General features: G+C 32.0%; 1 pseudogene; it reads left to right on the forward strand.

Moving 5' to 3' along the window:
• The first annotated feature begins 28537 nt into the window (after positions 1-28537).
• Positions 28538-36097, forward strand: LOC124371591 (annotated as a pseudogene).
• The last annotated feature ends 28351 nt before the right edge of the window (positions 36098-64448 follow it).

The following is a 64448-nucleotide window of genomic DNA, read 5'->3' on the forward strand; positions in this document are numbered from 1 at the left end:
TTAGGAATTGACGATTTATGGGCAGCAGATTTAGTTATAATGTCTAACTATTCAGATCAAAATGATGGATTTAAGTATATGTTAAATGTTATTGATACTTTCTCAAAATATGCTTGGTCAAGAGCTATCAAAAGAAAAAACGGCAAGGATATTTCAAAAGCTTTCGAAGATATAGTAAAAGATGCCATAAGGATCAATCACAAACCTCCTAACCTACTTCATACAGATAAGGGTTTAGAGTTTAAAAATAAAGAATTTAACGATGTTTTGAGGAAATACAACATTAAGATTTATCATACTGAAAAACGAAGAGAAATCAAGTATTGTAGAGAGATATAACAGAACTCAAAATGAAAGAATGAAGGTTCTTTTTGAGATTAATAAAAACTTTAAATGGATCGATATTCTTCAAGAAATCGTAAAGAAATATAACGATACTGTTCATAGCACAATCAAAATGAAGCCTAAAGACGTAGATAAAGATGCAGAAAAAGAGTTATTAGAGTCGGTTTTCAAGTATGTTCCACCTGAAATTCACACGAAAACTAAATTTAAAGTCAATGATCATGTAAGAATTGTTAGTAAAAAACAAACATTTTCGAACAAATATAAGAACAATTGGTCAAGAGAAATCTTTGTGATTTATCAAATTAATAACACAGATCCTGTAACTTATAGTATAAAAAGATTTAAATAATGAAGAAATAACCGGAAAGTTTTATGAATATGAATTGAGAAAGTCAAAGATTTTTTCTATATAAATGGAGGCCCAAAAGAAATGTTCAATGTGCAAAGAATTAAAAGGTTTTGAAGAATTTTATAAAGATAAGAGTAGAAAAGATGGAATTATTTATAATTGTAAAGATTGTTATAGGAAGTATCATAAAGAGCTGTATGATAAAATAGAAAAATTAACTTTGGAAGAGAAAGAATGTCTTAAATGTAAAGAAACTAAAAAAAATTTCAGAGTTTAATAGTGATCACTATAGTAGAGATAAGAAAGACTCATATTGTAAAGATTGTGTAAAGAAGAATCACCATAGATTATATTATGAAGATACTCAATGTGAATGTGGAAGAACTATAAAATGGTTAAATAATTATCAAAAACATTTACAAACAAAAATATCATAATTCAAGAGTTTAACATTTTCATCGGGTAATAATTTTTTCTATATAAATGGAGTCTCAAAAGAATTGTACAAAGTGTCAAGAAAAGAATAGAAAAGACTGTTATTGTAAGGAATTATACGTTAAAATGGACAAATTAACTTTAGAAGAAAAAAATTGTTACTTTTGTAAAGAAATTAAAAGTATTTCTGAATTTAATAACTGGCAGTATAGTAAAGAAAGAAAAGATGCTTTTTGCAAAGATTGTGCTAAAAAAATTTTCAGCGAAAGTTATAAAAACGAAATGCCTTGTGAATATGAAAAAAAGATTTTACAATGGTTACCTAGTTATGCTAAACATTTACAAACAAAATATCATAATTCGAGAGTTTAACATTTTCATCGTGTAATTTAGATATTCTATAAATCAGTCGAGATTCTGTCATATTTGTAGTAAAATGATTTCCGTTGTATAGAATATTCAAAGATTCTTTCATTTGGTTGTAGAGATTTATACTATTTGGATCTCCATGTCCTTAATAAAAATTTCCATTTCTGGGTAATCAATTTCAAGTTCTTTCAATCTTTTCGGTATTTCTCTCTTTTGAGCTCTGATAACGTAATAAGAAGGCCATTCCCACATGTGATTCTTCTTAATTAACACAAAAACATGGTGTTTTTTCTTATCAAAATCTTTACAAACAAGATCTGGTTTCATTAAGTCAATTTTTACACTTTGTTTTGCAATTATTTCCGTTTTGATTTCATCTTTAATTTGCAAGTGCTTAACTTCGTCCTCTAAATATTTAATCTTGTTTTCAAGTTTGTACACACCAAATTTACGAATGCTTGGTAAAACATCTCTCGTAACCCATTGTTGAAAGCTTTTTTGCTTCTATTTTATGAGATCTTAAAATTAACGAATAAAGTCCTGATTCATTAATGAAAATAGTATCTTTGTGAATATTTGCGAGGTGGCCCTCGAGGGCTACCTTATCTTTTAGATAAAAGTATTGAGATTTGTCACCTTCATCGACATTATTTCTAATCGCTTTTTCTGTATTGTTATATTCCAATATTTCTGCAACATCTTTAGCCTTAAACCAAAATTCATTATTTTCGTCAAACAATTGTTAAAATTTCTTTATTATTGAATTTTAGTTGATTATTTCTTAGATCTACGACTGACTCCATTTAGATAGAAAAAATTTAACAAGCAATTTTTATTTTGAGAGACCTGGTTCATTAATAAAAACAGTACAGGGATGAAGATTGTTAAGGGGCCATTCGAATAGACCCTTGTTTTTTAAGTAAAAATATTGAATTTTGTCATCATCATCAACGTTTAATATGATTGCTTGTCTAGTGTTTTCATATTCTAATATTTCTGCAAACATCTTTCGCTTTAAACCAGATCACATTGTTTTCGTCTACAATATTTTAAGATATTCGTGTTATCGAATGTAAGTTGGTTATTGAGCAGATCCACAACTGACTCCATTTAGAAAGAAAAAATTTAACAAGCAATTATTTGAGTGTAAAGTCCAGATTTCATTAATAAAAATTGAACTAGGATGTAATGTTTGTAAGAGTCGCGATTCGATACCCTTGTCAGAACGTATGTTTTTGAATATTTTCTCGGGGTCTATGGGATAGACTCCAGTGATTTATACATTTAAGGGCTATTTTCTCGTCATTATCGTCATTTTAATCTAATCGCCTCTCATCAATCTTAAATAAATTGTTGTTTTACTCTCATTATTTAATAAATTTCCCTCAGAGTCTTGTATAGTTAGAACGATTTTTTGAATTCTTTTAATATTTTTTTCTAATTGGAATATAATCGATTTCATTCGGTTTTTTCACTGATTTTTGATCCATAAGCAACATTTGGGAAAAATGTGTACAAAATTTCAGATTCTTTGTGAAGATGTTCGGTATGATTTTCAAAACTAGGTTCAACGAGATTGCAGTGCACTTCAAATTACATCGAACGGTCTAAATTTTGGCGTTTTATTTCCTAAATATACCTGATTTGGCTCAATAGTTTCTTGAACAAACCCTAATAAATCTACAATAATTGCTGAAAAACATTATTCTTACTGGTGATTTTATTTGAATTTTATTAGAGAGATAATTTTTTTGCATTTCAAAACTTGTTTTCGTCAAAGTTTAAAGATTTATCTGATTGTTTGAATGTTTTAAGATAATTTTTAAGGGAATTTTTTATTTGATCGAAAGTATAATATCCTTTGTTTAAACCATAATATTTTGTTTATGTTCTTCTCACTAAATCCTATACAATAAGGAGAACTTTCACTAATATTTATTACAAAATTGTCAGAATAAAAACCGCTTAAAAAACCGATAAAAATAATTTGATTCTTCCTCTAAGTGTATAGGATGTTCCAAGTTTAAAACTAATTTAGAGCTTTCTGAAGTCAACTTGAACAGCTTCATTTTCGCAAGCGTTACTTCAAGATGAAAATCTTCTATTTAAATGGAGAAATTTTTAAAGCAAAAAGATCAGATAAAACTTCAAACGTTTGAAGAAAAATAAGAAAGATCAACCAATCAGATTGTTAATTGTTGGTTCAAGTGGATGTGGAAAAACAACTTTATTATTGAATTTTATCTACAATAGGTTGATTCCTTATTCCAATTTGTATGTTTTTAGTAAATCTTTAGAAAAAAGACGCCTATAAAAAATTACAAGAAAGATTTGGAAAATATTGAGAAAAACTTAAACAAAAAAATATCACAATTTTTTATAATGCTCTCTGAGGACATAGTTCCGTTAAGCGAATGTAAACCCAATTCGTTAATCGTTTTTGATGATTGTATTTTGGAAAATCAGGACGTTATTAAGGAATATTTCGTAATGTCTCGTCACAAAAACATATCTTGTATCTATCTTTCTCAATGCTTTTCAAAGGTTGATAAACAAGTTATTAGAAATAATTTGAATATGTTGTGTATTTTTAAGCAAGACGATCACTATTCGAGAAAGATTTACAACAATTATGTGGGATCTGATATGAGTTTTAACCACTTTAATGAATTATGTGATAAAATTTGGAAAGAAGACTACGGATTTTTAACTATTAATCTAACTTTGAAGCCTAAAAGTGGTAAATATTTGAATAAATTTTCCAATATAAACGTGTGATAATCTAGTTGTTTTCATGTTTTTACGTTCACGTTTACGTTTCGTGTTCTCGTTTTTCACGTTCCACGTTCACGTTCCACGTTCACGTTCATGTTTCACGTTCGTGTTTACGTTTCACGTTCATGTTTTACGGTCGTGTTTCACGTTTCCACGTTCCACGTTCACGTTTTTACGTTCCGTGTTCACGTTTCCACGTTTCGTGTTCACGTTTCGTGTTCACGTTTCCACGTTCCACGTTCACGTTTTACGTTTCCGTGTTCACGTTTTACGTTCACGTTTCCACGTTTCGTGTTCACGTTTCCACGTTTACGTTTCAAAATTTTCCTAAATAAATGGCGAAACGTAACTTCTGAAGAAGCTACAGATACAGTTACAGATTAAAGATACAGTTGATTGGAACAATATTATAGATAGCGGTTACTATCCTGTGCAGATTTTATTGAAATATGTGACCGAGATCGCAAAATTTAAGGAAGAGAATCCTGAATATGACGAAGTAGATCATTAAAAATGACTCTAATCTTTTTAATTATTTTTACTAAAATTTATATCTTTTCTTATAAAAACGTACATTAGATCGATGAAAAAATGATACACGATGTTTTAAAATTTCTAAATTTTCTCTTATTAAATGGCGGACTACAGAAAATATGCTAGTGATATTGAAAAGGGCGGAGTTTAAAAATTTCTATCCAATTAGTAAACAACATTTGAATGAACCGAATAAAAGAACTGAGTTTAATATTGATTTTGGAGATAACTTTTTGCTCGTCTAACTTCCAGTTTTATATTTCTGGAACTTTAAACAAAACAAGATGGTCAAGCATATCTTGGAACTGATAATGTTAGATTAATCGATAATTTTATACCGTTTTTATTTTCTAAGATTGAAGTAAGAAAACACAATAAATTGATAGAAGAAGTCGAAAACTGTGGCCAATTAAGCACAATTAAAGGAACTATTTCGTATTCAAAAAGTGATGTTATTTCTCAAACTTCTAATGGCTTTGAATCAGATTTTAAATTTGGTGTTTTTGAAGCAGCTGGAAATTTATCTCATTTTGGATTAGGATTTTTTGAAAATGTTACTATTCCGATCTATAAAGGAGGATTTTATCTAAGTTTTATAAGAGCAGAAGACGATGATGTGATTCTGAAGACTGCAACTGGAAATGTTATGCCTGTTGATGGAAAAATAACAATTACAGATTTTTTTATTAGAGTTCCAATGATTGATTATAAAATCACGAGTAAAATTAGATTGATTGATGAAATTACAAAAAGTCAAAACATTATGTTTAATTTTCTAGATTGGTAATGTATTGAACAAAAAGGTATTTCCGGAACAACTTATTCGTTTCGATATCACAAATATTTATAGAAATATCTTCAATCCCAAGTTCGTTATCATAGGTTTTTCAAACAGATAGACAGAATAATCAAGAAAGAAATCCTTCAAAGTTTGATAGTTTGGATGTAAAAAATATCAGAGTAAAATTGAACGGTTCTTATTATCCAGATGAATTACAAAACTTAAACATTTCCGGAGGTCTTTTCAGAATCATGTATCAGATGTATCAAGATTTTAAGAAAGTTTACTGTAATAATAAGGAAATGTATTACAATCCTAAAGAATTTTTAGCGAATAGACCTATTTATGTCATTTGATACAACAAAGAGTTTGACAAATATTTCTGGTTCAAAGAACGATATAATTATCAATATGGATTTTCAAAAAGCTGTTACAAACTCGACATGTTATGTGGTTGTGGTTTTCTGAGAAATTTTTAGCCTATGATGTGATTTAAGAACGATATTAGAGAAATTCAGTAAAAATCGCGTTATTCGTCGGATAGTTTTAAAACTTTACAGAATTGTTAAAGACATTGATAAAAGTATTCATTTTAAATTGCAGTAAAAAACTTTGAAAAATAGTGATGATATTAGGAAAAAAACTATTTCAAGGTCATGGACCGGAAGTGATGATTTTACAAAATACTTTAATATTTACTGAACCTATATACCAAATTCCATCAGAAAAGCTCCAATAGTTTCTCTAGATATAAGAGTTTAAATATAAGGGATGATTGGGGTAGATTTTGAACATTTTGTTTATTTTCATGAAATTTTAAGTAGAACTCGCTTGTTTTTGAAGTTTCAGATTTTTCCGATAAAATTTTTTATTTTTCTTTGAATATTAAGAAATAGGGGATGATTTCACCCTTATGGATAAGTTAAGTCGAAAGAGTTAAGTAATTTACTATATGTGTACCAAATGTTCATTAAAATCGGTTGAGTGGTTTTTTAACAACAAGGTTTGAAATAAATATTGATATTTCACTTATTTAATATACATTGGAAACTATAACAGTTCTAATATCGATTGTAACCATTCGATTTTTATTATCGATAAAACTTCGATATTCATAATCGATTATCGCACGGAAAAAAAATTTTCATCATGGGCGTTGGCCACGTATATAGTCAGTCATGCTTGAATCCTCCTCTATTTTAAACGAAATTTTAACAAGATATATCATCAATTAGAAGATTCTAATGTATTTGCAAGTTGAAGGAAGAAAGAAGATATAGACTTTTATTATGAAGTAAGAAGATTGTGTGATGTTCTGTGTTTCTTGTTAAAAGTGAAAGTGAAGTGTTCCACTGGGCGTTGCCATTCATAGTGTTATTATATTTTATAAGTTACTTTTATATTTGGGACTCGAAGAAAGACGTTACAAGGAAGATTGTGAATTTGTGTAGACAATTCTAAACTGTGATAAAACATTGTGTGAAAATAGTGATGTAAAAGTGTTCATTTGTAATACAGAATTAAGTGTTTTTACAGTGATTTCCATTGGTCTCACACAAGGAAAGCAAGGTCATTGTTTGGTGTCACTACTGTCCTTGTACCACACACGGCGTGTGCAAAGCAAGGTCAAGCGTTAGTGACACAAACGCTCTCAGCAGAACGTCCACAAATCTAGAGTTGATTGAAATAAAAACATATGATACCTTTCTTCTTATCCCATTCCCAATTTCTTAGAAGTTAAGTAGATATCCGCAAAAACACGCACACTAACAACACTCATTTTGTATGTCTTTAACAATAATTGATTTAAATTCATGTTATTCTCTTTCATTCCTTCTAATACTTTCAAAAATATACTCATTTCGCCACTGAAAAAAATCTCGATTTCTTCCGTAAATAATCTTTGTAATCATAGACAAAATATCCTAAATAGTTGTACAATAGAATGAAATTATTTCTATTTATCTCTGTTGTAGAAATGTAAACATAAACATTTGTGCTGAAAAATTTATATCTCGGTAGACTTAGTTCCATAATCTCCATTTATAAAAAAAAATCTTTTTTGTTTTTTAAATGGAAGAGTACAATGCCAACTGTTACAAGTGTTATAATAGAGGAGAAATTATTGATAAAAAATATTTAGTTTGTAGAGATTGTAATTTAATTTTGTACGAAAGACCTAAACCTAAGAAATTACGAAATAAACTAACACATTTGAATAATCTGCTTATGAAATTACAATACGGAGACAAGAAGCAAACAAAAATTTGTTACAGAATTTAGAAAACAGAATAAAAAATTTTTTACTTATCTCTTGGAACCATTGACAAAATTATTTTCCTTTTCAAAGAATACATTAGGTTTGTAGGTATCGATACACACGTTTATTATGAAAAGATTTTAACCTATAATCTTTCACTATTTGGATATTGAATTTGATTACGATTTTAAGCCTGAAATCTTTGATGATTTTATAGTACATTTGGAGAAATTAAACGAAGAACCTCGTGAAAAGAATGCGGTTTTACTCACATTCTCCCCGACTTCTCAAGTGATTGTTAGCAAATTTCATTTTTTTCCGTCTTTAAATTTTTTCTATTTAAATGGAGTTCTTGAAAGAGTTTTAAATGATATTGGAGAAATGTAAGTTTAAAGAGTATAAGAAGTTAAATGAATTGGAAGAAAATAAGAAATACAAAATTTTTGAATCTGGAGAAAATGAAAAGATAAATTCGGGTTTACAATAATTGCCGAGTTGGAAGATTGTAAAGTACACTTGCCGAACAGATTTTTTGACTGTTTTGGGGATGAGAAAAAGATTAAAGAATTAAACAAAAAATGAAAAATTACACTTGATTGTTACTGGAAAGAAGACTATAAAAGATAAAGACTGTGTTACAATTAACTTTGTAGAATAAAGATTTTTTATTAAGATTTCTGGATTTTTTTCATTAAAACAGCTTATAAATGTAGAAGCAAACATTGAACAGTAAAACAGCTAAAAGATTCCGGTTATTTAACATTCGTGCTTTCCTGTTAGATTTCTTAGATTTTTGTTTATTGTTCAATGGACAGTATTTTACATTGATTTTCTGACTGTCCCAAAAGTGCGCCAGAACCGCCATATTACTATCTACTCATATGTCTCTCACTTATGTTGACACTTTCGGCCATTTTTGAATGTTCAGTTAATTGTTGACAGCTGCTTTGCTTGCACGGGTTTGGGTTCGTCTTCGATTTTGACCTATTCAAAAAAATGAAACAAAGGAACCTGTATCAAATTTTGTGTGAAAAACTAAATTAAGTGCGCGGATGCATTCCGAATGTTGACTGTGGCATACGGAGAAGCTACTTTGGACAAAAGCAATGTTTTATCGGTGGTACAAAATGTTTTCAGAAGGCCGAGCACTTCAACAACAGACAAAAAAATTGATGAAGTGAAGAAAATGGTATTGGCCAATCGTCAAATCACCGTTAGAGAAATTGCCGAGGACATAGGCATATCGATTGGCTTCGTGCCATTAGATTTTTAATCGATAATTTGAGCATGAGACGGGTCGCCGCAAAATTCGTAACCAAAATTGCTCAATTTCGATCAAAAACAGCATCGCATGAAATATTGCTAATGAGATGTTGGAATCTGTCCCACGACAACCCGAATTTGCTCCAGAGGGTCATAACTGGTGACAAATCATGGGTTTTATGGGTTATGACGTGGAAACCAAAGCTTAAACCATCTCAAATGGAAAGCTGCCGCACGAACCAAGACCGAAAAAAGCACGCCAAGTTCGGTCGAATGTGAAAAGTTTTGCTTACAGTTTTCTTCGATTGCAGGGGCGTGGTGCATCATGAGTTCTTGCCACAAGGTAGAACGTGAATAAGGAATATTACCTGCAAGTTATGCGCAGTTTGCGCGAAGTAATTCCCTGCCAGAAACGCCCGAATTTGTGGGAAAAACAAAAATTGGCTTTTGCACCACGATAACACGCCCCCTGCTCACAACATCGCTGCTTGTACGCGACTTCATGGCCAAAAAACAACACACTAATGATACCGCAGCCACCGTATTCCCCAGATCCGGCCCACTGTGACTTTTTCTTGTTCCCGAAACTGAAGAGGCCCATGAAAAAGACGACGCTACGCCACGATTGACAAGATAGAGACGGCATCAAAGGAGGAGCTGAACAAGATATAAAAAAATGATTTTTTGAAGTGCTTCGAAGATTGGAAAAAACGTTGGCACGAGTTTATAATATCCCAGAGGGATTACTTTGAAGGGGACAAAATAGATATTCACAAATAAATAAATAATTTTTGAAAATACACAAAATTCGCCATAATTTTTTGAACACACCTCCTATATAGGGTGAACGTAGTTTGATAGTAGCTGATTTTAATGTAAATATAATGCAGAAATCTCAAGATGCTGAAATCATTTTTTAAATTTATTACGATCTTTTGGTAAGTATCATTTGAACGATGAGGTAAGGGCATGTTTTAGACAATATAGTTACAAATATCGGTAGACATAGGATCAGGTGTTGTGTAATAGAACCGCATTTGTCTGACCATGCTGGAGTATATGCACAGTTTCGTGAAATTAATGTAAAAAAAATAAAGGCATCAACACTTAAAAAAAAACTTTTAGAGACTTTAAATCCTACATCATATTCATTCTTAAGAAATGTGAATGAAATAAATGTTTTGAATGTTGGATCAAGCTTACAACCACAATTTTATTTTTTATTGACAAAATTCATTCAATGAATGCTGCAAATCTAAAGAGATAAAAGTACGTACTTGTGAAAGGCCAAGAATAAAATGGTATACTCCAGAGTTAAGGAAATTTAGAGTTTGTCACAACATTCTATGATAAGTATAAGAATAGCAAGGGTAGATCACATGAAATAATGTATAAAAAAAGAATATTTAGATGCAAAAAAAAGCATATAAAAAATAAATTTGCGTATACCTAAATGCTTTAAAGTTGAAGAAAAATGAAGAAAGTTGAAGCTTTCCTGAACACCTACAACATCATAAGACTGTATCTCCCCCTCCAACCAGGATCACACCACATAGCCAGACCTCCATAGATTTTATATGTACTAATTTAGCCTCATCTGAAATTGAATCCGAAGTAATAAATACCTTCATCTCTGATCATACCGGACAAATGTGCACAATAAAATGTCCAAAAACCTGGAAAGGACAACAATGACAATACAAAAAAAGGAGCTTTACCAGGAGAAACATTACAGGAACTAAAAGAACTCTTGAGCCAACAATCCTGGGAAGAAGTATTACTCAAAGGAAAATGCTGAAGAAAGCATACATGAGAGTAGGAGATGACCCTGCACAACTAAGATAATTATAAGCACAATCAACAAAACTTGTCCTGTCAAAATTACTCGAACTAAGAAAATGAAGAAACCCACACCTCAGGACTCTGACACTAAAAAATTAAGAAATGAATTCCTCCTAGCACAAGAGCAATACATTCTGTATGGAAAGCTAGAGGACATAACAACAAGCGGCGAGAAAAAAAGAAAAGAATATGATCAACCTACTTAAAAGGAGAAGGAAAGAAGCAACTGCAAAGATCATCGATGAAGCTGAAAACAAAAGTCAGGCTATCTGGAAAATTATTAATAGTGAAAGGAAAAGTAAGCAAGACCATAACACACTGTCCGAGCTGGAAGTGAACGGAAAAATAATCTATAACCCTATGGATATAGCAAACCAACTGAATATCTACCTAACTAGTGTTGCTAAAACAACCTTAGCACAACAACCTAAGCCCAGACAGAACACAATGACGAGCAGGATTACTAACTGTCCCTGCTTGGTACTTCACCCAACCACTTCAATAGAGGTAAAACAAGTCATCCAGTCAATGAAATCAAAAACCTCCTCAGGAATAGATGAACTGTCACCAAAAACGTTGAAGCGATGTAAAGACGAACTTGCACAACCACTAGTAAATATTGTCAACAAGTCTCTCTTACAGGGCACATTTCCTTCTCAGCTAAAAATCGCTAAAGTGCTACCAAAACATAAGAAAGGTGATAAAAAGCAACCATCAAACTATCGGCCGATTTCACTTCTGTCAGCTTTCTCTAAAATTATAGAAAAAAATAGTACTGAACAGACTCCTACAACATATCAAAACCTTTAATATGCTTACAGTTCATCAAACATGGCTTCACTGCGGGTAGGTCAACAGTAACAGCATTAATCAGCCTAATAGAGAGGACTTATAGACAATATAGAGGCAGGAAACACTGTGACAACCATACTCCTAGAATTACAGCAAGGCATTTGATTGCCTTAAACCATGAAATGCTTTTAAAGAAAATTAAGAGGGAATCGGAGTGGACCGGTGTTTGCTGCAAGTTGGTTTAAGAGTTTACTTGGAAGGCAGAACCCAAGTGGTTGAAATAAGTCATACAGATCACAAAGGGACAATGCAAACAATTCGGTCGTCAAGCCAAAAGCTAGATAGATAGAGGTGTCCCGCAAGGATCAGTCCTGGGCCCTGTCCTGTACATCATTTTCACCAGCGACATGCCAAATTTCCTTGAGCGGCACTGCTCATTGCTTATGTATGCAGACGACACAGTTCTTATAAATAGTACAAAAACCCCTGAAGAACTTGAAATTAAAGCATACATAGCATTTAACATGGCACTTGAGTACTGCCATAGCAATGATTTGGCTGTTAATGAGAGTAAAAAGCACACAGCTCTTCTTTGGATCAAAAAAAACACCAAGTAACTGAAATACCTGGACTAAACCAAACCGAATATGCTAAACACCTAGGCCTCACCATTGACTCAGACCTGTCATGGAGTCTCCATGTGGATACGGTATGCTCTAAACTCAGTTCTGGTGTATTCGTTATAAAAAGACTCAAATCGATCACAGAAGATCAGAGCATACTCCGAACAGCATACTTTGCTCTTGCTGAGTCACATCTTCGATATGGCCCTTGTACTATGGGGAAACTCTTCCAAAACAAACCTCCAAAGAGTACTGATACACCAGAAGAAAATCATCAGAGCCATGCTGGGTCTAGGTCCTCAGGAGTCCTGCCGAGGAGCTTTTATAAATTTAAAAATCCTCACAGTGGTAGCTCTCTACATTCTTGAGGTAATCCTCCATGCTGCACGTCAAGATCTCCCCAGAAGAAACAACTTACATAACCACTTCACAAGAAACGGTAGCGACTATGTTTCTTCCCAATCACAGACTGGCACTCTATGAGAAGAAGCCCTCATACATCGGTGCCAAACTTGCCAACTACCTGCCTGATGAGCTGAAAACTCCAGGGCCAATCAAGAATATGAGACAGCGGCTTATCAACTGGCTCCTAGTTCGACCCCTTTTACTCAATCGACGAGTACATTCGGTGGAGGGAAGACCCGACTTTTCAAAATCAAAACTAAATTTTCGTACATGGATTCATCAATTTCCAACTCTTGCAAACTTTTGACGACATTTCTGTACTCAAAGTTCATGAAATAAAGAGATTTGTCTATTGTCTATTGTCTATTGTCTTACAAATGAAGAATGTAATTAACAATTTCTCTAATAACATGTATATAATTATCGAAAAAAATATAAAAAATCACTTTCGGTCGGAAAATACACTTGAAAAACTTAACTTATTAGAACTTCAACTAATTTGGACTTCAGTGATTGAGGTAAACGTGGCATAGTTACTATCCAAATATTCTTTTTGTGCTGTAGTAAGGATTGTCTGAAATCCAAGACTTGATAACAGTTTTAAATCTGTTTAGTGTTACTACTTGCTGGCAGTTTTCATACCAGTTGTAGGAAATGATTTGGAGGTTAGGTGCAATCTTGATTTATGGATACAAATGTTTCTTTTAAACCTGGTATCGTATGAGTGAACATCAATCACTATTGAGAGGTAATAGTAAATGATTCTTCTTAATAGATGACAAATACATGTAAATATAAAAGTTATGAACCGTTTAAAATGTTGTGTTCTATAAATAGGGGTTTACAATGCTCTAGAAAATTAGCATTACTTAAGATTCTATAGGTAAACCGCTAACAAAAAAACCTTGGTTGATTTGAGTTCACGCAGGGTGGGGTAAATACCCCTCCGCCACCTCTCTATTTGATCAGCTGACTAATCCGGCTCAGTCGGTATTGTTCACTGCTGTGACCCGTTCAGTTGAACCGGTCAGTACAGAGTTACTAAGCCTTCCCTCTAGAGCGTGTTTTACCGGTCATCGTGTTCAACAAAATGAATGACTGAACGGAATGACCAAGTGAACGAAAGGATCTGCTTGCAAAAAAGTGTTTTTGAATATAGGAAGAGACAATATATCTTACAGTAAATGGATAGATATATAACAATAAATATATTGTTTTCAGGAATCTAGTAAATGTAAATATATGTTATTAAAACTGATTAAAACAAATTCAATCAATCAAACATCTTATATTTCATAAAAATGTACATATCGTACAAGAAATAGTGTCAACAAAGTAATTGGTTTTAATTTAAACATTTACAATGTCTGTGAACAATAAAAACAAATGAGATAAAACAGAAAACAAGAACCTCTTTATACACAAAATTACACATTCTTAACTAGGTTCGTGCAGATTAGTTTTAGGGGTTTTCCCCTTCTTCGGGCCAGAACAACATTAGTTCTAAATACAGGTTTTACAAACAATCATACAAACATTGAGCCTACAAATAAAAAATATTAAAATTAAGTGTTTTTCACCTTCTTTCAACTTTCATACCTGTTCTGTTAGAGTAGTCAATTAACAAATTTTCTTTTGAATAAAACGAAAAAGGGGAAAAGCACAATGTATTTCAATGGTTTCTTAGAGTAAGTAGCTCTTCAGTTGAGTAAAATGCAGATTTTATTAAAAAATTTTTTAATGATTTAAGAAATTTGTTCGGATTTTTCTCTTGTTTAATATTTTGCGGTAAACAGTCCAAAAAAATTTGTTTCCTTTAAAAGAAGTTTTCTTTTCGAAAAAACACAATCTATGTTGTTCAACTTGTCGATGTGATCTAGTATTATATGTATGTACATTTTTTCCCTATTGTATTGTAGTTTTATTATTTAAAAGTATGAATTTTATTGTCTCAAAAATATATAAGCTGTACACTGTAAAAATCTTCAATTCTGAAAATATATGTTTAACAGAGTCGGATTGTTTCAAATGGAGCATAATCTTTAAGGCCCGTTTTTGTTGGATTAAGATTCTGTCCATATTTCGTTTTGTTGTTGTGCCATATATACCAATACCATAAGAAATGTGGGAGTGGATTAAGGCGTAGTAAATAGAATTTTAATGTTTCTTTCTATGTTACATGATAGTGCCATTCTTCTTAGAGCATAAAGGCCACTTGATGTTTTTTGCGCATAACAAGATTTACATGCTCATCCCACGTTAAGTTTTCATCTATAACTAATCCTAGAAATTTAGTTTCTTGTACTTGGTCCAGTATCTTATTTTCGACAAATATTGTGGGCCGTAATTTATTCTTAGCTTGCTTTGTTGAGAAGGAAATAAAATTAGATTTACTAGAATTCAAAAGGAGATTTTTACTGTCCAAAAAGTCTTTCACCAACGACAAGCCCAATGTGAGAGGAAATTTCTATTTGCTCTTCACTTTTCCGCAGTTACAATTATGTTTGTGTCATCTGCAATAAAGGCAAACTTTATTATCATTGCCCCATACTATTCCAGGTAGACCTTTCAAATAGCATAGGAACAGTAATGGGCCCCAATATCGATCCCTGGGGACACCATATTGAACAGTTAAAAGACGAGAAGCATATTTTTCCTTATATCTAACTTTTACATTTTCTTTATAATGATTAATTTCAACAAATTGTTTTCTTTCTGACAGGTATGATTTAAACCATGTCAATTCTGTACTTTTCACTCCAAGAGTATAAAGTACATTCAGTAACTTACTGTGTTCAACACTATCGAAGGCCCTTGACAAATCCAGAAAAATGCCAATTATTTTTTTGCCCTCTATCAACAGATTCAATTATTGATTCAATAAACTCAACTCCTGCCGTTGTAGTAGACTTACTGGACCTAAAGCCATGTTTGTTGTTTATCTAATAGCTCATTAGTTTCGAGATAATTAGAAAATTGACTATATACTACTTTTTCTAAAATTTTTTGAGAATACTGGGAAGTACCGATACTGGTCTATAACATTTCACATCCTCTAAATTAATTGTATGTTACTATATACATTACTAAATATTTTAAATGTTAATACTTTATGAACAATGAACATGGTTGATTGATATGGCTTTGGTTTTATCATAAGGTTATTTCACTACAAATGTTTCAATAAATTACTAAACATCAAACAGACACATGCTCGTTTGAAAATAATTTATTTTTATAAATAACACATTTTATACATTTAAAACCAATTAAGTTCCCACCACTTTTCATAATACCCAGGCTGACCATAAGTTTCAACGATTCATTAAAATGATATTACGCACACTACTGCACAGGAACGCCTCCTCTCAGGTCGACCCTGCACATCGCACCTATATCGACCATTGTGTTACCACTTTTAAATGCTAACTGGCAATCCAATTATTAACATCAGTAATGTAAATGTTTTTTCACTACAGCTTCAGAATATTATTACAATTTCAATAGCCAGTCAAATAAATTTAAAACTAGGTCAAAAAAAGCTAAAACCTGGATTACTTCAGATTTAGTCCAAGCTATAAGAGAAAGAAAATTTAATTAATTAAATTAGTGGAAAAGCAACCATTTAAATGTGGAGCTTTAAACCCCGCTATGTAAATTACAGGAACATTTTAAACAGAAATTTAAAGCAACTAAAAAATATTTATTTTGTGATAAATTCGACCGAGCTAATGGGGATTTTTAAAAATGTTTTGGGAGGGGCGTTGTAAATAAATTGAGTGGTAGAGAGGTTAGCAAAGTTTCTTTCCAGCTAAACAAATATTTGCCAAATACCAAATTATTCAATAACAAAATTTAAGCTTGAAGTAGCAACGAATTTAATGAATTCTTTACTAATGTGGGTCAGAACTTGGCGAACTCTAATGGCTCAAAATATAACAATTTGTTTCGATGACCGATTTTATAGGCTTTAATTCGACCTTCCAAATTACGCAATGTTACAAAAGGTTAATACGATACGTATCCAGTTTGAGAGGAGAAATTTCGCTCCTGGATACGATTCAATACTTGCAAATATATTTTTTTTTTAATCACATCATAATGTGAATGTGTCAAAACACAATTAATTTTGTGAAAAATAGAAATCCGAAAGTACATATTTGCCTTCAGACAATTGCGAGAAGTATTCACAGATAAGGAAATTAAAGTGGCCTATTTTGCTTTCATTCAATTCCCAACTTTCATTTGGTATTATAGTCTATGGTGCTGCTTTCAAAACTATTCTTGAGGCATTGATTATTAAACAGAAAACGATACTAAAAATAATGTTCTTTAATAGTAACAACATATTCTTCAGAATTACTTTTTTTTTCAGGGAAAAAATAATGACTATAAGACATTTTGTTTATCAAAGCAATTCTTACACTAATTTTCATACTCTTTTTGTGTTGACAACTTATACTCATAACACACGATACTCGCATCAAGTCGGCATTTACAGTTTCTATATTAAAAAAAAAACATTCAGAGTAACAAATTTGTATTATATTTCTCATGTTTTGTGCCGTAACGTGTGTTTGAGTTTACAACTTCGCTTATATGTTTCAATTACCTAATCTTTATTGGTTTAAAAAACGCGTTGAAGGATTGGTTACTATCGTTAGATGGTGAAGAAGTATATAGACTTGTTGTCCCTTATTATCGCTTAACTTCTAACCCTTCCTCACTATTTATTGTTATTCGGTTTTTGTCCTTCACTATAATTACCATAACTAATACTTCATACGACAGTGCAGCAAAACTAGATTTATACTCGGTTACGTATCATTATCAATGTGACTTATCAATTGCCTGGCATGATCACTGTTGTCATTGCCATCCAGCCGAGAAGTAAAAATACATTCTATAACCATTAATTAATAATCTCAAAAATTACAAAATACTATTTTTTTTACTTATAATATAATTTGTTCTATTTTTAGTTTTTGAGTTCCAATATTCATGACCAGAGCCTAGCACAGGCTCTGGCCCATGTAGGCTCTTCCCAGTTATACTACTCTTCTTTTTTTCAAATTTAAATTGAATTAAAATAGAATCACTACAAGGTTTTATATAATAAGAAAATAACAAACTAATGTATAAGTACCGTATTGTTACACTTCGATAATGGCTTCAGACATTGTATGTATGTGCATTACGTTTGTTTGCACTACGTGTATATTGTACTCGTATATGTTTTTTATTGTACTATTTTTGGGAAAATAAACCATTTTCAATTTCATATACTTGATTTAGGAAAAATATCAAATTTTAATCAGTTTGTGCAGGCAAAATTGAACCAAATACTTAAAAAATTTGATACTGGGTCTTGTTGAAACACTCTGATTCCGGATCACTCGTTTCACATCTTGGCTGACCCGTCGAATTGAACCGACACATCTCTTATGGCCACTGCCACTGCACGGGCTAACCTCAAAATTAACAATGTTTTTCCATGTATACATATATGGCTATATTAATCTGTTTCATTAATATTATTACGTCTTAGACTTCGACACTTGTTAATATGCCTACACACAAAAATATATATGTTATAGGAACAGGGATTAAGTAGTAGCTGCAGTGTAAACAAAACTGTGAGAACAAGATATAATCGAATCCACACAGCTAAAAACAAATACAAGAAGGTGCCTGGTTCCCCACTTCCCACACCCCCACTGCGTGCGGTTTACTGCTCAGAAATTTTGCTTCTTGCGCAGTTTTCTTTAATAAGCGGTTGACCTATAACAGCCCTTTTTTTTGCAACAACATATCTATATGTAACATGGGGAGGTAATGACCCCAGAGTACGAATAATAAAGTACCATATGCTACATAAAAAGTCAGGACTCATCCTTTGAACCACAAGGAACATAATATGTTTCAAGTCTAAAATATTTCTATCAAATAAATTTAATCATACAAGTGGACATAGAAGACAATAACTACGTGTTACTTTATGAAGAAGGTTCTGAATAAAGGAGGATTTTTAGCATGACCGAATAAAACTAATTTTGTTAAAGTTATCTTTAAGGGAAATCTTGTACTAAATATATAAGAGATTTTAATCAGTAGGTAATTAATGATAATAATAACAACTATTTTGTCATAAGGCAGCGATTGGCAAATGAAAACGTCAATATAAAAAATTTATGTGACTAATACTTGTAAAAATTATAATGTTAATAGTGATGGTCTCCCTATACTAAAGTATCAGAACTTCAGTTTTATCAGTATGCAGTTATTACATTCTATGTTTTGTATCTTAATACAGTATCCCCAGAATGTGAGGGCCATAATTTGAAAAGGAAACGAAAGGACTGAAAAGTAGCAAAATATATTCAATTCTAACAAAATGTTCTGCCACATAGAAAGGTTTAAATTTGGTCTATAGACAAAAACATAACCTCTGAAGGTCCTTTCCCGGCTAAATACTCAACATGTACCCCCAATGTCTGTTTGCCAATTTAACAAATAATACCAATAAAGTTTAATATTAAATCAACATGTTGAATCCAATTTAAACAGCATTCATTGATGATAAAACTATTAACAGACAGTCATATTTTAAATAATTAAATTAAACAGAGAAATATTCATTTCTGAATTGAAGAGCACTTGAGCCTCAGAATGCGCAACCGTAGCAGTTCTTAGCGTTCCGTCCTCCAAAAATTATGTGGAATCAAGAAAACCCATCAACCTGTGCAGTTCTCACACTTCCAGTTTGTGTGAGAAACGGACGAAATTCAAAGACCTATATTGTAAAGACCAAGAGTAAACGGGCCGAATTCGCCACTTGTTAGTAAATAGAAAGTATTTAGTACACAAAATCGTGCCATGAACAATCGTAGAGTAGCCGCGATCTGACTCGTTTTTTATGAGGAGTGGGGGAAAAGAGAAGTGAATTAACATATATTGACTAATATTCGCAGGCCTTTGTAATGCGATCAGATTCAGAATTAAAAGTTATGGTGTACTGAAATTTTATAAATTATACAGCAGGCACAGAGATAAAAAAATAAAAACATTTCCTCAATCCTATTCTAGTTTTTTTTCTGTTCTGCTCAACAACCAACAACTGGTGTTGGTTTTTTTTTATTTACTTCTTTGTCACGGGATTGGACTATCTTCATTAAGGTCATGTTTGTTTTTCATAACCTCACTTTCGTCCTTATTACCGACGCGATTACGATTGACAATACTTTTATGAGTGTGTTATTTAAATTATAGAGGTGAAATGATTTCAACGTTGTTGGGTTTGAATTTATATCGTCGTTTGGCTATTTAAATCCCATATTGTTTTTTCGATGTTTTTCACATTGTGATCCTAACATTTATAAACTCACTTAACCTAGTTTAGATGAAGCCTTTATTTTCTATTCTTTGTTGCCGTTTGGGGCCCCCCTCTCTCCTAACGTTTTACCTGCAAAATGTTTTGGATACAAAACAATGGTCATTTAATTATTACATCAGGTTTAATATTTAAAATATTTTCGAAGATGGGAAACAAACATAATTATACGGTAGATTCATGGAATTTTATTGTAGAAGAGAAGGTATATTTCTTATTAGGTCTAACTGCTTTTAAGGTTAGACATAACCCTTATTGTCTCACATTATTCTAAAGAACTAGACATTTTGCATGAATACATGATTATGGAATACAATCTCTTGCGTGTGAATGTCACATACTGAGCATTTGTATGATATTAGGCTAATAATTGAAAAATGCGTAATTGCATTTACTAAAGAATTATGCAAAAATCTAAAGACGTTCATCTTTACGGTTTTAGTGACCAATATTTGAAAATGTGTCAATTTAGGGCACTATTACTTGAAAATTTTTATGTAGGCCCTAAGCTTTTGTTTTTATGCAGTGTGAAATCTAATTTTGAATATTGAGGAAATCAATGTTGCAAGAAAATGAGTTGGTCCTTATTATTTTATAGTATTATATTATATTATTAGAATTATAGTTATACATCCATCCCCCACAGGTGAGAGATGTTGGTCAAATTAACCAAACCAAAATTTCCATAATTGTCTAGTAGTAGGTACCCTCTAGTGAAATTTTCAAATGGAACATTTGGCAACTGAATAAATTTATCTATGCCTAAAGTTATATTAGTCCATTAGTCATTAGGTGTATTATTTGGTGAAATAATAATCTTGATCTTGAAACTAATTGGTAGTCTTAGTATGCTGTTCGTTATAAACTGAAGTATTTTAGCTATCTATGAACTGTAAAAAGATGAAAATGTTTGTCTTTATTTTATTTATAATACTGCTACCGTTAGCCTACTCTGGTTGTACAGTTGGTTACGTTCTGATGTTTTTTAGATTTATTTTTGGAAGAAAAGGAAAATAACAAGGTTAAATAAGGAATACCGAGACAAAGTAGGGGTTTGGAAGTTGGTTTTAATAACAATTTCATTAATAGTTTTAAAAGTAAATCAACCAACAATGGTTGGTAGTTACAGGCTGCTTTCTAAGGATTGAGTCAACTAAGAGTTATATGCGATACTCATTCATTTGTTGCTATGACATAATTATTTTTTAACTGATAAACTCAGAGCAGGGTTCTAGCTCTCCAAGCCAAGGCTATTTAACAGAGAAACAAATGGTTTCTTCTATCTTTAAAAGCAGAAGTACTTTACTGATTAACTGAACACGAGTGTCCGTATCAGTAACCTCAGGTGTAAAAATATGACTCATTTCTCTGTGGACCTTAGAGAGTTGAGCAAAAATATTTTCAGTGACGCAGAAAAAAAGCAGGTTTAATTAAAAAGTTTGAATGCAACATTATTTGAAATTAAATTTACACCTATACACATTTTAGGACTGTTGGTATAATAAGCAGCCACCAACACAATTAAATCAACCGACTTGAATGACACCACACTATTGATTACAACGATTTTAAATTCTGTAAGATATGTTTTATTCCGCAAAGTAATAATTGTGTAAGTGTACTCACACTGCTTCAAACTTAGCATATACGATAAAGCTGTGTTATTTTCATATAATCTAAAAATACGCGTATTCATTATTTCTTTTACATATAAATTTAACTTGGTTGGGGTCTTACGCCTGCAGTAACCAGTTACCATAGTATCATGAGCTGATTGTTGGAGAAGTCTAGACAATGTTGGGATTGTGAATCTGAATTCGATAAAGTAGGCTATCAACTGGTTAATGCCCGCTGGCCATACGTCGTGCGGGCTTTCGGTGGGCCACTTAGCCACCACCCCGCACTCTTCCCTGGCCAAAAAGAGAAAAATCCAAATACCAAATTGAATTTGGGATACCCTCTAGATAGCTCAATCATGTGGAGAGCTTGTTAACTTATGGTACTATTTGACATATTTATGACAATCTAATCCTAAAACTAGATTACTTTTATTGTATAATGATCGTCAATTGTGTAATATTTTCCCATTCCTAGTCTCATTGCTTGCACGTAAATAGCAGCAGCTGGTTTACTGTTTTACCCGAGTAACCTATAACCAGAAAGTAGTTATATAAGATACAGTCAAATAATTCAGCCCCAGCTGTTTAATGAAAATAACAGTATCTCGGAATAAATGAATTACCCACTGAGAAAACGCTGTTGGTGATACTAATAATCTGGTCCATCTGTTAATGGAACTACATTGATATTTGTAATAAATATTAATGTGTAAGGTTTAGTTTGATCATTTTGTTGTGGCAGTATTTTTCTACATATGTCCTTAAATTTTTGAGGATTCGATACTCAAGAAGTAAATAATCGAGGGCATTCGAAATGTTGTGGTGATCATGAGGTATGCAGTCGGGAAAGTGACGGCCAAGTTTGTAGTCCATCGCGGATAACGTGATTTATATCCAAACCCTCGTAATGATTGTAGTGCATTCCTTTGATATTTGTTGTTACGTACATTGTTTTTAGAGCGGTGGGAAAGGGAAAAAGGCGAAATAAGAAGCCAGATGGCGTCAAATGAGAACTTCTTTGGAACATAAAGGACCTGTATTCGCCCCCTTCCTTATGAGCCACTTACCACCCAACGATCCCAAATTTTACTACAAGAACTCGGTAAGGATTCAGTATTAGCATAACCTATGGTTTATAAGTAAACATAATAATTAGGCGTATACTGCATGGTTTATGACCGGATTTAAATTTCCCCTTTAGGGTCTATGTTTTGATAATAGATGATTGTCACTTGGCCCCTTTAGAAACAAATTGATGTGTAATTGTTAATCACGTCCACAAACATGATGTCGAAGCGATGATGTGGTTTGGTTAAATGCGAGTGTAACAGAGCCATCAATGTCCTCACCGCTGCCAATTTGAGGCTTGTTACAACGACTCAACAACATCATTGTTTTTGAGACATTAATTTAAAAAGTTATTTAAACAGTATTTTAAAAATTCAGTTTTTGTGTGGTTTGGTTTGGGAAATTTGGAAAAGTTACTACTATACAAAGGGTTTTAAAATTGTAATCGGAAAAATTTCTTGGATTATTAAATTGACTAATTTTATTGTAAATTATGGCTCACCATTATTTTATTAATTTGTCTAATTAACATAGTAAAAATTTATATTATTTTTCTTACTGGTTTATTGCCTATAATTTTTTCTCACAAGTTAAAATCTTTTTGTTTTAAAACATGTGCACTGTACAACTTTTATTTAAAATATCTACTATTGTTTTTTTTTTTTCCAGCAAAAGGAAAATTAAACTTTCCGAACCTGCAAGGAGGTGGCTACCTTCTACGCACGAATGTTAGTGGAATCCACGATTATATACACTACTAAAGAAGCCTATCAATACCAACTTTATGACTGATTGGCGAAGTGTAATGAGTTCGAAGGAGAAAGAATTGGATCAAAGAATCTCAGAAAGTGCAATTTTCAAAACATATGCATGCTTTATTTTAATTAAAGAAAGATTCTGAAGAAAGAAAGGCAAATGAGCAAAGAAGAAAAGAAGGTATGTCTCTTTTTACATTAGCTTGTTAGTCTGTGTTATTGATCACATTATATTAATGATGTAAATCTGGTACATAGCTGGTAATAAAGTCCTATGCTTTGACCAATAAGATAATTTGGCCTACGTACTCTTTTATTATTGTAGCCTAACTCACAAAAAATAATCATAGGTTTTAAACAGCTGTGGCCTAAATTTTGTTATATCTTTGGTTAAGGATAATCATCATTATTTTTGCCTGTATTTTAAAAATAATCACAAATTAAAGTCCCACAATTTTAGTATCTTAGTTTTAGTTTTTTATTAGTTGATTAAAAATTACACTGACATCTCTCATAAACTCTGTCTGCAATAGCCGTTCCTTGAAATTTGCTATTCTTTACAACTTTTTAGTTTTGTCGGGCACAATACATTAAGTAGTTGATTGCTCACTGAAATACAAAGCTATAAAAACACTATCCACATGCAATATTAAACTAAACGTTAGCCTAAATTATCCAGTAAATATTTCCAACTTTATTTCAAGGTTTTATTTTGTTTTAGCACAGGAATGTATGCTTCCATGAGAAAATAAACAAAGTCGTAAAAGACACATAAAATGATTTGATTTCTCCAAACGTATTTCCACCAAAAGTTTTGCAACATTCACAATTTATGTTTCATAAATGATGTTATTCTGTCTAGATATTATAAATAATTAACATTCTAGTTACAGGTTTTTTTTTTGGCAAAAGTTCTTTTCTCACATCATCTTTTTTTACAATTTTCCCATAAAAACTCTCTTATGATTGCCAATCAAACCTCCAATGGTATTTTGGATATTCAATTCCTATATCAATTATATTAGAAAAAACAGTGATTAACAATTTAATGTCTGTTTAGAAGAAACAGTTTCCTGGTTGGGTTTTTAAATAGATATGTTTTTGAATTTGAAATATAAAGCTAGGTCCTACTATTTAAATTAACATATTAAAACATGCCAGTCATTAACAAAACTGACATTGCAGTAAAATTGTTATAGATTACATGTTCAAATTTATTTAGTACTTTTTATTCTGGTAATTCATTATGGGACAGTATGTATATAAAATATACCTTTCTTCTGACTACCAGAAGGGGATACTATAGTTTCATTTGATTGTTTATGCTATTAATATATTTATTTTGTATTTAAAATTCCAAATATGTTTCCTTTTGTCAATTTTTAATAAAAAACCTTTCGATTTTCTTAGCGATCAAAGAAAAAAAAATGAGAAACAAATAGCAAAAAGGAATATGGATTCTGCATGATTGTATGGTCCACAAAGAAGAAAATCGGCCAACTTCCCAAAATAGAACCACCGGGTCTGTGTCCGTGGACGAGGAGAACACATCCGAAAATGGGCAAATTGAGAAGAGAGACGAGTCGGTTGCTGAAGAACATTATCTTCATCATGCGAGTAAAGACAGTAAAGTCCCCCCACCCCCGCTCAGGGCACAGGTTGGCGAGAGGTCCGACATGAGCAACTCTGTGAGTTCACTTTCACTTAATCAATCCATATTACCATGATACCTCTTAATGGAGATGGTGGATAGTTTTAGTTAATACAAAAAAAAATCCATAACAACTGCCTGACACACGTAAATGAATTGATACTTCAATAAAACGCATTTCGGTTATTCTATTATTTATTTTGATTGATAAAAGGGTTTGAATTTTAATGGTAAAACAACTTAGAACATATTGTAAAATATGTTTTTTACATACATGTTTTAAAGAAAATAATTAGTATACATATCTTTTATTACTAAGAATTTAATAACTAGACATGTTTACCTTCTTCTTTTACAACGTCTTGTGTGTTGAACATAGAAACTTCACACTGTTCATTGATGATTGTGTTATAAAATTATTTAACATTACAGAGTAGTAAGCATAAACTGTAAAATATACAGGATTATGCAATATTTTAATTTAAGTTTGTAAAATGTTAAATCATTGTAAAAAAAGATAAGCTCAAAACTGTGTGAATGTGATTATTATGATTTACAAAAAAAGAAAAATTCAAAACTGGTGTTAATTATTTCTTCTTTAGGATGTCCTAATATATTTTTGTGTAGATTTTATTGTGTCTTTTGTATTTTAATTTTTCAATTATTTCATAAAAATTAGGCTAAGTAGAATGGTTTAAGCAGTTATTTTTTCTAACTTAAACTCTGATAATTTCTCTACTAGTAGGGTAATTCACCTTTAAACAATTTAAGTTAACATTTATATATATATATATAAAATATTAGTTGTATTTAATAATTTCGTGTTATCTAAAATCTCATGATTGACATTTTCAGGTTACTGTTGCTGGCCAGGTAGTTGGACTGAAAAATGTTCAAGGTCAGGATTAGCAAACTACATTCATGTTTGAACCCCTCTTCAAATACTAAAAGGGCGAAAAAGATCTGGCAGTAAATAGCGAAACAATAACAGCGCCCGGAAATTTAGCCAGTAGCATAGACTAAATACGAGAGGACTACACTGCAGACTGGAAGTCTAAAGAGATGAGGATAACGCCGCCAGCGGCTTGTTTGCTCATGTATTTTTATTGACAAGGGTATATTCTTTGTTTAATCAGTAATTTATATATTTTTAAACAATTTTCACCAAACTTATCCCTGAAAAGTTATAAATATTGTTCTCTCCTAATAATTTCAAGTTGCAAAATAAGTACTTGTTGTCTATTTCATTGTACTTTGAAATTAAAGGTTTTTAAATTATATAAATCAAGTGTCAAAGCTACATTTATAGCTCTAAGATTGCTTTTGACTATTTTAGTGTTAACTAATAAAGGTCACAACAGCCAAGACAATAACCAAAACCGAGCTCTTGTGTTTGTATTTATGTCAATCAATGTAAATAACCGTTATGTTAACAATAACGTATATTGATGTTTTGTCCAAAAGTACCAGGATAGCTTCAAACTGGTCTTACAGTTTTTCTTTTGAAAAATAATGTGAACACCGCTTAGTTTATATATCTATATCCTAAAAATACTTACATGTTTCAATTGCCAATCACTAATACCTAATACTTTGATGGGTGAATGGGAAAGTTAAAAATTTAACTAATGCATACATTTTCTTCAATTAATATTTTAAGGTCAAGTGATACAAAACATGTATGTTAATGTATAAAATAGGAGGCTTACTAATTAAAATGTTGTCGAGAAAGTCTTATACATATACATTTACTCCAAAAAAACGAAACGCGAAATATGAATTAATATAATGAGACTCTGTGTATTAATGTATAGTACATAAGATGTATGGTGTCCTAAAGGATAAGGACACTGTCCAGCTGATTACTATGTATGTTTTGGCTGTTGAAGCATGGGGTAATGAGTTAGGATGAGGACCAATGGGTACAACGGTCAGCTGTCGTTACTATTGTAAAAAAGGGTAATAACTCAAATCTTATATTGTTTTGTGCAATTGTCCTAGTTGGCGTTAAAAGAGAAGCGTGGTAAAGTAGAGAAAGGATTGAGAGGACCCAGGCGGACACACGGGTCCCGGCCCTATCCGTTTTCTCTGTTTTTCCGTTACTATGTTGTGTTATAAACTCATCTGTTATATTGTTTTTGTGCCAATGACTATTTATTTGGAGTTGATAGTCTCCGGGGTTAATGAAGAAAGAAGAGTACCAGACCGGAACGGGGTCCCCCGCTGTCCGTTCTCTGTTCGTTTTACCCTAATGTGGTGTTATAACTCCCATCTTTGATTGTTTTGTGGCAATGCACCCCTAGTTGGCGGTGAGAGGAGCGGTAATGTGAGAAGATGAGGACCAAGGCGGACAATCGGGGTCCTAGGCTGTTGTTCTCTGGGTCGTCGATACTATGTTGTTGTTATAAACTCCAATATTAATTTGTTTTTTGTGAGCATATGATCCCCCTATATTGGCGTTGAAGAGGCGGTATAATGAAAGAAAAGATGAGGAAACCAGCGGACCAACGGTCCGGTCTGTTGTTTCTTCTGTGTTCCGTTACTAAAATTGTTGTGTAGTGTTAATAACTCATATTAATTGTTTGTGTGCAATTGTCTAAGTTGGCCGCGTTGAGGAGACCATGGTAATGAGACAAGAATGAGGTGACCCCCAGGCGCTGACAACCGTCGGTCGGCGTTTTGTTGTTGTCTCTGGTCCGTTTTTACCTATTGGTTGATTTGTTTTTTTTAATAACTCATCTTTATTGTTTGTTGCAGATGTCCTAGATGGCGTTTGAGAGCCAGGTAAAAAAAAAAAAAAAAAAAAACAAAAAAAAAAAAAAAAAAAAAAAAAAAAAAAATAAAAAAAAAAAAAAAAAAATAAAGAAAAAAAAAAAATATCGGAGAAAGATGAGACCAAGGCCGGACACAACGGTCGCAGTTGTTCTTCTATGGTCCGTTTACTATTGTGTGGTTAATAACTCATATTAATTGTTTTGTGGCAAGTGTCTAGTTTGGCGCGTTGAGAGCAGGTAAATGGAAGAAAAGATAGGACCCAGGCGGCACCACGGCGTCGGCTGGATTGTTCTCTGTTCCGTTTAACAATGTTGTTGTTATATAACACATATTAATATGTTGTGGCAAGATCTAGTTCGGCGTTTGAGAGCAGGTAATGAGAAAGATGAGGACCAAGGCGACACGGTCGGCTGTTTGTTTCTCTGTCGAGTACAAGATGTGTTAAACTCATATTAAATGTTTGATGTCAATGTCTTAGTTGGCTGTTAGAAGAAGCGGGTTAAATGAGAAGGAGTGAGGTACCAGATAGGGCTGACACGGTCCCCGGCTCTGTTTGTACTCTGCGGGTGGAACACATTCAACTGCACGAGGAGAGAAAGGACGCTAAGCTGCAATTAATAGCCTAAATCTGTCATCAATTAAATTTAGTACCCTCATTAAATAAATACATTATCCGAAAAAGTTACGTGGGTGTTGACAAGTAATTTAACCCTTAGCGAGAACAAAAAAAAATGTAATACCTTTTTATAGTAACCATGTTCTAAGGTGGTACCGAAGAATGACGAAGGTGAACAGATAGGTGAAGAGTGTTAAAATTATTTATTATTTACAAAGATGGTGGAATATACAATTACATAGTTAAAAGTACCTAATCAATCAATCAATTTATTTGTCCATATATTAATTCCATAATGTTTTTGGAGCATAGCCTGCCTGGTAAGGTAATGACCATGTTCAATTTTCCTAAAAGCTACTTAGTCTACGATTTAATAAAATAATGATGATAAATTACAATGCAATAGTAAATAAAAAAAATCTTTCATCATGACAATTTCATCATGCCTTTTTTTTAACCCTCCATCAGGTGCTCACGGAGGTTTCCGTCCAGGTTATCGAATAAAATTGATATCATATTGTTTTAAACTGTTTTTTTTTGATTTGTGTTAAATATTCCATAACATTGAATTTAAATTACAATGTAATATATTCAATTTTAGAAAATTGAAAATAAAAATTAACTCTCTTATTTAATGATTTTTCCAAATAAGAAATTCAAAAATCTTAAAAAATGTTTTATTGTGTTAAAACTAATCAAAACATTAGTATTATGTTTTAAGGAATTAAACTACAATTAATTGTAAAAATGTTTAGACCTACTTTTAAAATAATATATGAAATTAAACTTAGTTTTTAACTTCTTACAAAAGCAACTCACTTCAATTTTTTTGTGAGATATTATGACAATTTTAAATGGGTTTAAATTATTGCTCCTAAAATCAAGAAAATTTACTCTTTACTAAACAACTTTTTTAAACACTAACACAAAGTGTCAAAACTATATTTTCCTTCTGGTTTTCTTATAAACCGACAAATTTGTTCACTTCACCATAAACAGTTAACTGAAATGTTTCGCTAGCACAACCACGGGAAAACTTGTACACTGACAAGATTCCCCTCTCTGCTATCATTCTCCATTTTCACATAGATTTTTCCCAAATAAAATATATTTGTTAAAAACTTACAAAAAAGAAACCATCACAGTCCAACACATATTAGGCGTACACTGATTATTACTTTCCCATAAAAAACTAAACACTAATAAGGCCGCTCACGGAGAATTTCGACCAAACGCACTACAAACACAACCATCGGACGCTCACGGAGGAATCGACAGTCCCTTACTGCACGTAGTAGACCTCATACTGAACAGATTTTAGACAAAGACAAGCTTGGAGCTATGTTTTTTGTTTCACTTCCCCGAAAGATGCCGTGAAGATACACTGCGGGAAAACGACTTTCCCCAACATCAGAAACTAGTAGTATTTATTTTAAATAATAAAAATGACAAAACGGAGGAAAACTCCGTATAGTCGCCCGAGTGTAGTGTTAAGACAGTTTTTAAAATCTTCTGAAAATAAAAATCTCCCCAATCCTTATATGAATACATGCCTGTTATTAATAGTATGCCCCAGTCAGAGAAGAAACAAAAACGTAATGAAGTTTAATTTCTTTTTATCATCCCATCAGGTATTATTATTAAACCATTTTAATTCCCCATGTAATAGGCACTCTTTTTCTAACTAGTATAGAATATAAATATATTAATACCCAATTTGTTTATAATTAAGTATGGAGTTATTTATAATTAGTTCTAAATATCTCGTGTTATAAATTTAACGATTTATGAATTGAATGATGTAAAAATTACTAGTGGGATTCTTTTTTTACAAATTTTTAGAACTTTCCCAAAAATATAAAGAAGCAGGAATTGGTCAAAATTCCTAATTTTTTTTTAAACACTTTCTTACATGATTCTCTATATTATTTAATTTAAACTATGTATCGAATCACTACCAATATCACCAATACCAAGTATGTAATGATTGGGTTTAACCTTTTCCAATTGCCAGTAGATGTATGATATTAGAAATGGTAGGCTTTGACCAAAAACCACAAAATACAGTTACTGAGGTGGGGAAAGTGGAGAATGTCTTTGTCCTATACTTTTTTGAGACCACCTGACTCCGTCAGTTTTTTTTTTTCTGACTTGCCGTCCCTCATACGACATGAGCCGATAACCAAACATATCCGTGGCGTGTGCTACAAGCATTCTCCTGTATTCAAAGACGAACGTCTACTAACTATCCGTGTGTTATTCTTCATCGTGTGATTAGGTTTATTTTTTTTGAAAATATCATATCGATTGTTTTATAGTAAAATGAATTTTACACCTTTTCAGTTTATTCATATTATTACAATTAAATCAAAATTTATTTGAAAAATCAAACATGTTTTTTGTTAAACATGAACTTTTTTTTTTTACTTTATCACTAAATACGCTAAGTTTTATAAGTTTGTATATCTTATTTTTACCTTTTATAATTTTATAGTTTTGTTTTGTAATACAAAATTAGCTGATGAACTTAAAGAAACCAATATTTTTTACTTGTCTTGGTAAAATACCAGAAAAAAGTTTAAATGGATTTATTAGTGGTAGTTTGTAAACCGGTTAAAAACAATTAATAATAATAGTTTTAACTTTGCTTTCTAGTTTTTAATTCTTTTGTTTACTATAAGAGCAAATACAATAAAATTCACCTGAGGAATTATTTTTTTAGTTTCTTATTTTATTTTTCTATAGAAATACACAAAACAGTCGCCAGCCTGTCTGACAATATCAAGCTGGAGTGAGTGCAACAGCCTGTTACACAGGAATGACAAATATCTGAGATTTGGAACTTATATTTACCAAACATGATCCGATTTTAAATTTATAAAATATCTTATAGAAAGGTCATAAAGAAGAAGTCAATGTTAGTTCCCATGTATTATATCCCAACCTCTTCCTAAAAGGTTAATACAAACTGCACAGTCCAAGTCATCAGAATCAATTGATCCCATCCATTAATATCAGTTTTACAATGATGGGTTCAGTTGCGCTCCCGTCGTTGCAGAGAAACTATAGGAAAGGAAGGAACTTGCCCGTATAACAGAAATTAAACTTAAAAGAAAATGTCGATGGAAGATTATATATTTAATTCTTTTTTATATCGTAAAATACATTTAGAATTTTATTTTATGACTCGGTTTTTGAGTAATGGCAAAATTAAGCAATAAGGCGTTTCCCTGATTTGTTCCCCAATAAAACCTTAAAAGATCCGTTCAACCTTATTTTCCCAGCATACTGAATGGCAAATTGTTGGCAATAGCTGTAAAGACATGTTTGTTTTTACTTCAGTTGAACCAGGTTTTTGTGGACCCATGATTATAAACCAGTGATTTGAGATAGCTTCCACAAAAAAATATTGGCAAGGGTCTAAAATTTTGCGGATTTTTTGAGACCTTGCTGACCAATACAGATGAACTGTACATCTGTGGTGTGCTGCTGTAACCGGGTACATCCCCACATCCATCTCATTGACTGTTTTGCCAAGAAAAACTCTTGACTCCTACAGTGGTAATGTCAGATTCTCCAAAACCACTTGTTCGATTATTTTAAAAACTCTTGACTTCTACAGTTGTAATGGTCAGAATCGACCAAACCACTTGTTCGTTTTATTTTAAAAACTCTTGACTCTACGTTGTAATGGTCGAATCGTCCAAAACCAATTTGTTCCGTTTATTTTAAAAACTCTTGACTCTACAGTTGTAATGGTCAAATAACGTCCAAAACCACTTGTTCGTTTTATTTTAAAACTCTGAACTTAATTTAAATTGTTCTTCACACCACCGCTTTCTCTGAAGTTGAACGATAGAATGGCCGGACCAGAAATTACATCCACTGGTGCAATATTAAATAAGCCCACAGAAATTGCAATTTGCAATGGTGACGCTTTAGCAGCCGTTTGAGAAGTACACTGTCAACAGCGAACACATGCACTACATATGTCCACTGCCATGAAACACTGAACTGGGTGGATCAACAACCTAAGCATCCGGGCTCTCTCATCGCCAGCCTCCTCCAACTGCTTCAATGAGCAAAAAGTTCCTCTGACCCCACCTGGTATGTTTAAGGGAACCCTTTCCTGACAATTCCTAAATACTAAGACCCAGATGTTTGAAAGTTCTACTGTGTCAATTTGTAGTTATATCAATTTTTTTTTGTTACCAAACAAACAGTTAACACATTTTTCTTTTAGATCGCTTCTAACATTCCACTAAGGGATGTTACTTGTTTTATTTACGCCTAATTTCCCAGTTTGTTTTATTAGGCCTTTATTTACAATAAAAAAATGCTGGTATTAAATTTTTATTGCAAGAAACTTAAGTTGTCCACATCTTATATAAAAAAAAATGAAATGATGTTTTTAATTAGTCTCACCAATACTTGATACATGGCTGTACCGATTTGGCTGATATTGGTTTTTAGTTGAAATTATTTGTAGAAGTCCAAGGGAAAGGGTTTTTTAAAAAGATGAGAAAATTAGAAAAAAGTTTTCTCATAAATATTATGGTTCTGGAAAATAATTACAATATATGACATTATTAATCCAAAAGTTAACTGTCTCTTAAAACAGTCTGTTAACACTTCCCAGCTAGAATTGTGTAATACACACTTTTATTTTTATACATTAAGGAACAACACTCCAATAATAATAAAATTTTATTTTTGTTTAATGTTTTTTATACATTTGTTTACATTTTAAATTTTTAGAATTTTAATATTGAATAGTTATACAGTGCTTGATCAGAATAGTGTGTTATACAAGATTACAAAGACAAAGTTACTATCTTATAAATTACAACTATGGAATCACGCACACCCATTAATAAATTATAGAGTGGAAGGGACTGTAATTGGTTTGTATCTGACTTTTAACCACAGTAATTGTTGTACGTTGACGTAAGTTATTTATTTTCCTTATCGGACAAAAAAAGCAAATTATCACTATGGCAGGCAATTGAAAAAAAAATCTTAGAGACAGAATGTAAATTAAAATAGCCGATAGAAGAACGCTATTTATGTCAAAGTTGGTTGTTGTTGTTTGCTATATATATTTCTTGGGATCAGAGCAACAAGTCAAACTCAACTATGGCACTTGAAATACTTTAGATAGAAAATTGATATCAACAGCATGGAAGTTGACATTTTTTGACCAAATTAGAATTTTTTAGAGACATATTTAATATTTATTTATTCATTCATACATAAATTCTAAAACAGGACCCATTCAACATTTTGTTTACGTTGTTGAACGGGTGTTAAATCCATGGATACTGAAATAACATCGACCTGATATGTCTACCGCAATGTTTAACCCCTTCACCTACGTAATATTTTAGCCACACAGTTGGGCCAAGGAATTTCCATTATTGTTTTGCCTATTATTTAGGTGTGCAGATATTTAAAGCTGTAAACTTTCTATGGTAAATCCTAGTAAATCATTGTTTTTTGCAAAAAATATTTTGTAGGCAGTGTTTTTTCTTGAGCTTACCTACCATTTAAAACTTCCTGTAACAAAAAAAAAAAAAAAAAAATGTGAGGTATACGGAGGTATAGACCTATGACATACCGTAATAACATAAATTATTATTTATAAATAAATTTTTTTTAAATTTATGTTGCCCACCACCAAAATTTTTGTTCCCGAAATGAAAACCTTTAAATGCATTATTATTTGTGTATGCCTACCTTATTTGACCCATAGAAAGTCACACACCAAAGGAGTGTTTGTATATTTCATGAGTAATATATACACACAAATTATATCGTTTTTATATTATATACCCCTACCGGATATTTAAATTCTATATTCATGAAGAATTGATCTCATTGACAAGGCCTACGAAGTCATTTGCCGGTCCGATGTCAGTGAATTTGTTTCATTCCTCTTCTGGAAGTCGACAATATCGGAGATATTTGAGAACTGTTCCCGTGTGTGTCACACGATCCATTCCGACATCGTGATTGATCACTACCTGTAACTGAATTCTTCACTACAAATTATTAGAATCGTTCATTTAAATACGATCTATTTCACTGTCACGTAACCTATTACCACCATAGTTGTAACGGACACTAACAACAAGCAGGTGTCATATGGAGTAAATTCCATCTGTTATCTTTGCTACGTCAGTTTAGGCCCACTAATGACAAAAACATATTTGTTCTAAACAAACAAGATAACCATTGGGAAACGAACATAGAGTTTTTGATATAGTGCAGCAATCTGTCGATTTAAAAGAGAACTATATACTGCGGCGGGGAAGCGCTCCTACGAAGGTCTGCAGGACCCGCGTCCGGAACGGCTCGTCGAAGTAGGTGAATGGGTTAAGACAAATTGTAGGGTTCCATCATATTATATGCAAAGAATTCGTATCAATAATATAGTGCAGTCCGATGAAAATAGTGTGATAAAGCCACGGCTAACTGCTAGTTTACAATTACATTTTTGGTTTATAGCTTTTGGTGAAAAGATCCCTTTTCGGATTTTACTGGCAAAGAAAAATTGTGGTTGTGTTTTTGACTTCTTGGGTAAAGATTCAATTCGATAGCTACAACGAAGTACCAGTGGAAAAGAGGAGTTTTCAAGAATCTTGTGCTATTCATGGTAAAACAAGAAACCATAATGAGCGAACTGTTTGACCGCCTCATGTGCGTTCTCGAATTGTTTACATTTTCCTATTTCATTGACAAGGATAAAGTTTTTTATAGCCGCCAAGATATGACAAGATGTGTTTTCCTTGTAAGACTGCCGTGCTGAACGAAACATCCTGAGTGAACCTGATGGACGGACTGACGGCCAATGTGGTATCCGTACGTTCAACGCCTCGTGCACACGACAGAAACCAGCTTGAGGAGAGCTCACAGACCCTGACCTTACACATTTGCATGAATAAGGAAAATTTACACTCACAAACACGCATACACTTAAACATGTGACTGTAAGAATATGTGCACTCAGAGCGAAATAAAAGTTTGTAATGTAATATAGAAAATATTGTAATTAACATTTTAGAAAAAATTCACTTGTCCTTTTTATAATAAATTAATTTACTTTTGTTGACACAATAAAATGAACTTTATTAATTTTTTTTGTTTTCCCCCCTTAACTTATTTATCTGAGTATTGGAATTTTACCTATGTACAGGGTAAGAGTATTAACATGGGTTATTTTTTCTGTTGTTTGTGTTGACAGCTATTGGCGTACAACAGAGCGAACAGCAGTCGCAATACTCTGCAACCATCACCGTGTGCGCTTGCCTAAGACACCATGACAAGTCATGGCTAACCTGCGAGAGAAAGTTGGCCAACAAAGACAGGCGCCGTGGAAGACGCGGAGAAGAATTTAAAACATGCAAAAGAGACGCCAAAAATGGAATCTGCCAAAGAGAAAATGTAATTTTTTAGTTTAAAAGTAAACATACCCTTTGGGTATCGCATTCAGACCAACCTTTGTTATTGTGTCTGAGGGAATAACAGCGTGACTTTATCGCGGGGTTACTGAAAAATGTGGGGCTCTTGGTCCTCATGTGCACTACTTTTAACATTTGTGTGCCTGTAACTCCCTCAAATTTTGCTAAAAAATTGAGGACTAATAATAAAACCTTTAATATAAATAAATTTTGTAACATAAACATTGCAACTTTTTATAAAACCACATAATATAAAAATTACAAGGAAATAATTTAAAAATGGTACGTACAAAAAATAAATACCTACATATCATTTCATCTTTAAGTATGAAATAACATTCTTTAAAAAATTCGCCCAAAAGATGCAAAAATGTTAATTTTTAGACTGAACACTACAAATACAAACTGTACTCATATCACAAATTTAAATATTGGTTTAAAAAGAAATAACCCAATTTTTATTACGATAATATATTAAGAGTAATTTACAGTCACTAAATATCGAGTGAGACGTGTGTGTTCAACATTGGCACATCGTGGCACTGAAATGTCAGGCCAAAGAGTTAAAACCCCTGTGAATGTTTTACAGAGCTGGACAAGGAAAAGAAGCTTGGATCGGTTAAAGGACAGTTCAAAAGCTGGAGGTGCAAGAGACACCCCGGGAAAGAAAAAGACTATTGCCTGGGACCCAAGCTCAATACCTGGCCAGGAATCAGGGCTTGGTGAGTTAACCGTTACAAAACATGGGGAGATTTTGGTGGATAATCGACTATATCGGTTACTGATTTAAAAAATTTTTTTTTTACAAGTACATAAAAAATGGTACAATTTGTTTTGTGATGTGTATTCAAGAAAACTTATAGGGGTTCCTAAATAAAATCTTGGCCTTTTTAAAATCAAAATATTAAATTTAAAATTGCCCCTCTATTGCAGAGAGTTGTTCTAGTTTTACATCTAATTTTTTCCAAATTTAAGACATTTAATTTATTATTGCACATTGTAAAACCGTTTAAAATCCCCACTGTGACAACAGAGTGATTTTTTTAAATTAGGATATTTCAAATTGAATACAGTTAAAATTTATTTTTTGTTTATTCTTGTAAGTTTGCCCAAAAATGAAATAATGGATCAATCTGAATAACAAAAGCTAAAATAATTATGTGTAAAATACTTTTTGGGGGGTTTTTTCTGAAGAAAAAATAAACTCGTGTAGGTTGTTGCAAATTATATAGAACTTTTTTTTAGTGTTAATTTTTTTAGAATTAAAGTTATCAATCCTTTTTTTACACATTTAATGTAAAAAATATTGAAAAATATAAAAAAAAATTTGGGGGCCGTATTGATTTAACTTTTTCCCTGAACATGTTGCAGGTGCAAAAAAAGTTCGATGTCCCTCGACAAGATCTACAACAAGACTCGCGCGACAAGTTTCCCCGGGGGGATCGAAAGGCTACGGCTGATTATGTATTTTAATAAAACTAGCGAGCAGAGGGGAATTTTTATGCTTGTATTTTTGAATTAAAAACTTGTATTTTACATAGTTTTTTTTTCAATTGTATATTCCCCGTTTCTTATTAGTTTTTTAGGGGATTTTTAAATTTTGGTGTTTTTTACAGTGGTAAATTTAACATTAACTTGTCCGTATATTTTAGGAATTATTGTTCCATTGTTAGTTGGATTTTATTTATTTTTTACGAAAAATTTATAAAATTTTTTTATTTATTATTTTATAATTCCACTGACGTTCAGTGAGTTGTACTTTGAATAAATTTTTTAAAACGTAAATCAAATTTTTTTTGTAAGTTTTTAAAAAACAATTGGGGTAATTATGGATAAAAATAAATTTAAAATTTTAAAGGTAAGTTATTTTTTAATGTATATATATTTTTTGAGTTTTAGTGTGACTTTGATGTGGCAACTGTTGAAGCCCCCCGGGTCATTGAGTTGATTTTTGATTATGACTGTATTCTTTTAGGAGATCAATGCATGGATGTTAGGTTTTCTTGTTTCCCTTTTTTAGATTTTACATAATAAGTGTTTAAGGGGGGAATTTTTTTTCCCCTTTAAATTTTTTAATATCAGGTCGATTGTACCGTTTTGGTACAAAATGCAATGGTGATTGTAGGGGGCCTGAAGCAACTCAAGCAAAATACAAAAAACACACGTGAAAAAAACAAATAGAATCAGATGGTGAATTAAGAGTTTTTTTAAAACTCTGCTCTTTTTTATGGAATTTGTTGTATTTTGGATTATTTTAAATGGCATTATGAGATCGGGAGACAGTTATATTTTTTAAATTTTTTTGACATACTGTTACGTACTTTGTGTACTTGTAATTTGATGTTGCGTAAAAAAAAATAAATTTTTTCCCGATTGTTTCAGTTCAAATTTTAAATTTTACAGCAACTGCGTTTTACCTTTAATTTCATTATTGTTACTGTTTTGAGACTTTTTCGTTCTGACCAAATTTTAAAAACTGTATTCCCCCTTTGGCTTGGAAAAGTTCATAATTGTTATTCTTAAATGTGTATTGATTTTTTTATGTGAAGAAATTTTTTTTACAATTTTATTACTTAAGAGGAACAGTAAAGAAATAAACAAATTTCTGTTAGGAATTGAGAGTTTAAAACAGATTCAACGGGTATTTTTTTCCCCGGTTTTTTTAATTTTGTACATTAATTAAATGTACTTCATAATCTTATTTTTTTTTTAAAATTTTAAACGAATAAAAACACAATTATTGTTTAATGTAGTTAAGGTTACAAAAAAAATTTTATATACAGGGTTTTTTAAAATTGATTTTAAAAAACCCTTTTTTGTAAATAAATCAAGTGGTGTGAAAATAGGTGCGTATAAATATGGTGTTTTGGGGTTTACTCTGCACCCCTCATCCCCTCAGTCTAGAACAACTACTTTCCATCTTCCTAAACTTTTTTTTTTTCCAAAATTAAAAGTATGTTGCTTTGAACAAAAAGGGAAAAAAAATTAAAAATTATCCTTAAAGTTTTTTAACATGACAAACACATCAAAACTGTGTAAAATTTTAAAAACCCTTGAGCCCCGCAGCATTTTGTATATGGTTGCGGAAACCCCGACCAAAATCTGTTTTCGGGGTCTGGTTAAAAATTAAAAAAAAATTTTTATTGGTGTAATCCCCGGGTTTTTTGTTTGTTTTGTAGATAAACATTTTTTTTTTAAAAATATAATAATTCAATAGAATTTAAGGTGTTTATACCAATAAAAAAAACATTAAAAAAAAACTTTATGAAAAAAAAACATTTTGTTTCTTATTTTTGAAAAATAGGTTATTGAAATATTTTGTTTTTTATTTTAGTTTGCTTTTATACTCCATTTAAATTCTTTACAAAAAGAATATACAAACTTTTTTAACTTATAATTAAAGTTTGGAAAATAAAATATGAAAAAAAAACCCTACAAAAAAAAAGGGTTTTTCTAACCTAACCTGACATGCTTTGTCTACATGTTCCCCCTGCATTACTAGGTATTCATTGTCAGTAATGTTTTTAGACTTTGTTTAAAATACATGACAAGACAAAAAACATAAAAACTATACAAACGTATTTAGTAAAGTATAGCTGTTGATCGCCGTAATACGGTCAAGTCATTGTTTACTTACACAGCTAGAAAACTACACAGACAAAATAATTGAAGATACTAACATAAAAACCCATTTACAACCCCAGCTTCTTTAAACCCCACAGTAAACATAAAAACCCCCCCAAAAATTAAAAAAACCTTCATCAAATTCGTTAAACCCCTTTGAAATGCTAGATATTTGCCCCAATTTAGAAAAAATTATATAAATATAAGCGTTACTGCAAAAGTCAAAAATAGCAATTCGGGTGTTTCTTGCTATAACCAGGATCGCAATAGCGATTTTTTCCGGTACTCAAAGGTAATGTGTTTCCTGAAAGAGCAATAAATACGAGGGTTTTCGTAAGTAATGAGGAAATTATTATTGTCCGAAGGGGTGAATTGACCTTGAAACTTTTGTTCATAAAGTTTGAAAACCTTTTTTATGAGTTGATCAGTTAAACTTTTTTTGAAAAAAACCCCCAAAAATTTACACAGTTAAAAAAGGGGTTGTTGAAAATTGCACTTAGAAGAGCAAAATGAGTAGAATAGTATCAAAGTAGTGTACAAGAGTTTGTGGTGAACAACCCCTCGAACTGTTTAATCTGATAGTGAAAAAAAAAAAGGGGTGTTGAAATGCCCCCAAAAAAAAATTCACAAGAAGCTGCTCTACAAAAACCCTGTGCGAGAGGGTGCGCAGAGACTCAAAAAGAAACGGGGTTCAAATCAGTCAACAGTCAAAAAAACGAAGAAGGTTTTTTGAAAATGGACCCCCCACTTTGGGAAGACCCCTTTAGGGGAAGGTACGATTTTTCCCCTTGCAAAAAAATTCGGCCCACCCCTTTAGGGGAAAGTCATGTTACAGTATTCTGGGTTTTCAGGAAAAATTTTTTGGTTTTTTTAAAAGGCCCAAAAAACAATAAAACCCTAAATGTTGAATGCGGAAGAAAGGGGAAGACCTCCCTTCAAAAAAACGCTGCAGATCTGGACTGGGTGTGATTAGCTCATGACAAAGTGTCCCTCACGAGAGGGTGACGAAAGAAAAATCCCTTAAAGGGGGTTACGAGGATTTTATTTGGCCCCCGGGGGCAAAAGTGGTTCAAGATCAACCCAAAAGGATTTTATGTCAAAGGCAATTTACAAATTAGCAGAAAATTGTATAGGCTGCTAGGGCTATTTGAAAAGTAATAAAGTGTTGTATGTTTTATTTAAAATTTTTTAAGATTAAGATAAATTTTTCTGAGTGAAACCTAAAAAACCCACAAAAAAAAATTTTTTTTTTTCATCATTGAACATTGAGGAAGCTATTTTTTTTAATCTAACAAATACAGAGCTTCTGCTAATTTTGTTTATGAAAGTATTTTTCCCCAAAGGCTCTTTTGGGGGGGAAGGGGGCGATTGATTAATTGCTTTCAATATTTAATGATTTAAAAGGTTGCTACATGTGCTACCAGCTGGATAAGGGGCCAAGAAGTCCAGGTCCGGGGTTTATAAAATATAGGTAATATTGAATAAAATATTTTAGTCTATTAATTAATACAACTCTTTGTTTGCTTATTAGGTGTAATTTTTAATTTTTTATTATAAGTATTAAAAAAAAACTATTTTTGAAATTATTGATATATTTTATTTTGTTTAGTTTTAAATTTTTTGAAATTTATTTTTTTTCCTTTTTTTTTTTATAGAGATATTTTTAAAAATCGTTTGTATAGGTTTAGAGGGGGCTGTATGTAAAGGAAAAAATAATAAAAACCTCTCTTTCCCAAACCCCACCATTCAGACCTTGCTTGGCTCACTAACCAAAAGAGAAGATTTGTTTAAGATTTTTTCCCCCTGAATGTGAAACAAGAATTTTAACCCTTGCGTCTGATTTGAACTTGTGTTTTTTTTCCCCTTTTTGGGAAAGGGAGAAAAAAAACGTATTTAAATACTAAAATGTTTTTTAGCCAAAATGTTTTGTAAACTAAAATAGTCAATTATCTTTATTTACAAAAAATAAGATCTGTTTGGGCCCCTAAAAAAATAAATTAATTAATAACATCTTTTCTTGCTTTACTTTTTAGTCTTGACCAGGCCCGGGGATTTTTAATGGCTAGACAAGTTCTCATAACCATTTTTTTAGTTGAATCTTGAGTTCTGCCCCGGGGTTTTCAGTTTGGGTTTTGGCAGCATGTTGAACGCTTACCCCCAAAAAAGGGGGTTTTCTTGGTGTATTGAGTATATGTGAGTGGGTAATGAAGAACGGGGGGGGTTCTGTACAAGTGAAAACCCTGCCTCTTGGAAAGTCTGCATTTTCTGTATAAATGTTTACTGCGTAACAGTAATGAGCGAAAACAGTTTAAAATTTAAGTGACTTTTAAGTTTGAAAATTTTTTGGTTGGTCTGCAAGCACCCTAATGCCTTTTTTACAGCAAAACTTTGTGAGATTTGCCTAGATTTTTCCATCAAGTGTAGGCCAACCAAATTTTGTGATTCAACCCAAACTATAGGCTTTGCTAGTCTAGGCACCTATCCATTTATGACGTACGCAAATTTTCCAGTATGACTTTTTTGTTAAGATCAGTGTGATTGCCAGATAGGTTGAGTCAATAGTAATTCCCAATAATTTTGTGTGATTTTTTAACAGAAATGTCGGGAATTTTGGACGTTGTCTTGTCTTCTAGAAATTTATTTGTGTTGTTTTAGGGGTTTAAGTAAGTATTATTCAGGAGTATTTAAGTGTTTACTTGTTGAGTTTTAAAATGTTTGGACCGTTCTTGAGCTGAGTCATTGCTACAAATAGGGTTGTGTCATCTGATAGAGAGGGTTGGGTTTACATTCTCGTTGTAAACGCTGTGGGAATTCATTTGTAAAATCAAAATAAATGGTCCCAGTACCAAGCCCTTGGTACTCCTGTTGGTAGTGGTTCAGATTTATAAACTTGAATCTCCCTTAATTGATTTTTTGCCCAACCATCTGCCTACGCCTTCTAGGTAGCTTTACCCAATCTCCAGCCTTCCTTTGATTAATTGTGAAGTTTTATAAAATAGACAAATTAAAGTCTTATATTGTTAATTATATAATATTTATGTATTTACTTATTAAATATTATTTAGAGACAATGCTATTAGTTGTAGCGAAATTTGATTGTAATGAGTAAATTTTTACGACAAATAAACGAATTTATTTTATTATTATAAACAAATTAAAAACGCTTAACCAAGAACATACAAATTTAAGCTCTGGTTCACTTAAGACCGTCAATCTAGGGCACTTTCTCCACTGCCTTTTAATAGAATTGGCCTCATGATATGTAGGCGAAAACAATTTTACGGGATTTCCTTTTCAATTTGGAAAGGAAGTTTTGTTTTGTGCTGTTCCTCCCTGTAAATGAAGCACCGCTCCAACTCCTTGACTGTGCTGATGACTCTTCCTTAAGTGTTTCTGGTATCACTGATCTCACTTACTTTTGTGTATGGAGCGTAGAAACCGATCTTGCAGTCATCAAATGGGGATCCAAGTAATTATTTTTTACTCCAAGATCTTTGTTTTTTTCTTCAACTTTGATTTTTTCTTCAAATCCTCCACAAGAGAGTTTGCAGTATCCCTTAACCTCACTGCAAAATTTTTAGTTCCCAACATTAGTTTAAAAGCGTCGAGCACAATAATTATAAAATTCTTGTAAACAGTTGTACTCACTTGGCTTTATTCCCTGGTTAGAAGCTGCCCAAGTTTTTACATTTCCACAGTTTGGAACGTGTATTTGTCTTCAATGTTTCTTCAGGTTTATATGAAAACTGCGTTTACCTCCCATTACAAGTAAATCAGCTTTATTGCTGGAAATATCGAGTTCACGCGCCACAGGTATTCTCAACTTTTACACAAATAAAACAGTTTAAAAAATTACCAAAAAGACCAGTTATCATATACACTGGATGAGAAGATAAGAGTTGTTGTTTCTTCAGTACAAAAAACAAACTCTGGCAGATTTTTTTTCCATCAGAATTTTAGCACAATGATTAATATAATATCCTTCATATGCCAACTAAGAATGTGCTTTGATAACAAATTAAATTGAAACAAAATTTCTGTTTTATAGTTATCAGAACTTTGAGTTGTTGGAAAAATTTCAAATGGGTTGATCTTGTGTTGTGTGACGACAAAGAACTCAAAGATTTTATCCCGACTGGTAATGGTGTAACGCAAAATTTTTTTAAAAGATTTTTAAGTTAACAAAAGGTATGATAAATCAAAAAGGTATTTGAAAAAAATCAAAAAAATATGTAGTTTTAAAATGTACAAATAAAATATTTTTGTTGATTGGGCGTTTTTTTATAATTAATGGGGTTATTTCATACATGAGTTAGAGTCGTTTAAGGGGACAGCTGTTAAATTTAATTGACTTCATTAAAGAATTTTCAAAACCCTTTAAAAATTATGTAGAAAACTTTGATTGCTTAATTTTTTTTAATTTTTTCTACAACATGAATGTTGGTTGATTTGCGGACTAACATGAACTTGATTATGAATTTTTTTTGGCCCCCGAATCTGAGGCTTTAAAGAAGTTAAAATTTGGGGCCCCGTTCTGATACCCTTTTGGGCCCTCAGGAGAAAAAGCTTAGGAATTATTTTCTGTTTTTTCAAATGGCAAACTTTGTGTTTTTTTTCCCAAATTTCCCTTTGCCTTCCACAAGACCATTCTTTTTGGGGTTAACCCCCTTTATCAAGGTTTCCTAAGGGGGCCTGCACTGCTCAGCACCCCCACCCCCCCGCTTTTTGGGGTAAAACCCCTCCTTTGCTAGGGGAGATAAAAAATTTTTTTTTCATGAGGCTTTTTGGTTTAAAAAACAAAACCTTTTTTCCCCAAAATTACAAGAGCTTTGCAAAAAAAGGGTACTCACAGGTGGTTGGCCCTACAAAAAGGCCCCGCCCCCATTTGGAAAAGGGATCTACTTTTCCCCGGCCCCACCCAAAAGGGAACTTTATCCCTTTTTGTACTTAAATGGGGGTTTTTTCCCCATCAATTTCAGAGAAAGTCCCCTGTGTCTTTTAAAATGTAAATTTTTTTGGCTCCGGGGCTATTTTAAATTTTAAATTTGTGAATTATTTGTGCAAAATTAATCCTTTATTTGGTATATGGGTTTTCTTATTTATCTTGAGAAAATTTAGTTTTATTTTATAAATTCTGTATGATTTTTTTAAAATATGTGGCAACAAAATTTTTACAAAATTAGTTATTTTAAAAAGTTGACATGGTTTGTTTATTTTAAAAAAAAATTGAAAGTTCAAGGTATGCGAAAAATGTTTTATTGTTTTTTTTACCATTTTTAAAACGAAAAAAAAAAATATGAAACAAAATTTTAATTCCGGGAAAAGCTAAAATCCAAAAAATAAAAGACTCCATGTAAAAAAAAACTTTTTTAATCAATAAAATAAACCCATTGATATTTTAAAATATTAATTTCGTATGTACACATTAAAATTTAACTTTAAGTTTATAACATCTTCACTTTCCATATTTTCAATTGTCTTGGGGCAATTATCCCAACGATCTTTGATTCACATTTTATTTTTATTAAGTGTCATGTTCTTCAGTGGAACGAGAACATTCATGAATTAGTGGGGTTAGTTATATGAGCCTCACGGGCCGTGTGACCAAAAATAGGGTAACGCATTTTTGGTAGCTCCTGATTAATTGAATATATTTATATTGGTGTGATTCCCCCTTGGTTTTTTCTTTTCTTTTGTTCATAGGTTAATAGGACCCCTTTGTCGTGCCCTGATTTTGTATATTTGTCCCCAATTTTGATTTTTAATTAAATATAATTAAAATAATAAAATTTTTGTATTAAAGTTGTTGGGGAAAAATTCCCAAAAAAAAAAAAACGGAACTAAATAAATAAAGTATTTTATTATTGCCCCCCTTTTGGAATTTGGGGGCTGGTTTTTCCCGAACCCCGGGAGTGAGGGACGACTATCTAAGTCTCCGCAACTTTTAACCACCTATTGACCCCAAAATTTTGGGGCAGAACACTACTTTTTTTTTTCGCAATGCCCCCCGGTTTGACCCAAAAAAACATTTTTATTTAGTAACATTTATTGTTATTTGAATGAATTTTTTTTCCAAAAAAAAATTTTATTTAGGAAAAATATTTGGCCCGTGAAGATCCATCCATACAAAAGGGACTAAAAGTCAGGGATTGATTATTATATGTAAAGTAAAGTTCATTTGAAAACCCCCTTTAATTTAGGGTAAAGGTAATTTTTTTATGCCATTGTCTTTGGGGAGGCATAGACAAGTATGAGTTGAATTTCCTGACCGATTGTAAAAGGCCCCCAAAAACCAAAACCTAGTTACTGTAAAGACTCAAAAAGGAAAATTTTTCAGTTTAAAAAAATTTTAAACCTTATTTTTTACATCCGCTACCCCTTTTTAAATGAAAAATGGATTTTTTAAGAACAAGGGAGAGGGGGGGGAAGACAGGAACTGTTTGGATGGCTAGATGACCTCCTCCCCATGCAGATAGAGGAGTGTCCCGAGCCCCACTGTCGTCATGCCCCACATGGTGTAAAATGAGGTCCGTCGGCCCCTGAGCCCGCCCCCAGGTGTAGGGGAGTTGACTGGGTTCCCCCAGACCCCGGGCGGAGAGAAAAGGCCGTCGCCTGGATTTGCCCCAAAGTGGCCGAGGTGTGGGAGCAATGCTTCAGCCATACCCTGCCACCTGGTTCCCGACCCCTCACAGAATACTTACTGCAGAACAAAATGATTAAATAATTTTAACGAGTGGGTAATTTTTTTGATCAAATGGGCTCAAAATTCCCCCCAAAATTTTTAAAGAGGAATATTTTAAAAAAGCACCCTTTTTTTTTTTTTTAAAAAAATTTTGGGTTTAAAGCCAAAATTTCCCCGGGGAAATTCCCCCGGCCCCGTTTTTGGAGAGTATTTTAAAAAAGTAAACCCCCTGTTCTTAAACCCCCCCCCAAAATTTATAGCTTTACAAACGTGTGTACTGCATGCCAAAAAATGTTTTCATTCTTTTAAATTTATTTTGTTAAATTTTTTTGGGGGTCGAGTTTTTTTTGGTTAAGGACTATCATTCCCTTGTTCACCTGTTAGATTTTTACTCACTATAAATTAGTTCTAAAAAATTTTAAAATTTTAAAAAAAGTTTTTTTTCAAGAAAATCCCCAAAAATTGACCCTCAGTTAGATAAAATTAGGTTAGGTAAGTGAAAACCTAAAATGGAGTACGGTTAAAAAGCGAGTACAGTTAAATGCGAGTAGGGGGATTAAAACCGCAAAATTGGGAAATACGGAGGACCTTTTTGAAAAATTCTCAGTGAAAAGGAATTCCGGGGAAGGAAGACCTGAAAAAGTTAACCGTTTTGACAATCCCCATTTCTTTGATAAAAAAAAGAGAATGATAAAGAAAGCCAAAACCAATTAAATGTACAAAGTTTTTATACGCCGTTTCAAAAAAGAGAAAGTAGAAGACTGTCCAATATTTAGTTCTCTTAATTTTTATCAAAAAAAAATTTGTTTATAAAAAGGTTTTTTTTAAATATTTTATAAAGAATTTGGAAACAAAACAAAAACAAAATTACAAATATTTTTTAAAAAAATTTTTCCCCAAATAAGCATTTTCTAAAACCCCTATAAACCCCACTTTTTTAAAACCCAAAAAACTTTCAAAATTTTTACCCCCCAAAAAAAATTTATTCATAAAACCCCCCCCCATTTTTTAAAAAAATAAAAAAGGCCTTTAAAAAAATCTGAAAAGGGGTTTTGAAATTTAAATGTAAACTTTTTTTAAAAATCCAAAAAGTTTTTTTTTTTTACTGAAAAGTTATATTTTTTAAAAAATTTTAAATTGATTTTTTATAATTGCTGTATAAAAATTTTAAAAGAAAAAAATTTTTTTTTTAAAAAATTTTTAGATTTTGAAATATTTTGTTTTGACAGAAATTTTTTTTATATGTAAAATGTCTTAAAGTGAAAAACAAAAATATTTATTTTTTTTTTTTTTATTTTAGAATGGGCCCCTAAACCGGTTTTTTCCCCTTGAGGTACTTTGTTTTAAATATAAATCTTGTATGTAAAAATTTCTTGATACTTATTAATATTATTTTTTTTTGTTTTTTTTTCCCCAGATTAAAGTAAATTTACTAAGATTGTTTTGTACAGTCTTTTTGGCACGATGTCTTTATTTTTTGTTAGATGCTCTTTTTATTGTTTTTTTTTGTATTTTTTTCCTAAGAATCTTTTTATGTAAAGTTTTATTTTTTAAAAAAAATTTTTATAAAAAAAGGGAAAAATAAATTATTTTTTTAAAAAAAAACCCCAAAAAAGAGTTTTCCGAAAATGTACGGCATTTTCCCCCAAAAATTTTTTTCGACTTTGAGAGAAAAGAAAAAGATTTTTACAGCGCGTAAAAGAGAGCCCTAAATGCTTCCCGCGGTCGACAAATTTCCCAGTAAAAATAATTTTCCGGGGGAACCTCATACAGTCTGTGTATACCCCCAACTCTGGGGAACAGCACTTCGCAGAAAAGATTGTCTTTGTTTGGAGCCCCCAAACACACATTAACAGTTGTCAACAACTAAGTCTCCACTAGTTGTCTCCCTTTTTAAAATGATATGAGTAGTCAACCATGTTTCGTTATCATTGCTGCAAAAAAATAAAATTTTCAAATTTTTTAAAATTAAAGATGTCCCGCGGATAGACAGAAAACGACTTTAAAGTTTCCTTCTCCTGCAGGGGAAAAGAAAATTTGCCCCCCTACAGAGTATGTGATCTGAGTGCTTCAATGATACTACGATTATATTTTCTTTTGATACCTTGTAAATAAAATTGGCTACTTTTTTACTATGTGAATGTATTAATTTATTTATTCTGCAATTTTCTCACAGCCATATGGTTACCCATAGACCAAAGTAAAATATTGCAAAACCCGCCAAATCAACGGAATAAATAACCATTATAGAAAGCAAAATTTGTATAAATATGAAGCATCATGCAAATTTTAAGTATATAGGGGCCGTTTGTTCAAAAATTGTGAGGCAGAATGCAAAGTAATTTCTCCACCCCCCTTAAATATGACTTTTTTAATGAAAACAAAAAAAAGGCGTGTTAAGAATCATTTATTTTCGTCCCACATTTTTTTGCTTGACAAGTCAGTAAGGGAACAATAATGCTCCATTAGGTTTCAAACCACACCACCCCCATAGAAAAAAACAAATAAATATAAAATAACAGTTACAACAGCTTTTTCCCCGGGTTTTTTATTTTAACATTTTTTAAAAAAAAAAGCAAAAAATTAACGTAAAATTTTTTTTACATAAAACGTTTAAAAACAACGGGGAAAGGTATTAGGCTTGTAATTTTGCACAAAAACAATTATTTATTTTTTTTTTCTCTGTGAACTAAAAAAAGAAAAATACGATATTGAAAGACCGTGTTTCCCCAATGGGTTACTAGTCATGAACTTTTTTAAAAAATTTTCTAAAAATGTTCGTATTAAATTAAAATTAATCTAAAAAAAATAATGCACAAAATAACAATAACAAACAAACAAAAAAAAATATAAAAATGGTTAAAAACAAAAAATTGGATCATTAAAAAAAAACACTTAAATAGGTAAAAAATTTCGTTTTGAATAAAAATTCCGTTTAGGTTTCACAAGACAATTCCTGAAATAGTGGTAAAAGCATCTGGGGTAGAAGGTTACATGAAGCTGTTTAGTTTTATTAAAATAAAAATTTTTGAGGTCTTAAGTTTCGAGATTAGTACTATAGTCTGAACATAACTTTTAAAATTATATAAATAAAAATTTTCTTTAGGGAAAAAATTGGCTAGCAAATAATATACTGGAAGGATAAGAAAACCCCGATTAAAAAAAAAAGTCTAAAGAATCTCCACTGAACCTGCAATGATGTAAGCCTTTCTTTGAGTCTTTTAAAAAAAAAATTTGCCCCCAGCACAGTTGCCCCCAAGAGGTGCCATCAGAAGGTAAAACTTAATAACTAGATTTTGGCTTGTACAGGATTTTATTTTTTTTCAATAAAAAAATGACCTTTTGGGTGAGGACAAAAAATTATTTTTAATCCTTATGTCCCCTTCTATAACAAAATTTTAAATTCTTTTTTTTTTTTCACGGTTATGAAGCATAATATAAAAAAATGCAAGATTGTTCAAACCCCGATTAAAAGAGGGCCCTTCCTTCAGTTTTGGGTGGTAGAGGACGACGAGGGGGTTTGAGTGCAGGTTTTCCAAAGTTCCCCAGGGGGGCTTCACTTCCTTGCCTCGCCCCGTTTGGGGAACCAAGGCCTTTTAAAAATGCCCCCGGGAGATAGACACCCTTTTCTGACCTCGGGGCCTTCCCCGCAAACATTTCATATAAGTTTTTTTTTTTCCCCAAAAGTTTCGGACAGTAAAATAGTGTGTTTTATGTATATGATTAGAAAAATTATATTTGTTTTAAAAATTTTTTTGAATATCCCCCAGCTTTAACCAAATTTAAGTAAACTTAAGTGAAACAAAGAAAAAGGTTTTTTTATTTTTTTATATAGTTAAAATTTTTTTTTAAAATTTTTTATTTTCAAAACCCCCTTAACATGCTTTGATGGGACCTTTATTTTCCCTTTTTTAAATGAGATATTCTTGATGTGGAAGAATAGGGTATATAAAAGTAAGTAGAAAAGCACCCCCAAATTGTGTCGCAGGTTATTTCAAGAAAAAAGATGGCGGAAAAAAAAAGGAAGGGGGCATCCTATGATTTAAGAAGTACATTATCATGAAGCTAATAATAATAAAAAAAAAGGCCCATTCCGGCCCCCCTTCCTTTTTTTCAGCCATCTTGTGTCTTTTCCCCTGACGTTGCCATTTTTATTGGTTTGGTTTGTAGGGGGTTGGTAGACGAAAAAAGAGTAGGGGACCTGTATTCTGTTCAGTTTTTAAAAATTTTGTGTTGGTTAGTTTTTTTAAGCGATGTTTTGAGTTAGTGAAGTTGAAACAACTGGTGGTTGTGATTCCTGATTGGGGGTGTAAAAAGCTTTTATGATTTGTTTATTTTAACCTAGTTAGAAATTTTTGTATTAGGTTTGTTATTTCCGAGAAGAACCAGATCAAGTCTCGAAACGTGTGTTTTGATTTATTGTTTCATGAAAATGGCAAATGTCCGGAAAAAAACCTTTTTCCCCTTAAAAACCTTCATCGTCAAAAAAAAACTTCAAAAAAAAAAATTTGATATCTTTCATTTTTATTCCTGAATAAAAACGTCCGACAGTTAATAAAAATCAAGATTAAGAATATTTAAAAAAATTTAATTAAAATGATAGAGCAATATTTTTTTTTGAAAAAAGGCCCATGTTTTTAAATTTTGTTATTTTTTTTACGTAGGGCTTTTAAAAACTTTATTATAACTAGATAGCACAAAAGAAACCCCAAAAAACTAGCTTTTTTAAAAGGATTTGCTGAGTTTTTGGGAATGGTGTTTTAAGAACAACTAAATCCTTTTTTTTTTATTTAAAATTCCCAAAAAGTTTATTTTCTTGAAAAAAATATAGGTACTATTTGTATATTACAGTAAATTTTTAAACTCAAAATATATAAAAAAAAAACAGCTACCCCAAAACCCTTTTTTTTAAAAAAATTTTGAGACATAAACGAAGGTTTTTATATAAATTTGTCATGTAGGAATTTAGTAACGAACAAAATTCACATTTTTTACAATCATGAACACTTTCTGCCTTAAAATTTACTGGGAGATATCTGATTCAATTTGATTTTCCGGATATAGAATTTTTATTGGGAAAAAAGAAGTTGAAAACTAGATCATAAAAAAAACCAAAATTTTTAATATCTACATTAAGCATTGTCATGGCCCCCTGTCAAAAAACCCCTTCCCCAAAAAAATTTAGCTAAAAGAGGGCCAAAATTTTGCAGTGACAAATATCATTTTAAATAATATTGATAATTTTTATCAGCATTTTCCAAAAAAGGGGGATCCACGCAAATTTTAAACAAAAATGAACACCAAATACTATCAATTGGAACAAGTAAATCAAATTTGACATAAGATCCAAAGTTTTTAACAAAATACCTCCAGGATTTATAAAATTAACAAAAAACTTCAGAACAACAGTTTATTGGACACTCTGCTTCAACTAAAAAAAATTAATACATTCAAAAAAAAATTTAGAAACCACCAGTTTTGAAAAATTTTAGTCCAAAACCCAAAAAAACCCAAAAACAAAACCAAGAAAACATACAGTTTTGGGCACATCCTTTTAAAAACCCGGGTTTTAGTTTGCAACATGTGTCTATTCAAAAAATTTACAAGTAGTTCTACACAAAAATCATACAGTATATTTTGAAAATTAACATGTGAATCAAAAAATATTGTTTACCAAATTCAGTGCAATTATGCCTAAAGATTATTTGTTTAAATAAATTAATTGAAAAAAGGATGATGGGCACAGGAGCATATAAACATAAAAAAACAGAGCAACCTGAATGGCACTGGCTTAATACAAATTTTAAAAAATTTTAAAAACATTTTTAGTGAAACCAATTGAAAAAATATCAAAAATTTAAGTAACACATTTGAAACCAGGAAAACCCCCCCAATCGTCACTAAATAAAATTTCCAAGTGGATTAAATTTAAGGGACTTAGTCAACAAAGGGAATTTATAAAATTAAATCATATGTTCAATTGTAAAAATTCATTTTATTTTCATTTTCTTGTTGTGTTTTATGTTTTTTTGTTCTTATAGCCCTTTTTATAAAATTTTTGTAATTTCCTGAAGACGGTTAAGGAAAATATGAAAATGTTTATTACAATAATTGAAGAAAATTTTTATTGAAGTTAAATTTTTATATATATATATATATTTTATATATACAATAAACAAGACACAATTAATAAAACTTTTGTTTATTCCAAGCACAAGCAAAACACAACCACAAAAAAACATCAGCGAAACTAAATAAAATATTTGAAAAGAATAAAATGTAAACAATTTTTTGTCAAGTTCTGATTAAAAAAAACTTCGTCTCTAAGTTTAAGGATTGTTGATGATACATGTAGGAGGGGGAATATTAAAAAAAAGGCGCCGAGCAGCAAAATATAAAGTGTGGTTTGTGTAAAAAAAACATTTTGTAAAAATAGTATTTTTGTCAAAAAAAAATTTTGTCCCCCGTTTGGGGAATTTTATCTGGACAAATTTATCTTTTAGTATAATATTCTTTGAAAAGAAAAGACCTGAAGATTGAAAAAAAGTTCAAAGTTAAACAAACAAGAATTTTTTAAAAAAAAAGAAGGTATAATTAGCATTATCAAAATGTTCATACCCATTACAAGATTACGACTAAAATGAATTTTGTGGAAAATTGGCCAAAAAAAATTTTAAACAACAAAGTTAAATTTTTAAATAAACAAATATTTTAGGTTAAATATTTCATTAAAAGTTTTTGGAGTTTTTAGTAAAAGCATGAACCTTTTCCCTTTTTGAACTTTGTTTTTTAATTTTAAAAATTATAGGGAAAAAATTAAAAAAAGATATATAAAAAAATGCCCAAATTGTTTGGGGTTTCACCTTAATAAATGTTCTAAACATTACAAAACAAATAAAAACTAATTTTTTTAAAAAAAATGATAATAATAAAATATAAAGATACCAACCTTTTTTGTGATTCTTGTTGGAAGATGATGGGCTTTTTTTGGTCCTTACGCACCAAACACATTCATTGGGTGTGTTCCAATTTCTAAAAATTTAAAAAAATTGAAGTCACAGTAACAGGTAGACTTTTTTTTAACTAACAAATTAAAAATGAATAAATAATAAAATAAATTTTTGTGAAGGAGATCTAGCTGAAAAAAATTTTGTTCCATGCTAATTTTCAAAACCCAACAAATATTTCAAGTAAGGGGGAATTTTTTTCTTTTAAACGGGGAGTGAAACGACCTTAAATTTTACTTGAAAACACGCAACCAAAACCCCTTTAAATGCCCTTAATAAAAATTTAATTATAAAGTAAAAAATTAGGTGAATAGGGATTTAAAAAACCCCTGAAAATTTTAAAAAAATTTAGGACAACAAAGTTACAAATTTCACTATTAGTATTTACAGCATATTTAAATTTACAAAGAAGTCATTAAAGTCAGCAGCTTTAATATGAGAATTGGCCAGTACAGAGTTAATAATGCCCCTGCAGTTTTCATTGATTGTTAATTCCATTACGTACTTATCTTTTGCCATTTTTTTTTATGTTATTTGCTCTCTGTAACAAACTTTCAAAATTTTTGTGGATTACACTAGGGAGGGTTAACTTGCTTCTTTCGAGCAATATTAGGGTGTTAATTTTGCTAGGTATGGAGGTACCAATTTTTGTATGTCTATTTGCTCTCTGTAACACTTTTCAACTTTTTGTGGAGTACACTAGGTAGGGTTGACTTGTTCTTTGTACATATATCAGGACTGTCAAACTTAGTAGGTATGGAGTGTACCAATTTTGCTATGTCTATTTGCTCTCTGTAACACTCTTAATTTTCTGTGGATGTAAACCCCAGGTCGGTTAGACTTTCTTCTTTCGTGAAATATCGGAAGTCTAATCTTGTAGGTATGAGTGTACCAATTTGCTATGTCTATTTTTCTTGTAACCTCTTTCAACTTTTCTGTGGGGGTACATAGGTCAGGGTTAGACTTGCTTCTTTTGTACATAAATTTTAGACTATCTAACTTTGTAGGGATGGAGTGTCCAATTTTTGCTATGTCTATTTGCTCTCTGTAACAATCTTTAAAATTTTTTGTGGAGTACCTAGGTCAGGGTTAGATTTTTTTTGTAGCATATATTAGGATGTTAATCTTAGTAGGTATGGAGTGTACCAATTTTTGCTATGTTATTTTTTTCTTAACAATCTTTCAAATTTTTTGTGGATTACACTAGGCAGGGTTAGACTTTTTTCTTTTGTACATATACTAGGACAGTCTAATCTTAGCTAGGTATGGAGTGTACCCAATTGTTGCTATGTCATTTTTTCTGAACACTTTTCAATTTTTTTTTGGTGTACCAGGTCAGGGTTGACTTGCTTCTTTGTAGATATACCAGGACAGTCTATTCTTAGTAGGTATGGAGTGTCCCATTTTTGCTAGTCTATTTGCTCTCGTAACAATTTTCAAATTTTTTGTGGATGTACACTAGGTAGGTTAGACTTTTCTTTCGTAGCATTACTAGGATAGTCTAATCTTAGCTAGGTATGGAGTGTCCCAATTTTTTGCTATGTCTATTTGCTCTCTGTAAAAATCTTTCAACTTTTCTTGGATGTACATAGGTCGGGGTTAACTTGCTTCTTTCGAGATATATCTAGGACTATTAATCTTAGCTAGGTATGGAGTGTACCAATTTTGCTATTCTATTTGCTCTCTGTAACACTCTTTCAAATTTTTGTGGATTACAAGGCGGGGTTAGACTTGCTCTTTCGTAGCATATATCAAGGATAGTCTAATCTTAGCTAGGTATGGATTACCAATTTTGCTAGTCTATTTGCTCTCGTAACATCTTTCAAATTTTCTGTGGATGTCACTAGGTCAGGGTTAGACTTCTTCTTTCGTAGCATAATCAGGACTATTAATTTTAGCTAGGTATGGAGTGTACCAATTTTTGCATGTCTATTTCTCTCTGTAACACTCTTTCAAATTTTCTGTGGATGTACACAGGTTAGGTTTAATTGCTTCTTTCGTACATATATCTGGGACTAGTCTATCTTAGCTAGGTATGGAGTGTCCCAATTTTTTGCTTGTCTATTGCTCTTGTAACATCTTTCAAATTTTTTTGGGATGTACACTGGTCAGGGTTAGACTTGCTTCTTTCGAGCATATATCTAGGACTATTAATCTTAGCTAGGTATGGAGTGTCCCAATTTTGCTATGTCTTTTTTGCTCTCTGTAACACTCTTTCAAATTTTCTTGGATGTACACTAGGTCAGGGTTAGACACAAATGGGATGGGGTTTTATGATTATGATTCGACGACCAAGAACTTGGTTTCTAAACAACTGCATTATTTCTAAACAAAATATTAAACCCGTGTACGATTAATTAAAAATTAGTTTTTTTCTTCAGGTAGTAATGATATACGTGTAAATTAATTAATGTAAAGACGCTTTCTTACAACACAAATTGATGATATATGTGTTATAATTGAAATTAAACACAATTGAAATGTATGATGGTAGCCTATATTGAATGAAAAACAGCAGAGTTGAGGAAATGAAAACATTGCTTTAATATTTTTAATGAGATAAAAAGAATTTATCCATAATAAGCCTGTCCGAACAACAACAAAAATTAATAACGTATTTGAATCTCACATGTGTAAGAAATAAACAAAAGCCCTCCTCAAATTACTTTATTTTGTTATTATGCTACTTTCTAACACACATACAAAATTTTGAGGGATCACTTTCAAACAAAAGGAAACTTGGATTAATGTACAGATATTTAGTACTTAAGCTTTTAAAGCTGTCTAGAATGAGCTCCGAGGATGGTCAGTGGGGTACTCTAGTCTGCTTTTTCCTAACATGTTTCTGTACAAGAGTTACTCACAATGCTCTCAAAAGCCAGGAAGGTGACTGCCCGTACACTATGAGAGCTCTCAGCTGGGAGTAGAGATGAGTCCGAGGATGGTATGGAGGTACTTAGTTTGCTTTGTCCCAAATTTATCTGTACAAGAGTTTACTCACAATGCTTCAAAAGCCAGGAAGGGTGTGCCCCTACACTATGGAACTTCAGCTGGAGTAGAGATGAGCTCCGAGAATGGTCAGGGTACTTTGTTTGCTTTGTCCTAACATATCTGTACAAGGTTACTTTTCCCCAAAGTCTCAAAAGCCCCGGAAGGGTGACCTGCCCGTACACTATGAGAACTCTCAGTGGGAGTAGAGATGAGCTCCGGATGGTGTGGAGGTACTCTAGTCCTTTCTTTGTCCTAACATGTATTGTACAAGAAATTACTCAATTCTCTCAAAAGCCAGGAAAGGGGTGACGCCCGTACACTATGAGAACTTCAGGGGAGTAGAGATGACCCGAGGAGGGTAGTGGAGGTACTTATCTTGGCTTTGTCCTAACATGTATCTGTACAAGAGTTACTCACAACTTTCAAAAGCCAGGAAGGTGATCCCCGTACACTATGAAACTCTCAGCTGGGATTTAAGAATAGCTCCGAGAATGGTCAGGGGAGGTACTTTATCTGCTTTGTCTAACATGTATCTTTAAAGAGTTACTCACAATGCTCTCAAAAGCGGGAAAGGGTGACTGCCCGTACACTAGAGAGCTTCAGCGGGGAGTAAAGATGACCCCGAGAAATGGCAGGGGAAAGGTTTACTCTATCTGCTTTTTCCTAACATGTTCTGTACAAGAGTTATCACAATGCTCTCAAAACCCAGGAAGGGTGATGCCCGTACACTATGAGAGCTCTCAGCTGGGAGTAGGTGACTCCGAAATGGTCAGGGGAGGTACTCTAGTTTGTTTGCCTAACATGTATCGTCAAGATTTACTAAACAATGTTTCCAAAAGCAGGAAGGGTGACTCCCCTACACTATGAGAGCTCTCACTGGGATAGAGAGAGCTCCGAGGATGTCATTGGAGGTACTCTAGTCTTGTTTTTGCCCTAACTGTACTGTAAAAGAGTTACTCACAATGCTCTCAAAAGCCAGGAAGGGTGCTCCCCGACACTATGAGAGCTCTCAGCTGGGAGTAGAGATGAGCTCCGAGGAGGGTCATGGGGGTACTTAGTCTTGCTTTGTCCTAACATGTATCGTACAAGAGTTACTCACAATGTCTAAAAGCCGAAGGGGTGACTGCTAAACTATGAAGCTTCAGCTGGAGTAAATGAGCTCCGAAAATGGTCGTGAGGTCCCTATCTTGCTTTGTCCTAACATTTTCTGTACAAGAGCAAACTCACAATGCTCTCAAAAGCCAGGAAGGGTGATTTGCCCGTACACTATGAGAGCTTAAAGTGGGAGTAAAGAGAGCTCCGAGAATGGTCAAGGGGAGGTACTCTAGTTTTGCTTTATCCTAACATGTACTGTACAAGAGTTACCCCACAATGCTCTCAAAAGGAAAGGGGTGACTGCCCGTACACTATGAGAGCTCTCAGCTGGGAGTAAGATGAGCTCCGAGAATGGTCAGTGAGGACTCTAGTCTTGCTTTCCTAACAGGGTTTTGTACAAGAGTTACTCACAATGCTCTAAAAAGCCGGGAAGGGGGACTCCCCACACTATGAGAACTCCAGCGGGGAGTAGAAAATGAGCCCCAGAAGGTCAGTGGAGGTACTCTAGTCTTGCTTTATCCTAACATGTACTTGTACAAGAGTACTCACAATCCTCAAAAGCCAGGAAGGTATTTGGCCCGTACACTATGAGAGCTCTCAGCGGGGAGTGAGATGACCCCGAGATGGTCAGTGGGGGTATCTAGTTTTGCTTTGTCCCGTTCGAACGCCACCATCACGTCAACGTGGGTTTTTAAAAAACGCTTTCCACTTTTGTCCCAAGGAAATTTACACCATTAAACTGCAAGCACTTACGATTTCTCGTAAATCCCAGTCATGAACGTTGGGAATGATGAGGGAGATGGAAAACTACAATCAAAAAAATAAAGATGTTATAAATTCAACCCAAATTGTTTGAAAATACGAAATTAACCTCGTTTTAATTAGGTATATTAAATTATAAAATTTTTATTTATTCTTTACCCGGTGTGGATGCATTTCAATCAGAGCCACTCAACTTCCCCACCCCCCCAAAGACAATTCTATTACACTACTTATAAATTATTATTTTATAAATAATAATACCCAGGGTGTCTAGAAATATTATAAAAAAATTTAAAATTTAAAGACTTTTCAAGACCTTTTAATCTAATTTCATGACATCAACTTTGTAAAATAATGGCTAAATTGTAAAACTTTGGCTTTCCGAGCGATACTGCAAGGAGTCAGGCATTTGTTATAGAAAAAGTGGCCCCTTTAGCTTTATTAAATTATATAAACGCGATTACAGTACTTACAGGTATGGTGGTGGTAAATAACAAATGACAAACAACATATTTAAATTTGAACATCTTTTCATATATTATTTTAACATAATAATATTTACATGTGTTTTCTTAAGAGACTTAATTTTATTATTTCTTCACTGATGCTGTGTAGGTCTTGTTTAAATTATTTCACTTTTTTGTTTTTCTTTTCTTCTAATTCCTTTAGTTCAAAGCAGCTTTTTTTTTATCTGCTTCCTGCCGATCTTCATCAGTAATAGTCTAAAATATAAACACTTCTATGTGAATAATATTACAAAGTAAATGAAAACAATTTAACTTCTTAAAATTTCTGATTAAAGTTTTTAATGAGGTGCATACAATTGGACATATAAATGTTGCACTGGATGTAGTTATTTTTATTTTATACTTGAACATAATACAACCAATTTTAATCTTTTACTTGTATATTTTTTAAATATTTATAACAACTTAAAAACTAAAAGTAAATAAGTAGAATAATTAAGTCACTTAACCACAAACTTTTTTATTAAAATTGTAACCTATAATTTTAAATCCACTTTGCTTACACAGTTGTAAATAATACAGCAGATTCTAGACTGGCAGCCATTTTTAAACATTTTAGGAATTAAAATATGAAATATAAACTATATTAATATTTAGTTTTAATAGTTCCAAAAGTCCAACAACAAACACAAAAGCGTCCCCAATGTTTATCTATTTTTCAGAATCAGAACCATTTTATTGTCGTCCAACAATTTTCAAAAATTTTTATTGACAAAGTCAAATATGATATGAAAAATATCACTAAGTAGCCTACAGAGCCTAAAATAAATACAATCTATATCTATGTTAAAAGTTTAAAATTGTTTAAAATAAAAGTCACTAAAATTAACATTAAAAATCTCATCTACAGAATAAAATGTTTTTCTCTTGAGCCACTCTGCAACAAAATTCTTAAACCTACCAACAGAAAATTGATCTAGCACTTAATGGTAACTTATTGAATAGCCTAGCTCCGGTTATTGCATAGTTCTGTTGAGTTTTACTTAACCTAGCATATTGCACATCAATTGTATTTTTAATTCTAGTGTTGTGTTCATGGTTTTTAAAGCTTCTAAGATTGAAAGAGTCGAGATTTTCCTTAACAAAAACTAAACTGTGTAATATATACATGGAAGCGTAAGTATACCCAGTTCTTCAAAAAATGGCCTACAGGACTCATTGTCGCTAATTCCTACTATGCAGCGTATGGCTTTCTTTTGCCACTTAAACACAGTCTTGCTCCACTAGAGTTGCCCCACAGTAAAACCCCATACAAAAGGGTTTGTACATTAAAGAAAGCGTAATATGCACTAATGACAAGATTAAGACTTGTAAAAAATTTTAGTTTTTTTTTTAAAAGAAATATTACTCTTGCTAATCTAAAACATAAATGGTTTTTGTATGGATTCCCAGCTAAGCTTTGAGTCTAAATTGATACCAAGTAGTTTTACAGACTTATTTTCAGAATTACGTAAACTAAAGACAATTTTTCCTCGGTCTTGTTATTATTAACAGTTAATTTATTAGCAGAGAAAAACATTTTTAAATGTAAATAATTTTGTTGCAGTTATTAATTTTTAAAGAGTTAAAAATTAGATTACCTCTTTCCCTCTTTGTTGAAGCCCGACCGACAGAGATATATACAGAAGAATATATTACGAAGCTCGAAGTGGGTACAAAGCACCGGCCTTTGTGTAATGCCTTTATCATTTTAAATCTCTCTCCTACGTATTCTGTCTAGTGAAAAAAATGAAAATAGAAAAAAATTGTGATTTTGTTGAATTACTTTATTTGAATGTTTACAACTGAATAAAAATGTTGATCAAAAACTTTACCGTTCCAAATATGCCGTAGTTACCTTTTTTGTAACCTGTATTGTAATTTGGTTTTAATAATTAATGTGGTCCTTAGTTTTATTAAGTGCATATTAGAGTTAGTGAAGTTGACACAACACGGTGGTCGTGATTCCTGACTTGAGGATGTCACAACGCTTTGGTAAGATTTGTTTATTTTAACCTAGTTTGTAATTATGTATTAGGTTAGTTATTTACCTGAAGAAGAGACAGATTGCAGATCTCGAAACGTAGTGTTACTGATATTTGTACCACTGAACAATGGTAAATGCCCGGGAAAAAAATCCTGTTTCTTTCACAATTCTTCCATCATCAAAAACAAATTTTAAACAGAGTTCCAAATATATTATACAATTACACAAAGTAAACTTAACATCTGAATCCTAATATCTATAAATAGCTTGAGACAATTTTTATGTCTCTCTAGTATAAAAACCAATAATTCATAAATGAATTTTTAAAAATAAATATAAATGTACACAATAAATGAATAAACAGGGCTTACCTCTTACTATTGGATCAATGAAGAAAGATGAAACAATGTGAGCTGAAAATCACAAGTTATCTCTCACCAAAACAACACACATAACTGCCGCCTCAAGCAAGAAAACCCTTCCTAGGAACGGAATTCAGATTGGGGAAGGGGCCGGAAAAGAAAACAAAATAATTTTCACTGACTCACACCCTCGTTGCCATGGTTAACAAATGAAGTTGCTATTATTGAAGGAATAGCAACAAAAAAGGGTATCGTAGCCCCGTTGTACACTCTTTTTTCAAAGCGAAACAAACCTACAAACCGAAGATTATTTTCCCACTGCTTAATGAAAGACTTAAATTCCTTTTCCGATTTTAAAGAATATTTATGGTATACTCACCTTTTTCAAAACTTTATTAATTTCTATACAAATTCCTGACTTCCAACTGTTCCCACCGCAAGGTACCATGTAATATTATAGGTTTTAATTGGCTTAACAAATTTCAGTAAACTCCAACTACCCGGATTGATTGGGACTGGCCCCAAACCGGATTATCAAAATCCGAATAACTGGAAAAATTTTTTTTAAAAAAGGGAAAAAGTCTTTTTTAGGGAAAAAATAAACAAAACACATACAGAACATTTATTAAATATACACTTTTCTCTTAGAATCATCATATCGGCAAACGATAATCAAAACATAAGAAACCGAAAGAGTTAAATATCAATTCACCTACTGCAGGTTGAAGAAGCACTGGTGACTCAGGGTTTTTCCCCCTCAATCTAAATACCAAATTTACGGTAATTCACGGTTTTCAGTTTAAAAAAATTAAAATTTAAAGTCGGAAAGTTTTCATAAACAACTTACCGGTAAAACAAAATCGTGTTGGAGAGGGGCGAAGTTGAGACGTAAACACAAAGACGGCCAGGCGACTAAAAATAAAAAAAAACTTCTTCCCCTTTGACTAACGGGTCATTGGTCGTGAGGAAAATTTACGGAAACGTCTAAAAGAACGAAATAACAATAGGCTTGGTTACGACGCAAGCAATGGCGGCGAGGCCCGATTTTTTGTGCGATTTGTACAAATGAAAAAAACAAGCATATTATTTTTACAAAACATCATCATAACAGTCATCAAAGCAATGACAAAGACAAATTTCAATAAATTAGCATGCACATAGCTCATAATTTTCTTTAACTTACAAGTTTGTTGAAATTGAAGAGAACTTTGTTGACACAGGTTAGCAAGATGCAGGGTGACGGATTCGTACTTGGCTAAGGTAATCGTTTGAGTCCAGAAGTACACTTGCGTGATTATTAAATTATTTTCTTGTTTACACATTTTTTATTTATTCGATCGTTTCCCCACGGGAAATTTTTTCAAAAATCACAGGTTCACTTTTTTAATTAGACAAAAAAAGGGGAATTTTATTAAATTTAAAAAAAACATAAAACTTAAATGTATAAAAATTAAACAATTGTTTATAAGAAAAGTTATTTTTCCCAGTTTATACAAAAAAAATTATTTTTTTACACATAAAAAAAAAATTGAAAAAAAAGCTAAATAAAAGGAATTAGTTTTGCACTTTTTGCTAATTTCTGATTTTCGTCTAAACCAGTCCCCTTTTCCCCGGGTGGGGAAAAAACCGGAATTTTTGTGTTTCCAATTTTTTTTTTTTCTATCTATGCACTTGCCCCTTTTCTCAAATTAATTTTGTCTTTCTTTCTTTGTTGTTTTGCCAAGTCCCCAAGAGGGGGCGGGGGAATTTTTGGCAGCGAACCCTAATTCATTATATTTCCCCTTGCCCCCAACCCCTTTGCTTTTTCCCCCCGCCCCCAAATTTTCTCAAGCACCAAACCTCCTCCTTAATTTTAAACTTAACTGTTTGTTGACAAAAAAGCCTCTTAAAAGGGAAAATTTCCGGGGGGAAAGTGTCAGAATGATTGAATAAAAGCTTTAAATCTTATATCAATTTTCACAATAAGAAAATATTGGGGCCCCGAGGGGGGGAAACAAATTTCCCCAGTTGAACGGGGGGGGGGGAAAAAAAAAACCCAGTTTGCCCGGGAAAAGGGGGGGATGGAGACACAAAACCCTTCCCTTTTTCCTTTTCCATTACTTTAACAAAAAGGTTTATTTTTCCCCAACCCCTCGCTGCCCCCACTTAAAAAAAATGAACCTTTCGAATTTTTTTCATCTGCTTAAATGATTAATAGCGAAGTTTTCGTGGGAAAACCCAAAAATTTACTTGGACGATTTCCCGTTTTGGGTTTTGTAGTAATAAAGCTTAACACTACAAAGTTACTTGCGTTTGTTGTTTCCTGGGGGTTAAAAAAAAAGCAATGGTTTTTTTTCTAACGTTTTTATTTTTGAGTTTTTTTTGAATATTTTACTAATACATTATACAAAATTTTAAAAAACATTCACCAAAAAGATTTAAACCGGACCCCCCGTAATACCAGCGTTAGGGAAACATAAAGAAATTATTGATAAAAGGAAAAAACCCCACACTTTCCTTTAATACTAAAGAGAAGAAAATAAAAAATTTTTCCAAAACCTTCTGGTAATTAAAAAAAATTTTTTATGCCCCTTTTAAATTATGGTCTCGCTGGGTTAATTGATATGTTGGTAGGTTTCCCCCTCAATTTTTTTTAAATATTTATTTTTCCAAAAAACCAAATTAAATTAATTTTTTTGCCACCAAATTAAAATTTTTTTTAATTATTACATTGTGTTAAAAATTTTTTTAACACAACTATAGGGGATCGTAGGAAAGCATTTTTTTTTCATTAATATTTAAATAAAATAAAGGGTTTAATAGAATGAAATTTAAGTTAAAAAAGTAATTTAAAAATTCCTTCATTAGATTAAAATTTTATACTTTTTTTATTTTAAGGGGAAAAAATAATGGGGAAATTTGATAAATAAAACCCAAACAAAAAAATGGGGTTTCTTTAAAAAAAAAAAACTAACAATAAAATTTAAAATTTTTTATTTTGCGTTCAATAGAGAATGCCTTGTTTTCGCCGTAGGTTTTCCAAGGCCCGGAACCTGGCGAAAGGGCAAAACAGGCCCACGGATTTTAAACCCCGGAAGCGTCATCTCCCACCCCCTTCCTTTCCCATTGTTTATAAACCATATTTCGTAAAATCGTCAGATTTTCACACCTTCAAATTCGTGGGCTTCCCCCATTGCGGCTACTTTTTACTTTGCAATAGCGAAAGGGCAATTTCCCTTTGAGTCCCGACGCGACCCCCGTTGATTTTATTTTTTTAAAAAATTTTAAGATTTTCACGGTTTTTTAAACAAAATTCAGGCTTATTTAAGGTTTTTTACGGGAA

Source organism: Homalodisca vitripennis, unplaced genomic scaffold (genome assembly GCF_021130785.1).
Source record: "Homalodisca vitripennis isolate AUS2020 unplaced genomic scaffold, UT_GWSS_2.1 ScUCBcl_1696;HRSCAF=5643, whole genome shotgun sequence".
Classification (NCBI taxonomy): Eukaryota; Metazoa; Arthropoda; class Insecta; order Hemiptera; family Cicadellidae; genus Homalodisca; species Homalodisca vitripennis.